General features: G+C 33.6%; 3 protein-coding genes across 3 annotated transcripts; 1 reads left to right on the forward strand and 2 right to left on the reverse strand.

Moving 5' to 3' along the window:
• Positions 1–29,609: 29,609 nt before the first annotated feature.
• Positions 29,610–50,888, forward strand: LOC112027806 (ABC transporter B family member 15). The gene is given in 9 exon segments (XM_065765090.1): positions 29,610–29,622; positions 33,123–33,421; positions 33,560–33,614; positions 49,209–49,387; positions 49,494–49,779; positions 49,782–49,950; positions 50,203–50,285; positions 50,288–50,440; positions 50,443–50,888. Coding segments are annotated over 9 exon segments (1,683 nt in total).
• On the reverse strand, positions 38,771–42,133 carry LOC136063996 (cation/H(+) antiporter 18-like). The gene is made up of 3 exons (XM_065765088.1): positions 41,740–42,133; positions 40,034–41,035; positions 38,771–39,955 (listed from the first exon to the last, which is right to left on the reverse strand). The coding sequence occupies exons 1-3, from the start codon at positions 41,938–41,940 to the stop codon at positions 38,891–38,893; spliced, it is 2,268 nt and encodes a 755-aa protein (XP_065621160.1). The 5' UTR covers positions 41,941–42,133; the 3' UTR covers positions 38,771–38,890.
• Positions 50,889–52,830: 1,942 nt separating the features above from the next.
• Positions 52,831–56,194, reverse strand: LOC112027907 (cation/H(+) antiporter 18). The gene is given in 3 exon segments (XM_024060553.2): positions 52,831–54,015; positions 54,094–55,095; positions 55,800–56,194. Coding segments are annotated over 3 exon segments (2,268 nt in total). The 5' UTR covers positions 56,001–56,194; the 3' UTR covers positions 52,831–52,950.
• Positions 56,195–71,988: the final 15,794 nt, after the last annotated feature.

The raw sequence follows: 71,988 nt of genomic DNA on the forward strand, positions 1-71,988 counted from the left end.
GGCCCCATAATAAGTCACCAAAATCCAAAAATAATAAATCAAAGTAATAAAAAGAACACATGAAATTGATGATGAAATAGAAACTTTTTTTAAAACTTTTCAAAAGAAAAAGCATTAGGGAATACACAATCCATAGGAAATTCATTACAGAAGAATCAATTACAATAATCTAGACTTAAAAATATTTGTATAATGGGCTTTCTATGCAACCTCGACAAACAACCCTGGTCCCATAACTTTTGATTCTGAATCCTTCCATAGAACATCTTCCATGAACGAACTCCTTTGCATCAATTGGAAATTTGGTACTTTAAAAAACTCTCTACAGATTTTCTACCAATAAAATCATTGGCAGAGGTTTGAGATTTCTGTACTTTGGATGAACAACACTCACAGTGTATTAAAACTTAAGGACAATCTCATAGGTAAGGCTAACAGAGAGACATCATTAGAGAGAAACTCCTAGGTAGAGGTTTTTTTGTCAGTTTAGCTAGGGTCCTCAACAGGTTTAGAGTGGTTGCATGCTGTTAAATTATCAATTGTACTTAGAACTTCTTACTCTGATATCATAAATTATCAATTGCAATTGTCTCAAAAGTTTAAGTTATTGAGATATGATAAATTTAATTATTTAACTATATACTTTTAACATATGCCTCTCCCAAAAAATATCATGCAACATGGGTCCTTCTAATATAGGAAAATTTAGGATAAAACGTTAGGTCATCAAAGTCAGTTTGCTATTTTTGGAATCTCAGTTGAATGAACATATATAGTGTCTGAGTTTCAGTTGAGTGAACTTTTGGAGATAGCATAGTTAAACTATGACGATTTCTCACTCACTTTTGTATCCATTTTGAAGTTTTAAATGTTTACTTTCCAAAAGAAATTTTATTAAGAAATTTGTTATTGAGTAAAAGATCATCACTTCATCATCTTTGAGTAAATAATAATTTTGTTGTCTTTGAGCAGCTACTAACGCAAACTCAACCCTAATACGCTTCTATTAATACAACCAAAATTAGTTTATATTTTTTCACTAAGATTTGCCAGGACATCTATGAACCCTGAAAAATTGTTTTCAGTTGTAATTCATTTGTTGGTTGGGGCTTTGTTGGTAGCTTTTATTTCCAATTATGGGCCGCTGCCAATTTAAGGTTTAACTATTGATCGTGTGTTTTTATAAATTTATATAACGATGTTTACTGAATTTAACATGAAAAATGTACTTCAATAGTAATACGAAACAGAAACAGTGAATGGTTAATGAATTATTTTCTAAGATAAAGGTACAAAATTAATTCGCCTGTACGTATAAAAGTTTTGGATTTCCACCAGCGGTGTATTGAAAATGAAACATTTTTTTTAGAGAGAGTTTCAACATAGAGCGTCTATTGATGATGATAGCTCTTTATCATCAATTAGATTAAGACATCAATTAGTTTTTTGTGTAGACGGAGACTAAATCTCAGATTTCTTATTCAACCATTACAGACTTTACCAGTTAAGCTAACTGAAATCTATTATGTTAAAAATAAAACCCAAAGCAAATGTTAAAAAAAAAAATAAATAACTACAACTTTATTATTATTATTATTATTATTATATAAAAAGTAACAACAACACCAACTTTTTTATTATTGTAAAAAAAAGTAACAACAATAATATTTTCCTATTATTATATATAAAAAAGGTAACAACAACAACAACTCTAGGTTTCATGAGATCATTAATTAGGGTAGAGACCCTAATTTCCAAACATTTATAAGTGCATACTTTGTCATAAATATCGATCCTTGTCTACTCACATAAAGGCAGTGAACGGGTTATCATCTACCTTTAATAAGTAGCACGGATGCAACTCGTACTGCCCCATAATGTACTCTGATTGTTCAAATAATATTCTTTTATTTTCCTTTAGCTTCTCCATGGCAAGCTAGAACTACTGCATGCACAAAGTTGCTATAGTAGGAGACATATGTGACATCTAAAGTGGCATAGAGGCTTTCCTAATTATTATCTTCCTTTTGTTAGCCAATTTTTCACGCTAAGTCTGTTTTTTTTTTTTTTTTTTTGGGTATCGAATAATTGAACAGCTTTATACTATATATTGTTGGAGTGAGCATAAGCATGACCTAGAGGCAATCTTGCTACTTGCAATATTAAATGTCCCTTATTTCATGGGTTAATTTAAGGAGTCATCAAGAATTAGGGTATGGTTTCTGAAATAGATATAAACCTAGACATTGTAACAAACAACATGCATTACAAAAATGCTAGTTATTTAATGAAGAATTGATGATTAAGTTTTCATCCAACATATATATATATATATATATTGATTGGCTTTAATACTCTAGAGAGATCATGTTCAAAACCGGCTCCATGTATTTCGAGAATTAAGGTTAAAACTTTAAGTAGCGTCTTTTTTTAATATTATATTTAAATATTGATTAAACAATATTATCAATATTTATCTAATTTTTTTCTAATGAGCTTTGGATTATACTAATGAATTTCCCTGGAAGAAGACTCCCTATTTTCTAATGGTGCTCTGTTTGAGGAGGAAGGGGAAGCTGGTATTGGAGTTGTGGTTTGCAATCATCAAGGTGAAGTTATGGCTTCTCTCTCTGAAAAAAATACAAAAACCCTCCTCAGTGGTTACTTTGGAAATGTTGGCAGCAAGAAAAGCAGTACTATTTACTCAAGAATTTGGTATTGGTAAGTCTATTTTTGAAGGCGGCTTGGAGATTGTCATAAATGCCCTACAGAGAGGCAATATTTCCTTAATAAAAGACAATATGTCCTTTATAAACTATTTTCAGAGTTGGTCTTTCACTCATACTTATAGGCAAGGCAATGAGGTAACTCGTGCTTTAGCCAGAAGAGCTAAGTTTTCTTTTTATTTTTTAGTCTAGATGAAGTCTGTTTCTCCAGATATCAATAATCTTGTATTAGCTGATTTTCCAGCTTATTTTCAATAACATGACAGGCACGTTTCTAAAAAAAAAAAGTGGTGGCAATTAGCTAGGTAATGAACATTTGATTTAATAATGAGTTTGTTTGGAAAATTATTGATTTGGATTTTAATTTTGAACTCTAAACATTTTCATTAAAAGTATTAAGAAGAGTCAGTTGAGTTATAAAGCACTTAGCAGAAATTTCAAAGTGAACATCATTCAAATTAATAATAATTTTTTTAAAATAATTTTCATTGATTAAAATTTTTACATTGTGAAACAAATATTCTCTTGGCCAATAGAGTAATCTTAAATTATTTTTTGTCCATCTAAAAGGCCTTTTTTTCGCAATATTATTATAAGACAATATTTACTATAATGTTATTCTATTTTTTGGGACAAATTCAGACCTTGATTGTGCCTAACAAATTTTAAACCGAGTTGAATTAATTAATCAATTATGTCCATATGATTCCAATCTTGGTTAAACAATGCGCTCCATATCACAGATAATAAGCAACATGTTTAAATGATACAAGCGATATGGTGACCAAGAGAGAAAAGCTCTCTGATGGCTTAACAACCAACTACAAAGAAAAACAAATCTATTAACATAAAATGGAAGTTTTACAATAGATTTAACTATAAATTTATTACTACTTAATGTAGTACTTATTAATGTGACCCCATGCAACTCGAACTCTTTGGACTCTTCCATCTATAGTAATTATCGAACATGTACACTTGTTCTTGTCTTCAAGAACCCTATTAAAAATTCTCTCCAGCATCTTGTTTGTGTACTGGATGCAACAAATTCGATTGGATTATCGGATCTTCAGTAATCTTCAACTTGATCTCTAGATGATGCTTTGAGAAAGTTTCGTTAACCCTAACCCTAGTTGTATAGTCTACGGCTCTCAAAATTCTTTTCAGCGTCCCTCAGGTTTTCTTTTATAGCTTGACTTTTGGAGGCACGAAACCCTAGAAGCTTGGACATGGATTGTGCTGGATCTAGATTCTATCAACATGATTCTTAATCCATCAAGATAAGTGGCATGTATCGAGATTCTCGTTTGATCAACATGTATCAAGACATACGTACAAGACGTGTGTTCAAGTTTCAAATACACTTGAAACACACTCACAAGGCGCTTCTTTTGTTCACAGTGTGCAGGCCCTGATCATGTCTATAAATTATGTCTACCCTTCAAAGAATATTCTTCTATTAAGTTTTTACATGTATATCACTCGCTACAATTTTCACTAACATGAATTATTAAAACTATAGATCATGACAGAGAGGAGTCACCAATTTTATATATTGTATTTAATTTATGTTTAGATGGTTGTGTGTTTATATATAATAATAATAAGTTAATAACTAGGTTGCATCCGTTCTTACACATAAAAACATTTAATAGTAGTGGCAATAAAGTGGTCTTATTTAAGTGAGTGAGGCAATCATCTTGACTTTCGTATTAAGTATTATATGAATGGATCACTTGGCAAGAAATTTAAATTAGGTATGTGGAACAAAATTAGACAACATTGAAAAACTAATTTGGACTCCGATTGTAATTTAATAATAATAATAATAATAATAATTGTGCGGACTAGATTTTTAGACCTCCAACTTGTGAACAGTTGAAGATGGCCCAATTAGCCCAACATAATGTATTTGTTAGAGAGTGGATCTTACAAGAGAGAACATTTCAGCAAATCAAATATGGGTCTTAATTAAAAAGGGTTAAACCAGTTAGAAAAATACCACAATGTGAGAATGGCACTCTTCAGTCAAGTCCGAGGAAGAGTTGTTCATATATTGACTCAAGCCTTTTCTAAGTACAAGGTGTTCTTTCTTTTTTCTCAGAGATTACATGCCCCATTTTTCATGGAATCCATTCCCTTATATAGTCTTACTCTTTTCAATCCCAGCCTTTCACTTGTTAATTATGTAGGTGATCCCCTAGATGCTTGTCCCATTAGAACCTTCTGGGAAACTTTGTATGTAGCTGTAAGACTAAACATCACTGTTTAGACATCATTTCTACATAAATGCAGCCAGTTGGTTAGGTGCAGAACATTTAATGTGGTGGTAGCAGCATTCTTCTCAATATTTTTTAGTTTACTGTTGACTCATTTCTTTGAAGCTTATCCTTAGAAGTATGGTTGCCTCTCGCATGGTATTCTCTAGGTGGCTGGGTTCCAACCTTCCACAACACTTCCCGAGGAAGTTTGGCTCCTCGGGAGACACCACTTGTTCGTTATTATTTGTCATTGTCCTCGACCATTAACCTACATACTTGTTTTACTGTTCGACCATCCTCGGGCTCCTTTATATCCTTGGGCATGGCTCACGGCCCAATACTCCTACTCGGTTATTTTATCCCCATAATAATAATAATAATGTCATTTTTATTAATATTACGCAATTTGGATTTTTTTTTTTAATTTTAATTTTGTTGAGAAACATACAAAACTTGGACTTATTAGCGTCCAACTTAAAATATGTCATTTTCCTTACAATCCAGAAATGACACTCACAACAATATAAGTGGGTCATTATCTGAATCATTTTATTTATTTCGTGACTCCTCGAGTACAACTAAAACTTATAAAAATTAACAACCTAACAAATTAGGGATTCATATTTAACTTAAAAAAATTGGCTGTCATAATTAATTTCAATTTTTAATTACAGCCGCGAGAATATATAAGGACGAACATCCCAATTTAATTAAGAATATATATAAAAAGAACATAATTATATATATATATATATATATATAAATCAACCTAAGTACATTTCACAAGATTAAATCAATTGTACCTCTGGGTTAGTTCATGCACGCACATACATAATCAATTCACTTTCAAGTTCAACTGCTTCAGTGAATGCTGAACGCATGGTTCAATAGAAATATCTACGATTCATATCTCTTATCCACAACTATTTTTGTATCAAAAACTACTTCAATTACTTCTATATATAAAAAGCGGCTATGCCACTACAGTGCTTCGGTACCATGCACTCAGTGTGTTTGCACTATGCAGGCACTGTAAAGGCAACTGTGCATTGGTGAGGCACTTTTTTTTTTTTTTTTTTTTTTTTTTTTTCAGTCTTCCGTTTGTATTTTTTTTCCTTTCATATATATTGTTATACTGACACAACAAATTTCACAATATTTTCACAATTATTGAAGTGTTAATTTCTTATAAGTCAAAATAAAATTATAAAATATGAAATTGTGACCAACTACAATTGAAAATAAATGTTTTGTGAAAAGCGGCAATGCTGCTACAGTGCTTTGGCACTGTGCACTCAGTGTGTTTGTACTGTACAAGCGCTGTATTGGCAACAGTGCTTTGGTGAGGCACTTTGTCTTTTTTTTTTTTTTTTTTTTTTTTTCGTTTGTTTTTTTTTCCTTTTATATATATATTGTTGTACTGATACAAAAAATTTCACAATATTTTCACAATTATTGAAGTGTCAATTTCTTATAAGTCAGAATAAAATAATAAAATATGAAATTGTGACCAATCACAACTGAAAATAAATGTTTTGTAAAAAGCGGCAATGTCGCCACAGTTTACACTATTCATCTACAGTGTCATCTTGGTGAGCCACTTTGTCTTTTTTTTTTTTTTTTAGTTTTGAACAGTAGCTACAAATCCAAGAGGCACTGTAGCTATAGTAGCTACATTTTTTTTTTTTTCTAGTCTTCTGTTTGCACTTTTGTTTCCTTTTTATATAGGTGAGCCACTGTCTTTTTTTTTTTTTTTTTTTTTTTTTTAATTTTTAATTTTTTTTTTAGTTTTGAACAATAGCTACAGATTCAAGCGGCACTGTAGCTACAGTAGCTACATTTTTTTTTTCCAGTCTTTCATTTGTACTTTTTTCCCTTTTATATATATTGTTATACTGACACAACAAATTTCATAATATTTTCACAATTATTGAGATGTCAATTTCATTGCCACTTTAGTGTTTTTGCACTGTTCATCTATAATGCCATTTTGGTGAGCCACTTTGTCCTTCTTTTTTTTTTTTTTTTTTTTTTTTTGAACAGTATCTACAGTACCAAGCGGCACTGTAGCTATAGTAGCAACAATTTTTTTTTTTTCCAGTCTTCCGTTCGTACTTTTTTTTTTTCCTTTTATATATATTGTTATACCGACACAACAAATTTTATAATATTTTCACAGATGTCAATTTCTTATAAGTCAAAATAAAATAATAAAATATGAAACTGTGACCAACTACAACTAAAAATAAATCTATATATATAAAAACACGAATGCACTAAATCACTATAGTTGCAGTGCTTTGGTTTCGAAAGCCACTATTTTTTTCCCAAGTTTTGGACAATAACTACAGTGCCAAGTGGCACTGTAGCTACAGTAGCAACAAATTTTTTTTTCCAATCTTCCGTTTGTATTTTTTTTTCTTTTATATATATATTGTTATACTGACACAACAAATTTTATAATATTTTCACAGATATCAATTTCTTATAAGTCAAAATAAAATAATAAAATATGAAATTGTGACTAACCACAATTGAAAATAAATCTATATATATTGTGGAGGGAAGGGCCCAATCTAATGTAGTGGGCCTAAGGCCCCATTTGAGGTTTACTGTGCGTCCGAAGAGAAGGAGGTGGTAAGGGCAAGGCCCATCTGGAAGAAGGATACCCGGAAAAGAAAGATGGGTACAATCCGAAGAGGTCGCCATCCGTCTGAAGAGATTCTATTCCTCAGACGCGAATAGTATTGATCAATCGAACGTGTAGAAGGTCCGAATGATCTTTCGAGCATTCCTACTGATCAAGATAAGCTCTGAGTATATCTGGAGACGATAAGAATGAGGAAATATCTAAAGGAAAAGCTACTACCACCATATTAAATGCACTGCAACAACTTTTCTGACTGCATTTATGTGGAGAAGACCCCTGAACAGGATAACCTCATCTACCGCCACTCACAAAAAGCTGGAGAAGATACATGACATGACATGCACTCAAGTAGGAACCTAGATGAAGAACAAGTGGACAATGGAGATGAGAGGTGAGGATGTTATATAAAGAAGAAGGATCCATAGAAGGGGGGGGATCGATTTTGTGACCCTGAGAGTTGTAACCAGTATTCAATTAATCAAAAGTCTCTTCGGATTCAAACTCGCTTAGTCTTTGCATGTACATTTATGCTGGTTTATACTTGCATGCCATAATCAATTGTTGTGAGCTCTATAGTTAATCTAACTCTATCACCTACGCTCTACAAATTTTATTGTTTTTGGGCTTGGGCCACAAATCCAGACCATACATACATATATATATATATATATATATAAATGCACGAATGCACTAAATCACTATAGCTACAATGCTTTGGTTTTGAAAGCCACTATTTTTTTCCCAAGTTTTGGACAATAACTATAGTGCCAAGTGGCACTGTACCTACAGTTTTTTTTTTCTCTTTTAAATATTTATGTAAGCTAGTATATATATTGTTATACTAACACAACAAATTTCACAATATTTTTACGATTATTGACGTGTCAATTTCTTATAAGTCGAAATAAAATAATAAAATATGAGACTGTGACCAATTACAACTAGAAATAAATGTTTTGAGAAAATGTTACAACACTTATTGTGTAGTGCTTTTAGTTTATTCAACTAGCACGGTAGCTATAGTGCCTAAAGTTTTTTTTTTTTTTTTTTTCTTCAGTAATCGGTTTGTGTTTTTTTTTTCTTTTAAATATTTATGTAAGCTGGTATATATATTGTTATACTGACATAACAAATTTCACAGTATTTTCACAATTATTGATGTGTTAATTTCTTACAAGTCGAAATAAAATAATAAAATATGAGACTGTGACCAATCACAACTAAAAATAAATGTTTTGAGAAAATGTTACAACACTTATTGTTATCACAATGTTTTCATAATTATTGAGATCTCAGTTTCTTATACAGCAAATAAAAAAATGCTAAGTCCACAACATTTTAACATTAATTTATACAGTGCCTAAAGTTTTTTTTTTTTTTTTCCAGTTATCGGTTTGTTTTGTTTTGTTTTTTTTTTTTTTTTTTTTTTTTTTTTTTTTTTTTTTTTTTTTTTTTTTTTTTTTTTTTTTTTTTAAGATCTTTATATGTTTACTTTGTAGTTGCAATGCAAGTTTACATTATAAATACACAAAAATGGTTAATATTATACACATTTGCACAAAAAATGGTAAATATTGTACAAAGTTTGTAAATGTGTACGAAATTTGCCAATTTTTTTGTGTCTACAATATAAATTTATATTGTAATTAAGTATAATGTATACATAGAGATATTTTGAAAATGTTGTAACGCATGTGTCAATTCCTTATGGGTCAAAATAAAATAAAATAAAATAAAATAAATATTATACCAAGATCTAGCACAACTAAAATGTCGTGATATTTTGTTGTTATTATAATATATTCACAACTATTGAGGTGTAAGTTTTAGGTCAAAATAAAATAATAAAACATTAGACTGGGATTTGTCATGGTCTTATACGATTGAGATTAACTTTTTATGACATAACTATCAAAATTCTTAAAATTAATGTCTCTTTTGATTAATGTAAATCTCTATATATTTTAAAAATCAAATGATTTATATTTTTATTTTGAGATACAAATAAAATCTAAAATTGATCCTAATTACTACTTTTTTTTCCCCATGGCTAGTACGTGCAAGCACGTGCTGCCTTGACTATTTATCTCAATATGTGTATAAATAAATCTTTAACAACTCCACACCCTTTAAACAAAATTACTTTCTCTTTATTTTTATAAACTTGAATTTCTTTAATTTTAAATAAAATATCTAATATACCTTAACTTATATTTTTAAGATACTCATTAATAAAAGTGATTGGCATTGAAAAACAAAATTTGCACTAAATATTTTTAATAAGTGATATTATAGGGGTTTAAAAAAAAATTAAGTGTTATTTAAATATGCTAAAAACTTCATGGTTTAGGAATAATAATTCAGTATTTTGGAAGCAATACTCCCTTCTTTCATATAATAATGAACATCTATGATTTATAAATGATGATTGAGTTATTACTTATTACACATTTACACCTATAAATAATTTTAAATCTCTATCCCTCCTGATCTTTCTTTTGGGAAAACCTAAGTTAAAATTTTCCCTCAACACTTCACTTGGTGTAAGAAAAATGAAAAATGAACATGAGTTCATGCATGAGTTCATGCATACATCAAATCTAACATAAACGTCATGGCATGCGTTTATATTGTTATGGATGGCTTGGAAAGATGGCGATAGAGTATCTTTATACACTCCAAGAAAGTTTGCAGCAAAAAAGGGAGTATATATATATATATATATAGACACACACATATCTGACTCTCTCTCTCTCTCTGTGAGAAAGTCATAAATGACTCAAAAGTCTGAGAGAGATTTGAGAGGTTTACATTAAAATATGTATCTGGTCAATGCTTGATCTCCTCATCAGTATAGAGTGTGAGAGAAATGCTCTTCCTTTTTAATTTTTCTCTCGTAACAGGACAAGTATGTTTTAACAACTCATGGGCAGGAAAGGAGCCACACTAGGGTCCATGAGGGTAGGGGTGGTAAAATTGGACATGACCCGCAAACCCGACACGACACGACATGAAATTAGTAGGTTATGGGTTGAGACTTAACGAGTTCGTGTCATATTCGGGTTGACACAGCTGACTCGTTTGATAAACGGGTTAGGTTAGTGTTGAACATATAGAATCCATTTGACCCGTTTAATTAAATGACATTTTATTAATATACCCTTCAAACTCTAGGTATAGAAACTTATTAGTTGTTGTGGTTTATTTTTTTTGATATATTGTGATTGATTATTTGTGATATTGTGATATGCTTTAGTTTTAAATGATTATTTGTGATGCAATTACTGTTAGTTCTGAATTTTATATAAAAAAAAATTATTTGTTTGTTTTTCATAATTTTTTTTCTTCATTTTGATAATATTTGATAAACAGGTTGACACGATTGACTTGTTTAATAAATCGGTCGAGTTAGGGTTGAGGAATCTTGACCCGTTTAATAAACATGTCAGGTTAGTGTTAACTTATATCGTCAAATACTCATGAGTTGACACAACATGAACTCGACACGCGAACACGAATTGCCACCCCTACATGAGGGCCTTGGCCCCGTGAGTTGCAGGAAAAAAAAATTGTATATATATTACAGTCTAATTTGAATTGGGCATAAGGAAAATAAAAGTTGACTATCCTTCACAGATCAACCCAAACAACCACATATTATTAGCTCAAAAAAATTAACAAAAAATTATTACAAAAATAAAATAAAATAATTGACGACAAATCATCAATTTTATACTTTGCCTCCCTCCCTCCCAACTCGAAATTCTGACTTTATCACTACTCATGGGTACACTAGATGGAGGCTAATACATTATCTTTGAATAGCTTGCAATTTTTTCTTTTCTAACCTTGTAAAAATCATGCTTAATACTGATGCTACTTGAAAATTAGTAAGCTGAATGCTCTGAGTTTCAACGATGGTTGGATGACCTGAAGAGAAAGAAAAAGACTATCGAATGTGATATTCACCATAGCCAACTGGACGAGAGAAAAATTGATTGAGTGTGGTTGTACCTATTCTTCAATCTATACTATATAAAATGATTCTCCTCTTTGAATTGGACTTTTATATGATTCAAAAATACTCTTAGAAACTTAGGAACAACTTGATAAAAATATATCTCAAAATCCACTTAAAATGCCTACAAAATAGGATACTCTCCTACTAATCCATGTTTTCAAAATAAACTTATCCAAAAATTTGATTAAAAAAAAAAATCAGTCCACTTTGAAAAATAGACTAAATAGATTAATCTCTCTAAATGAGAGCTTTAAGGCTTTTTTTTTTTTTTTTTTTGGGTTTTGTCATAATTTAAAAACTGAAATAAATGGAAAATTATGACACTAGACAAAAAAAGAGCCTCATTGCATACGCAAAACGCATGTGATGAAGTTAGTATGTAATATGATGATATGACATATTGGGATTAAAGAAGTAAAATTTATATTTTACATCACATCCTTATAAAATTTAATCTCATAATTATATACATACTTCTTGCATTCTTGGTTTAAATAAGAGGTTCAAAACTGTTGGTGTCATCAACGGGCTAGATTCATTTGAAACAATTTATATTTTTTAAAACGAATATTATATCATATGAGTGAGGTTCAGTTAATTCAATTTGTGTGTGTGTATGTCTATATATATATATATATATGTAAAAATTGAATTAACTGAACCTCACTCATATAATATTTGTTTAAAAAAATAAATTGTTTCAAATGAATTTGGCCCGTTGATGACACCAACAATTTTGATTTATTTATTTTTTATGGGACATATATATATATATATATATATATATGAGTACTAGTTAGTGCACATTTTTAAAGTTTTAGTACAAAATGAGAACTTTCATGTAATATACATAGATTTTTTTTTTTTTTTTATGGGACATAGACTTGACTTTTATTATATATATAAATAATAAAATTTAAATCTATGTATATTATATGAAAGTTCTCATTTTGTACTTAAAAGGTAAAAGGCTAAAAACTTGCACTAACTATATTGTACTCCAAACTACCAATTGATAGGGTTGAAGTTGAAACTTAAAACTTAAAACTATCCCAAACAAGTATTTGTGAAAACTCACATCTCTCTCATATCAAGGCAATAAAAAATGTTTTAAAATAATAATAATAATAAAGAGGAAGAAGAAGAATCTTCTAATAGAAATTTTAATTGTTTACGGACAGGCTACACCTAGCTACCGTAAGAACTGAGGAAGAGAACAACTAATTAGCTGACCGTCCAACAAGTTATGACTTGTGAGTAATCCAACATTTCTTTTTCCCCTGAGCGTATGCAAGTACGTCATCCTCTTGTCCTTGAATTTCTCTCTACCGGTACCTCTAAGGCTCTAACGATGTCTAGGGAAAAGAGAATCCACACTATTCTTTGTCACCATCAAATAATTAATCAATGTAAATGTTATTCCCCCGTCTCAATTTTTTTGTCCTGTTTAAAAAGTTAAACTTTTTAAAAGAATATCATTTATTATCTTATCTACCTTTTAAAAATGTATAAGTTTCTAAAACTATCCTTAAAAAAATTTATTAAAAAATTGAATTAGTAAATTAATAGGGGTATAATAGGAACATTAGTAAATTAATGAATTTTATTTTTAAAAACAGGACAATATTTTGGAACATCTCAAAATAGAATAGAGGACAAAAAAAAAAAAAAAAAGGGACGGAGGGAGTATTATATTATTTCAATTTCAATTGAAACTTGTCAAAATTTAATATGTTATGGAAAGTTCTAAACGATTTGCGGAAAAAACTATTAAAAAATCTAGGAATAATTTTACCAATTTGACTACAGAAGTCCTATGAGATAACAATAAATGTAATTGGTTCTATAACACATTATAAATAAATGATGATATATCATATTATCATATATATTGTATAATATAATTAGTTGTAATTATGTTACAACTTTATTTAATATTTTTTTATTAGAGGTGAATTTTGACAAATTCACTGTTGAATTATATCTTCTTTTTATAGCTTCCATACTTGCAAAATTTCTAGAAAATTAAAGATCAATAGGTAAGTCATTAATAAATTGTTTAAATTACAAGTTTTTGTAATTTAAAATTATGCATAAAATATAAGCTTATAGATTATATAATAATAATATCTGATTGACACAAAATTTGACATGTGTATTATGAGTGCAAAGAACATGCAATTCAATGGTTAAATTTTCAAAATATGTTGTAATATTTATTTTATTGAGTAACATTGCAGTTTTATGTTATAACTAATTTTGTAGCTAAGTTTTGTCTTTAAAAGTTATAGTTATGTCAAATAGCTACTCTCACTAATTGATAAACTAATTTTATATTATTTGATAGAATATATATTTCCTCAAATTAAGGGATAAATTTAATATATGTTTAATTTAGGTAAAACTTTATCATTTAAATTTCAACAAAATTAAATTCTATTCAATTAAAAGTCTATTATAAAAAATTTCTAAACTTAAATATCACACAATAGCCCACGTTTTCTTTCTACAATTTTGACTATGGATAAAACTTTATCATCTAAGTTTTAGAAATTTAAATTATACTCCAATTAAAAGTCTATCATCAACATTTAAGAACAATTAATTAGTAAATTAATTATATTATTTGTTAGAATATATTTTCTCAAATTAAGTGATAATATTTAGTAATTGTTTAATTTAGATAAAATTTTATCATTTATATTTCGACAAATTTAAATTCTATTCAGACTAAAAGTCCATTATCAAAAATTTCTAAACTTAAATCCCACACAACTCATCATTTTATTTTTGTTTTTTTCCTTAGGTTGCATCTTATTAAATTAATATTTTATTAGGATATTAAGCCACAAGGCTATTGACTAAGGGAAAAGATTTAACAATTAAATTTTTTGAGAGGAGCAATAATTTAATTTAGATAAAAGGTTATCTTTAAGTTTTAGATATTTAAATTCTACCCCAACTAAAAGTCTATATTTCTCTCAAAAAATAAATAAATAAATAAAAGTTTACCCCAACCCTATAATTAAATCATATACAATACACCCCATGTTTTTGTAATTTTATTTTTCACTTTTTTTCCCATGATGCAACTTACACTTATGTTTTAATATAATAAATTTATCTTACTTATTGTTCTTTGCTTCTAAATTTACGTGCATGATATTATGCCAAATGAATTTTACTATAAAGAAGCAAAAAAATGGATACTCATATAAGTTTTGGTTCTCTTATGTAAGTTCTTAATTTTTTTTTAATTCTCAATTTTTGAACTCTTTTGTATATGTTTTGATTTTGGGTTTTGGTTCTTGTATTTAATTTTTGAGTGTGTTGATTTTTTTAATTAGGCTATCACTAAACAAATTTTGAGTACTGATTATTTTGCTAATTATTGTTTATGCTAGCTAGGGCATAGATTAAACATAACCTAAAAACATAGTATATAAAAGGTATTCAACAACCTCTCAATGGTAAAAACTACTTTTAATGCTTTTTTCCATTATCATAATTATTATTAATATTTTTTCTAACAAAATCATAATGCACTTACAAAATTCATGACCAAAACTTTCAATTAGTTTTAATAATAATAATTCTATGACCAAAAAATTTCCCACAACTAGCATATGTAGCTAATTGTAAGTGGTATAGAAAATGTGGTGGGTTCATATGAAAGTAAAAGGCGGTCTCCTACATAGAATAATTGTGAGAAATTGTGAGATAAAAGTCATGGTATTAAAATAAATCTTTTAGTAATGGATCCGATTAACGGATGAGCATTTGTTAATGAACTATTTTATGAAAATTTTAATACCACTTTCATGGGAAATATAATAAGTTGTAAAAAAAGTTAATTGTTTTTTCTTTTCCCATAAAAATTCCTAAAAATGTTTTTTTAACTAATAATCTTAGAGCATCCATTAACTTTTCCCTTAATATGTATAATATATTATATATATATAAACCTCTTACAAGCTTTTTTTTTTTTTTTTTTGACAAAGAAAAACCTTACAAATTGATGTGTTATACTAATCATGAAAAAGTAATTCAAGTATTTATTTAATATGTTACACAAATTATCCTGCTCTTGCCCCCCATATATTTGTGAAATGACTATCACTCTAAGAGTGTGAGGTCGTCAAATTTATAATATCTTTAACATTATACATAAAATAATAAAATTCAAACATTGCCTCTTTCGGTGTTCTTTATCTCTTGCTTCGGTGCTCTTCATTATCCTTGCAAAAGGATAAAATAATGGTTTTGGTGCAACTTGTGACCATCAGTTTACTGTTGCAAGTGCCATATATTATATCTCTCACACACTATAAGTGACTTGAAGAAAACGTAAATATACACATATGGACCAGAATACATACCCTTGCGTACACGTGTTTGACACTTTCTTTACAATCTCTCAGTTGAAGAACAACAAATATATTGCATAAAAAAGAAAAATAATAATAATGAGGTTGCCACTCAAGGTATTCATGGCCGACATGTGCTTAAATTTAATAACTTTATATATATACTATCATTTTCCCAGTAGAATATATGTTTTGCTCTTCCCAACCCAAATCCTCATCCTTGTGGAAGTTTGATGTATTTAATGATTTTTGGCATTTTTTTCTTCCTTCTAGACTTATCTCATTGTATATATCATGTGGGCATAATGTTGGTGAGTCTTAATTAGAATGCACAATTTCCATGGCTGGTATGCTTTGAATTTTACAATGATTTTAATATTCTCTCTCACAAAGTTGGAGTAGGTTTATTTAATTAAAATAATTAATATACTATAATTAAGAAAAAAGTGTAGGGTATATGAAAACACAACTGGTTCTAGTTCTTCATCAAAAAAAAAAAAAAAACCACGCACACACTCACAACTAGTTAATTATTAGGTGGGATTGATAATGATCATAATAACAATAATTGTTTTACACCTGGATGCAACATAGTATATTCCTACATAATTGAGCAAGACACAAAAGAGTATTCCCATCGGATTATGCAGAAAAAAAAAAAAAAAAACATTTTGATGAAGTGCAAATCGTCAGTTTTGTAAGTTCGTCTAGATGGAACCGGGTCTTCATCAGCTATCTCTGTAAATGTAGAACAATAGCTCCCTTAAGGTGGTCACCAGTGTGGTGTCTGCCACCATGTCTTCGATGCCAAAGTCAGTATATAGAGATTTTTAGAGAATAGTAAGAGAGTTTAGAATATCAGAGTATTAATGAATACCTTTTAGATGGATTCTTGTACCTGGTTTGTCTCTAATCAGTGAGTATATATATGGTTTCATGTTTCCTAGCTGTTGGGGCCTTAATTGTGGCTTTAGTGCTCTTTTTTAATGTCTCAGAGCTCATGAATATGAGTTTTGATGAGGCTCCAACGGTTTGCCCATTGATTGGTAACTGTCCACGGTATTAAATGCTCTTATTAATGGTTATCCTATGTTCGTCCATGTCCTGCCAAGGTGGACGAGTATATTTGACGGGATCGTCTAAGGGAGGTGAGTTCGTCAGTCCCATCACATTTGAACTCACCAAAAATAGACCGAGTTAGGTCAAGACCAACAATAGACCAACACAGGTCAAGAACAAAAGCTCCATCATCGTTGAGCAATCCTTTGAGCGACACTCAGTAAGAGCAAATCTACCAATAAATTACAGTTTCTCTTTATAATACCCTTCATGGTTGCAAAATTTCAAAATCATTAAGGATCAATAACTATTTAAATTTCAAGATTTTAGAACTTTAAAATTATATACAAAACATGAGATTATTAATCCAAAAATAAATAACACTTAATTCACATAGAATTTGGTATTTATGTTACTAACAAAATGAACATGTAACCCAACTAATGGTGAGATTCTTAAAATTAGATTATTCAATAAAAAGTTATAAATGGTGTAATATTGATAATTAGTTATATCAAGTGTAACTTGATAGGGAGACACCTATATATAGCTAAATTTGGTGTCAATTATATGTTGTTTGATTTTAGATTTATAAATTCATGTACTATATATAATTTTAATCTTTAGAAAACTTGAAACATAAAATTTTTTATAGATAAATAGTTATTTATCTCTATTTAGTTGGAAGTTTTGTAAGTATGGAAGGTAGAAGGAGAAAATCTAATCCAATAAGAAATTGTTCAAAATTAATATATGTTGAATAGAAATTATTGAATGGTATAATATTCACAAAAATTACAATAGTGTATATCTTTGGTCTTGTTAAAAAGTGATGAAAATTAGTACACACTTCTAAAAAAAGACTACTTATTAATATACAATAATTATCATTTTGCATGCACAAATTTATTGTAATTAAAAGTACTTTTTTCATTTTTCCATTTGTGCACACAATTTGACTTTATTTTTTCACGGTTTTATTAACCAATGCCCGAAATGCACATATTAAGGAATGATTGAAATTCAATTATAAGTTGTGATGCACATTTTTTTGTAAAGAAATTTCTATTCGTTAATAATCATTGATTTAGCCACACATAGTTATTGTGGTAGTATCTAATTCTCTTGATATTTGTAAACAATTTGAGTTTACTATGTGAAAACGCATTTAAATCCTACCTACAACAAAAGGGCTGGGAACTTGTTGGCATTTAGTTTTGACAATAAATAGTAATTATCATGAAGCAAATGTCGTAAACTTCAAATCCTATCATATTTATAGAAAATATTAAGTACTAAATACACCTTGACTTTTTATTTTTTATTTTTTAGAAACAAACACACACATACACATAGAAGAGAGAGAGAGAGAGAGAAATTGGTTTTAACACAAATGCACACCACAATTCCACTCAAAAGCCATGCTAAATACACTTTAACTTGTGTCCTCATTAATAAGAACTTTGAAAAAAAAATAAAATTCCCCTAATCTCCTATGCTATTTCAAGACCTCTTTAAATATATTCATTTTTAAAAAAGTCAATGGACACAATGTTTATAACTTTTCTAAATTACCTTTAATTTATTTAAGAAGCTAGTCAATACTGTTAGGACATATGTGTTTTCACTTGTTAAGAGCATATGTCACTTATTTATGTAAATTGGCTAATCATTGAACAAAACGCACTTTACTTGTAATTGGGTAGTTCTAGGTGTTTTTAATACTTCAAGAAACAAGGTTTCAAGATCAAGTGTTGAAGTCATCAAGTCTGTCCAAGAAAAACAAGCTGAAATGCAAAATCATTAAAGCTCGACACCTTCTCGATAGCTCCTCGACACTTGCTATCTGTCGAGATTTATAAAATCAGATTTTCTGATCTGATTTCTTGGGATCCGTGAATGTGTGTTTGAGTCTTCTTTTCTCCTAATTCTAGACATATAAAAGGATTATTTTAAGAGTCGTCAAATAGTACACAAGTTGCACAAGCATTGAGCAAACTCTGTTCAAGCAATTTGTGATCAAAGACGAAGTTTTTGACCTAGTTCATCTTCTCTGAAGAAGTGGTTGTGTATTTGCACAAAAGGGTTTTGTGACCAAGCATCTTCTTGATCTTCATCGTGTAGGATGAACTAAAAAACTTTGCAGCCAACCTCTCCTTTTAAGTTGGTGTTTGAAATCGCGTACTGGAATCTGCACATTGGTTAGTCATGTACTTGGGAACCATGCATCAAAAGGGGGAACTGTCATTACAGATCAAGTCCAATTGGGTATTGGAGTAAGAGTTCAACTGTAGGTTGGTAAGTTACTTGAGATTCCTTTACTTGTAGCAGCTTGATTTGATAATAGTGGAGTTTCGGGAGTGGTGACCTGAAAATCATCCTGTGGGATTTTTGCCATAAGGGTTTTCTCCATTCGTAAACAAATCACCGTGTCATTTAATTTCTACTGCATATTTAGTTATTTGGTGATTTGTTTATGCTTCCACGTATTTGCATGTTAAATTGATTAATTAATAATTTGGCTAATTAATTAATTGGTTTAATCACAATGGGTCATTCAGTTTGTGGCCTATTAAGTGGTATCAGAGCAGGCACACTCTGATTAGGGTTTAATCTTTGCCGTGTTTAATCTATTGACCCTTGTTTGTCATGGATAGAGGACAGTCATTAATTATACCTCCTTTATTTGATGGGACTAACTACGCATACTGGAAAGTACGCATGAGAGCTTTTTTGCAGTTCTTAGATGAAAAGGTGTGGCAAGCTGTAGAGATTGGCTGGACTAAGCCAAAGGAAGCGCCGGCCGATTGGGATAAAGCCAAGATCAAGGCGGCAAACTTCAATAGCAGGGCATTGAATGCGTTCTTCAGTGTGGTCACCAATGAGGAGTTCAAGAAGATATCCTTAACTGAAACTGTTAAGGAGGCGTGAATCATCCTCCAAACAACCTATGAAGGAACAAAAGCTGTCAAAGATTCAAAACTTCAAAGGCTCACTACAAGCTTTGAAGAGATTAAGATGGAGGAGGATGAGTCGTTTGATGAGTTCTATACCAAGCTCAAGGACATAGTAAACTCAGCCTTCAATTTTGGGAAAACCATCCCTGAACCCAAGATTGTGAGGAAAGTGTTTAGATCTCTACCCGAGAGATTCCATGCCAAGATTACGGCAATAGAGGAATCAAAGGATATTGACAAGATTCCTTTGACTGAGCTGGTTGGAAACTTGTAGACCTATGAGATAGGGTTATCTAGGATTGACAAGTCAAGTAAAGGCAAGAGCATGGCCTTAAAGGCAAAGATCAGTGATATAGATGAGTCTTCCGATGATGAAGATTCCAAGATGAAGTCTTACATTACAAGACAGTTCAAGAAGTTTATGAAGAATGCCAATGAGAAGAGCTTCGATAAAGACCGTAGACAATCCAGTTCTTTCCAGTCTAAGGTGCAAGACAGAGGGAAAAAAGATACTAAGGAAGTGGTCAGTACATTGTTCCTACAGGACCAAAGTGTTTTGGATGTTATGGATTCAGTCACATGAAGCATGAATGCCCGACATATCTCAAGAGCATTGGAAAGAGTAAAGCACTTGCTGCAACCTTGAGTGACACTAAGCCTGAAGATGATTCCGACAATGAGGATGACGGAATCTTAAATGCCTTCACTGCCACAGTCAATCCTACTGAAGGGATTGTTGAAGAAGTGGACGAAGAAGAAGAACTGGTGGAGTCAAAATTCGAGAAGATGGATGATCAAGATGATATCTATTCAGCCTATGAAAAGCTTTACAAGCTCTCTAAGAAGTATGAGAAATTGTATAGGTTGGCCACCAAGAAGCTTAGTGATGTGGAACTTAATCGTGAAGAGTTGTCCACAAAGTTTGATGAGGCGAATCAAACTATTGGTGCACTGAGGTTTGAGACCAATTTCTTGGCTGAGAAGACTAAGAAGCTTGAAGTGGAGCTGTTTCAAGTTAGAGCTCAACTGGAGAAGACTTCAAGTGCAAAGCTTGATGAGATGCTCAGCAATCAGAAATCTGCTTCAGATCGAACAAGTTTAAGGTATGGTCTTTCTTCCTCTCATATTGCTTCTACTAGTACTACTGTTTTTGTTTCTCCTGCTAATAACATTAAAATTGAGAACACTGATGTTAAAACTGAATTAGCTAGTGAGAACTTAGACAAAGGATACTAAAAACCCTAGGGCTAAGAAGGTTAACTCTCAAAAGCCTAAACAAAAGAAACAGCATCTCTGTCATCATTGTGGAGCTGCCGGTTATACTCGACCAAATTGCTACAAGTGGCTAGCCACTCAACAGAGCAACAACATGATCGTGTTTGGAAGCCAGAATTAGCTTCAATCCTCTCTTGCTCCTCTTGGAGATCTTCTGAAAGCCCTTATATTCCTTTTGAACTTGAACGATTTAAATTCTTCCCCTTCACAGCTAGTTCAAGGGTTCAATTAAAGGAAAGGTTCTTCCAAGGTGTAGAAGAAAAATGACTCTAAGTGATTTTATCACTTTCTTCTATCTTCTTGTTTTTGTGCATTACTTGTGTGTTTTGCATTTTTTTGAGTCAGTCTAGTTTTATACTTTGCTTTGTTTAACATGTTTTTGTGTGCTTATTTTCAGTTTTTTATTTATTTTGTTTTTGATATAAAAATAAAAAAAAAATTGAAAAATTGAAAAATACAAAAACAATGTGTGCTTTGTGTACATTGGTACTTGTGTACTTTAGATGGCCATTAAAACAAAGTTTTCTAAACTTTGTATCTTTTGTAACTTAGATGAGCATCTCTATGCACAACTAAGCAAATGAGCTTTATGGCTCTTATTTGTGATGAGTAAGATTAAGTTATCTCTTAAACTTAACACTCGTATCACTCTTTTTGACAGGTAGGACTAGAAAATCTTAAGAGAAATGTATAAATAACCATCTCACCACTGTTGCCCGCCAATCATAATATGACACCTGTATGCTTCGGCATAGTAAAAGTGCAGTGTCAAAAACACCCGTATGCTTCGGTATAGCAAAAGTGCAGTGTCAAATGCTTAACATATTGGGCATTTTTTTTCTCTCTTTTTATGCCCATGCATGATATGCTTAAAAGAAAATATGCAAAGAAAATAAAAAGCAAAAAAAAAAAAATGCTTTAAATATGGTTGCAAGCGTGTATTCTAGGAGATGTGGGAGTTATAGGATGTACCTCGAAGGTGATAGTCTCCATTAAACAGTTATGATTGTGTGTGAGTATCTCTATGCACAACTAAGTAAGTAAGCTTTATGACTCTTGTTTGTGATGAGTAAGATTAAGTTATCTCTTAAACTTAACACTCGTATCACTCTTTTTGACGGGTAGGACTAGAAAATCCTAAAAGAAATGCATAAATAACCATCTCACCACTGTTGCCCGCCAATCATAATATGACACCTGTATGCTTCGGCATAGCAAAAGTACAGTGTCAAATGCTTAACATGTTGGGTATTTCTTTTCTCTCTTTTTATACCCATGCATGATATGCTTAAAAGAAAATATGCAAAGAAAATAAAAAGCAAAAAGATCAAAAATACTTTAAATATGGTTGTAAGTGTGTATTCAAGAAGATGTGAGAGTTATAGGATGTATCTCGAAAGTGATAGTCCCCATCAAACAGTTATGATTGTGTGTGAGTTAAAGTTATTTTCTCATATCTCAGATCGTCATAACATGTATACACATATGCAATCTTGCGATATTTTTCACACATAACACGCAATATTCTTTGCTACTATTGATACGTGTGCAGGTACAATGTGATTTGGCCATCACAAGTGTTTACATGTGCTAATGTATGCTCACTAAACTGTCTTGACTTATTTTTGAAAAATAAAATTGGTTAGACTTGTTTAGTGTGTGTGTGTGTTTCTGAGAATCCATGTGCTTAAAATTTCTGTTGAGAGATGTTTTTAAGAGCTTAATATGTTGTTTGGATCATTGGTTGAGGTGTATGTTGGATTGCATTCATGTCTGTATTTTTCACTTCTCGAAAAACTGCTTTTAACTGTTGGCTCGACACCTTCTCGATACCTTGTTATCTGTCGAGCTTTTCAAACCTTTTTCTTATCATAATCTCAACACATCTTCGACACCTGGTAGATCGATCGAGAAAGTTCCTGTATCCTCGATACCTTCTCGATACCTTGTCGATCGATCGAGTTTTTGTTCTTAGTTTTGGTGTTTATTCCTCGATACCTTCTCGACACCTGAAGCTGTTGACGTTCATTTTCTAGACAACTACCTCGACAGCTGTCTTGACACCTTAGTTGTCGAGAATTATTGAAGCTCCTATATAAGCTTCTGTCGCAATTCGGTTATCATTTTCTCGATCTCTCTCGATCTATCTGCGGCTGTTCATCTCCCAAACTCCTTTTTTCTCACTCAAAACCTTCAACCCACGTGATTTTTGGCCCTTCCTTGCTTCAAATCACTTGGTATGATCTCTTTTTCCCTCATTATTCATGCATTTCATGTTTTGAATCTTAGGTTTTGGGGTTTTTGAAAATTTTTGGGGTTTTTCTTGAAATTTTGGGTTGGGTTTTCACCTAAATGTGTTCCAAAAATGTCATACATTGCATTTCATGTGCATTAGAATGGTATTTACATGCATTTAGATGTGTGTTCTATGTTTGTGTGCTAGTAGGATTGGATTAGGCTGATCCCATGATGCTTTTTACTTTGCATGTCACATGTTCATGCATTCCCCATGCATACGTACTCATTGTTCAATATATTTGATATATGTGAACTGTTTTGGAACTTTTCTGATTGTCTCCTTCTCTATCTCTTTCTCATTCTATTTACGTTAGTAGTGTCTATGGCACCTAAGCGTAAATCCACTCCGGCTCGAAACCCTCTGCGTTCTGGAGCTTCTTCATCTTCTGATTCTACTCCTCTTAATCTTCGGTTCCATGATGGTGATGCTCACAAGAAATTTTTGGAGAACTTTTCTAGACAAGGTGTTCATTCGGAACGCCAAGTCATTTTGGCGGACTTCACCGACACTGACCTTCCTTTTGTCATTCACAGTAGGGGATGGAAGTCACTGTGTGACGTCTTGGTCACATGTCCTCTCGTGCTCATTCAGAAGTTTTACTCCAACACGCATGGGATCGATCATTCAATACCTCTCTTTTTCATTTGCGTTCGAGATACGCGCATTCCTATCACACCGCAGCTAGTTGCGGATGTGCTTAGAGTTCCTAGGATAGAGTTTCCTGACTATCCTTCTTGTGAGCGTCTGAGGACTGTGTCCAAAGATGAGCTCATCTCTACTTTTTGTGAGTGCCCCGCTGATTGGGGTGAATATCAGTATATATCATGTAGACCTTTTGCTAAAGGTCCTAGATTCCTCAACATGGTATGACTTTTGTACTCCATCCACTCTCTCACTACAACTCCATCACAGAGCCTCGTGCTCGATTTTTGTTATCTCTTCTTGAGCATCTAACTATAGATTTTCCTTCTTATTCTATTCTTTCTATCATAGATGTTCATTTAGATTCGACGTCCTGTGATAAGATCATCTTTCATTCTGCTATCACGAGGATCTTACGCCATTTTTCTATCCCTTTTCCTGTGTCCGACCACTTCATACACATTTGTACCATAGATGCCACTACCGTAAAATGTAGTGGGGCTCAGTTTAGGTCGAGACAGCCGGATTCCACTCCTTCCTCCCGTTTAGCTCCATCCAGATCTGCTCCATCTACATCTGCTTCTTCTTCCTCTATGGGCGATGTATCTCTTGGAGATATCATGACGCAGCTGCAACGCATGGATGCTTGCCTCGATACACTCTCCACTGAGTTGTATCAGGTGAATGTTCGTGTTGGTCGTATTGTACAACGGCAGGCGACCATGGGTGGTTTTGCTTCTGAGGCTACTCCTTCACCACTTCCTCCAGCAGCTTCTGACTCTGAGGATGATGATGATAATGGTGATGACGATGACGCTTCGTATGATGATGGAGATGCTAGCTCTACTGATGAGATATCTATATGACACTCTATCCTTTGTCACTCGTGACAAAAAGGGGAAGTAGTTTTGGGTTATGAGAGTAGTCATCTTAGGGGGAGAGTTAGTATATGACATTTTTGTTAGGAGGAGTGTTGATATTTGAGCAATGTAGTGAGGTTTTGATGTATCTTTTCTTTTCTATTCTTTTTAGATACATTGTTCTTGTATATGAGGTCTTGTGATCATGTTTACATACATTGTGCTTATCTTCTTTATATGCTGATGTATGTTTCTTTCACTTACCTTTACATGTGTTGTTTCTTTTCTTTCTTTATACATATGTTTCTTATTACTTGTATGCAATCTATTATTTTTGTTTCACACAAGATGCCTTGATGAGTTTTGTTTAAAGTGTTTTAAAAATACAGGTTGTCAAAGTCTATTTGCCATAACCTCTTTTCTTGCAAAGTTTTTCAAGGGTTTGTGATAGGATAGATTTTATTGTATTCAACAAGTGAGTATGAGTTGAGTGATTTATGACTTGTCTCATATGTTCATTTGTTTGTTGTGGTTTTGTCACAGATTGTTAAAGGGGGAGATTGTTAGGACATATGTGTTTTTACTTGTTAAGAACATATGTCACTTATTTAGGTAAATTGGCTAATCCTTTGACAAAACGCACTCTACTTGTAATTGGATAGTTATAGGTGTTTTTAATACTTCAAGAAACAAGGTTTCAAGATCAAGTGTTGAAGTCATCAAGTCTGTCCAAGAAAAACAAGCTAAAGTGCAAAATCATTAAAACTTGACACCTTTTCGATAGCTCCTCGACACCTGCTATCTGTCGAGATTTATAAAATCAGATTTTCTGATATGATTTCTTGGGATCCATGAATGTGTCTTTGGGCCTTCTTTTCTCCTAATCCTAGACATATAAAAGGATTATTTTAAGAGCCGTCAAATAGTACACAAGTTGCACAAGTATTGAGCAAACTCTGTTCAAGCAATTTGTGATCAAAAACAAAGTTCTTGACCTAGTTCATATTTTCTGAAGAAGTTGCTGTGTATTTGCACCAAAGGGTTTTGTGACCAACCTCTTCATCGTGTAGGATAAGTTGAAGAACTTTGCAGCCAACCTCTCCTTCTAAGTTGGTGTTTGAAGTTGCGTATTGGGATCCGCGCATTGGTTAGTCACGTACTTGAGAGCCGTGCATCAAAAGGGGGAACTGTCACTACAGATCAAGTTCAATTGGGTATTGGGGTAAGGGTTCAAATATAGGTTGGTAAGGTACTTGAGATTCCTTTACTTGTAGCCGTTTGATTTGATAATAGTGGAGTTTCGGGAGTGGTGACCTGAAAATCATCCGATGGGGGTTTTTGCCATAAGAGTTTTCTCCATTCGTAAACAAATCACCGTGTCATTTAATTTCCGCTGCATATTTAGTTATTTGGTGATTTGTTTGTGCTTTCACGTATTTGCATGTTCAATTGATTAATTAATAACTTGGCTTATTAATTAATTGGTTTAATCACAATGAGTCATTCAATTTGCGGCCTATCAAATACCCCTATTTCATGAGAATCTATATATATTATTAAAATCAAAGTTTAGAGAAGATTCAATTAGATTCCAAATTCAAATTCAATTGAGGGCTAATTTTATGTCATGTGTTAACTTAAGTTTTTTAATTTTTGTGTCAAGTGAGTTAATGAGTGCAAAATACGAAGAGTTTAATATTAATGAACTATAAATTTTTTTAAAAATCACGTATACTCAATAAAAATTAACACAAAACAAAGACCATTGCATGTTCTATCTTATTAAAAATTAGAAAAAAATGATCATAAGTAATATTAAAGTTAGGTTAGAATTTTAACATGTGTGTAGACACTTCATTTTGTACCCGTTTATAAATTTTGGTCCCTGGCCCCAAAGATGAGCTTGAAATATGTCAACCAAGGCTAATTAAAGAATTCAAGATAGTTTGGAAGTAATCACAATTCAAAATTGCTCAAATCGCTTTGAAAACGATGTTGAAAAATAACCTTTGCTCACGTTTTTTTTATCATAACGTTTGATCCACAACAAAATTTTGAGTAAGATCTGTTTCATTGGAAACTAGACATCCTGAGCTTTAAATTGAACACAAATTTTGCCTAATTTGGATTTATATTGATTGAGTTATGACTATTTAAATTCGGGTCATCAAAACTGTTAGGAATTAGGGTATGCGTACACATGAATCATGTGTGTGTATGCATGAATCAAGTGTGTGTGTGTGCACACTCGAAAGATCCATATGCACACTCGTTTTTTGGGCAGTGGAACTTCATTTTTAATGGCCCAAAACATTATTCTTTGATGTGGGCCAGCCCTAAGACCTTTGGGAACGTTTAAAGACCATAAAAAGCCCCGAAAACCCTAATTTAACTTATAAATACTCACCTTATATATCTAATTAAAAATCTAGCTAGAAAGAGTGTCTCTTTGCTTTCTAAACCCTATTTTCTCTCTTCAAAACCCTAGGGCAGCAGCTAGCACTTTTTTTCTAGAGATTCAAAAAAAAATTTCTAGCACAAAACTAAGGTAGAAAATTATTCTTAATTGGATTTCTCAAAACCTTTTCAAAATCTTTTGTTCTTGAGTTGTGATTACTAACTATTGTTATGTTCTTTAATTATTCTTGTTCCCTCAATCTAATCTTTGTGTTGTAAGCACTGAGCGGTCAGTTAAATAATCTCAAACTCATAATCATAAGTTAAGTGTTCTTCCCATGAAGTCTTTCTTTGTTTAATAGGATTTGCATGAGTTTCTTAACATAGTTTTTATATTTGTTTTATTTGACTTATTTGTTGATCTTAATTCTTTTGATATGTGTTAATATGATTTTGGGCTAATTATAATTATAATTTGTTTTTGTTGTTCTTGTTTTATTATTTTGGTTCTTAGTAAAGTTTAACATGTTTATTTATTTTATGTTAATTTAGTATACTTATTTGATTTGTTTCATGTTTATTTGTTTATATTGATGTTTGTTTTATTTGCTTCATGTTAGTTTAGTGTTTATGGTTTCTAACATGCTTATTTGATCTCACATGCTATATCTTTGTTTCATTAAATCTATAAAAATGTGATTTATTGTTTCTGTGCTAAAGGATGCATACGCATTATTGAGTATGCGTGTGCATGGTTTCGACAATGCGTACACATAGTTGAGTATGCATATGCACCCCGAATTCATATTTGACAAAAATATTGTTTTTATTGTTTTAATCATTTTTCACATGTTCTTTGATTATGTTTAGGTTAGTTAATTGTGTTCAATTATCCATGCTTGTTTGAGTCTTTCTGCCATTTTTTGTTTATTTATGATATTTTTCCTTTTGTGCTTGTTTATTTGTTATCTTTTCCTTTTTTAATATATTTGTTTGATTGTGTTTTATTTGTTTCCTTTTATATTGTGATGTGATCTTTAACATGTGTGTGTTATTTCATTTAAGTGCATGATGTATGTTTAGGTTAGGGATTATGACTATTTTAGTAAATTCTTTATTTAAATATGGTATAGTAACACATAATGGAGGTTGGCTCATAAGTCAGAAGGTCTTAGGTGCCTAACACATTCCCAAGCCGTACCCAAATTTTGGACCTATAATCTAGTATGCAAACCTATGTACGTAAGTGGGTGGCTCAAATGGCCCAATATGGTTCCTAGACCTAATCTAGGTGGCAATTCCATTTTTCACCCTTCGCCACAGTCCACTCTAAGGTTGAGGTGTACTCCCTTGCGCCCACAATGTGACTAATTACGCTTACTTTTTTTATTATTATAATAATTTGACTAATAATTTATATTTTGATGATAAAAAATATGTTTAATTTTAAATGCATCGATGTGAATGGATGAGTTATAAGCTAGTTTAAATCAAGGAAAATGGTTTGGATTCTTGTACCTTTTTATTTGAAAAATAATGCATTCAGTGATGTTTCCTTAAAATATCATTTAAGGAAGCATTAAATTCACCTTAATGCAAGAGAGATAACGGGTTAGGAGCAAGTTATACTTGGTATAACTCTTTATTTATATTGGTAAGTTACCCGTGCAATGCATAAATAATGTTGTAATGTTTTATATAAGATGGTTTTGGATAATGTTGTATATGTATTATAGCATAATTGTTATAGAAATTTATTAGTAATGAGTTTATCATAAAAGGAAACAATTATAAATTGCACATACACACATATCCATTATAATTATTCAATTGAAGTAACGAGAAAATTTTTTTTTGGAGGAATAATATAGAATAAAAGTTGATATAGAATGCATTTTTCTCTTTCTCCTTAATTCTAAAACAAAATACACATTACAAACACCTACGATCAATCACATCATTTATAAAACCCACAAATCCACAACGTTCAACCTTAACATCAAAATCGTAATTGCCGTTGACACTCAATAAAAAATGCAAACCCTTCTTCCTTGGTTGTAGCCAATTCATACGGGTTAGGATTAGATAAACAACAATGTTAGAGATCGGTATGTGTCATTGAAAAATTGAAGGTAAATGACATTTGTAAAGTTATGATTTACAACTATTTTGTGTTGGTTTTAATTCTGTGCCAAATTTGATTGTAATTATATTCAATTTTATGCACCCTGTATTTTATGTGGGATTTTTTTGTAAGAGTTGTGTGTGTGAGAGAGAATATGAAGACTCAAGGCAAATTGAAGACCAAAGAAGTTTTCGTGAGTAACTCGCAAGAAGCCTTCCCGCGAAGTGAAGCATGTGCTTAGCACATGACTAGAATATAAAGAGTCATGACAGATGGTGACAGCTGGTTTTCGCAAGTGTCTCACGAGTAAGGCCTTCTCGTGAGATACCCGCAAAACATTCTGTTTTGCTATTTTGTCATATTTGCTCCACTACATCCTCACCCACACTATATATACCATCATTACCCACATATGTTGGGGAGTGCTTTTAGAGAGAAAACCCTAGCTACAAAACTTTTGAAAGTTAGAGATTGTCATACCCACAATTCTCTACACAATCCATTGTTGTTTTCCTCAATTCCTACCTCTCCATTTCCAAATTCTTGAGAGGTTGATAGCCCAAACACTTACCACACACATCTTGAGTGTAAAGTGAGGTTTTGGTGCTATTGGGAAGTATTGGAAGAAGTTATTTGTTTGGTGGATGCAATCGAACTGAATTACGTGCTCTAGAAAGCTAGAGAAGACAGGGCTTGGCAAAGTCAGTTGTTAGCAGTAGCTTGGAAGGCTCGAGTACATGGGGTAGACTAGGCTTAGAGGGTCTTTTATTATTTGTGTACTTCAACTTATTCTCTAGTGGATCGATTTACTGCTTGGAGGGTGGCAGAGAGGTTTTTCGCTGAGTACTTCGGTTTTCTCTTCGATAACATATCGGCGTGTTATCTTGTATTTGCATTCTCATTCTCTACTCTTTTAACTTTCATTTTACTGCTGTGATTTGATGAATATGGATTAGAGTAGTTTTATTGTTTATTCGTTTGCATTTACTTTACTCTGCACTTAGTTTAAGTTAGAGTAAAATCAATCGAGCCGTAAGTTTTAATTTGGGGGTCTAAACAGTTCTTGTGTTTTCACACAATTTCGAGCTTTCAACATTGTTTTTAGTCTGTGTGTATTTTACATGGGATGAAATAAAGAGCTATGAGTAGGTATATATAAAGGGACATATTTATCTTACTATAGCTACTATACAATTACAAACTACTTCAAATACAAGATTCAAATTGAAGTTGTTGATGCAACTAATGAAACAACTTTTGTGATATTTGATTGAGATGCTAAGAAAATCCTAAATAAATTTACAAGAGATCTTATTAAAAAAAATTGTGGTATAACTTATTTAAATTATTAATTATTGGAAAATTATTGATCATAATATGTATTAAATTTCTCATATGCAAATTGATAATGGAAAGTTAAACACTTAGTGGAAATATTAATATCCTACTAATATAATTTTATTATAATCCAAAATATGTAAAGAAGGTGAGGTGGAAAGTTAAATGAAAAATTACTCTAAGAATGCGCCATATGGCAGAATTGTATAATCTCCCACATGAGGTTTTTTCTTTCTTATATAATTCTTTAAAAAAAAAATTAAAATACTTACATATATATATATATATATATATATTACACAATCCAATATAAAGTTGATAGAAACATATGTATAATTGTATTTTTTTTTTTATAACTTTTTTCAAGCTTAATAAACTATTGAAAATGGACTCTCTCCCAAACCAGCACTAGTTGAATACTAGATATTGACATCGGGAAATCATAACGTAATTTTATCTGAATTTGTTTGGTAATACTTACTAGTTTGGTTTAGTCCAAGTTGCATAATATCAAAGTCATTGAAGGTTAAAACTATCTAATATTTAATATATAAAAAATCATAATTTTATATAGTATTATAAAATAATGCTATAAATAGAAGGTTTGAAAAGAATAATAAATAGGGCAAGACTTAGATACAGTACTTAGGAACTGTTCCTAAATAAGGCAAGACTTTTTTCTCACATGATGGAAGCGTATTTTTTAATTAAATTGTTACATGATTGAATTTTAAGATGGTAACCTAAGGAATTTAAGATACTGGACATAAGTTTTTCGTAATAAATAATATACAATTGAAGAAAAATTAGGCACACGTGATAATTAGGTAGCTAGAGTAAATTTATTATAATAAAAAAAAAGTTAGTAAGTAATGTAACATGGGTATCAATAAGTTAATATCTTATTGTATATATATAGGGTTAAGTTCAAGTTATATCTAGTGTAATTCTAAACAATATTACACAATCTAATAACTTGTTATAGTATTTATATTTTGAAAATTCTACTGTTGAATTACATGCTCTATATGTTCTAAACATTTATGCCAATCGTTATGTCAGTTGCATGTTATTTATCATTCAATTCATAAACTCATTTTTATGCATTATTTTAAACTACAAAAACTTGAATTTAAACAATTGATTGATAACATAACTATTAAGTTTTTATCACTTTGAAATTTTGTAAGCATAGAAAATATAAGAAGATAATGTAATCTAACGGTGAATTTGTCAAAATTCAGATTCAATTAAAAAATATTAAGTAGTATAACATGCTTAAAGTTACACTAGGTGTAACTTGAACTTAACCCATATATATAAGTTAGAATATTGTTTCTTTTTTTAAATTTTGCATGAATTTCATTTTTTGTCCATAAATTTTTAAAAACTTATTTTTCATCCTTAACCTTATTAAAGAGTTTTGTTTTATAAGTTTAAGGACAAAAAAACTTTTTTTTTTCATCTATAGTTTAAAGATAAAGGCATGTTTTTTTAAAAATTTAGAGATAGAATTGTAGCATTTTCAATAATTTAAAGGGTTTTATAATAAATAAATAAAAAAATAAATAAAAAAACATTTAAAGGGGAAAGATGAACTTTAGGGTTGAAAAATGAAAGTCGGGTGGAAGCAATATTTTAGAATTTTTTTTTTTTTTTTTAGTGTACTGCCTAAAATGAACGTATAAACAATTTTGAGTATAAACACATACCCTATCGTGGCGCTAGATTCTCTGAATGAACTAAAACAGGAAAGCAACAGAGAACTAGACAATTTTTTATGAAGAAAATGGTTTAATAAAAATTGTCCCAGATACCCACTGATCGTCATTAATGACGCTAATTGGAGAGAGCTAGCATTTAAAGTCAACCATGATCGTGTCGCTCAGAACATGTTAATCTCCATTACTAACTTTTATTATACTAGACTAGACCTGTCCACATGCAATATCAATTACTGGCTGACCTGACCACCACTTCTTTGGTCCACCAATTCTGGCTTTATTCACACGCACGCACCTATATATATGCGACCATATTAATTTCACTCCACAACCAAGTAGTGTAAAGGTTCAGGCTTTAACTTTAAAAGCCCACTTTTATATATCTTGGAACTAATTAAAGAGAAGTGGTTTGGGATTTGAGAATCTTTACTACTACTGTTCTTTTTGTTTCCCAATAAAAGATTATTGGGAAACATGGAACAAGAAAAAAGCAGTGTGGTCACGATGAAGAAGAATAGTAGGAAGGGTTCTATAAGCTCCATGTTCATGCATGCCGATGGCGTGGACTTGTTGTTGATGATTTTTGGGTTCATTGGGTCCGTCGGTGATGGGCTTATTACGCCTTTGGTGTTGTTTATCAGTAGCCACTTGATGAACAATATTGGCGCTGGTTCTTCAGCAGTTTCTTTAGCAGACAGCTTTTCGAATAGCATCAATACGGTCCTCTTTGTCTCTCTTTCTCTCTCTTTCTCTCTCTCTCTCTCTCTCTCTCTCTCTCTCTCATACACACACGTGGATACACGCATGCACACAACAGAAAAACAAAATCTAACTGGGTTTGGTTTTTGTGGGTGACAGAATGCATTGGCTCTAGTGTACTTGGCTTGTGGGTCATTTGTAGCTTGTTTCCTAGGTGGGTTTTACTGTGATAATTTTTTTTTGTTTGAATTTATCACAGATTAAATTGTGATTGGTTATGAATTTTTTTTTTTTTTTTTTTTATTGAAGAGACTAGAGGACGATGGTGGCTCTTCACAATCCAAGCAGCCGTCTTGTTCTTTGAGTGGAGACTCGTAAGTTTCTTTATCTGTACGCTTTAATTTCTCTTTTGTTGTTTTTAACATTTTTATTTTTAGGTAGGAATAGAATTGTTTGATTCCTTAGGTTCTGTTTGGTTCACTCAATAAAAAGTTTCTGTTTTTGGTTTGCTAAAAAATGTTTCATGGGAGGGTAGTGTTTTGCCCCATTTAAAAAAAAAAAAAAAAAAAAGAAGCTTTTCTTTGGTGATTTTTTGCATGATGGAATTTGCTGAATTTTTGTGAGGGAAGAGAGATATGGGTTATATTTCTATACTATTTTTGAATTTGAAACATGCTCTTGGCTGGTTTTGTAATGGTTTCTGCTTGTTGTAATTGGATTTTTATTTTTAGGCAAGTTTTCATGTGAAAGCTTGGAATTTTTTTCCTTTTGTGGGATTTTTGTTTTGGTTGATTACAACAATGGGGGGAGGGATTCAAATCTTAGTAATTTTTTTTTTTTTGAAAAACTACTAATGAGATCAATTGATGGTATGAATATGTTCTGTTTATTGAATAACTGTGCTATAGATGTTCAATAGTCTGGGGTGAATTGTTATGCTATATATATATATATATATTGTTGATGTGAAGAGATGGGCAATCCCAAGTCCCAGCGAGTGGCCTTGGTGATACCTCTTGAGAACTAACAATGAATGATGCCAAAACCTATCTCAAGGAAGTGGAGGAAATGTTTCAAGACAAAAAGATAAATATGAAGAGTTTCTTAAGCTCATGGATGATTTTGAGGCTCAAAGGTAGAGTGATTGCATTTATGAAGTTGTTGTCTTGGATTAATGGAACATTGCATCTAAAACCTAACGGATTATGCCATTGTTTGTTCTTACAGAACTGATACTGTTGGCATCATTTCCAAAGTGAAGGAATTATTTGAAGGGCATGCTAACTTGATTTTTGGGTTAACACCTTTTTGCGAAAGGGGTATGGAATAACTTTGAGGATGATGAGGCTGCTCCACCAAAGAAGCAGCCATCTGGTTCTTCACTTGAAGACTTTTAAGTTTATTTCTCCATACTCTTTTCTCTTTTGTTGTTTTTACAGTTGTTCCTTTGTTCTGTTTGATTTGCTAGAAAATGTTTTGTGCGAGGGTAGATTTTTTTTCTTTTTTTAAATTTTAAACATCTCTAATGTTTTTGCTTGGTGATTTTTTATATGATGGAATTTTCTGAATTCTTTTGAGGGAAAAGAAATATGGGTTATATTTCTGTTCTATTGTTTGAATTTGAATCATGCTCTTGGCTGTTTTGTAATGGGTTCTGCTTGTTGTAATTGGATTTTTATTTTAGGCAAGTTTTCATGTGAGAATTTTTTAAGTGGATTGTGACAAATGAAATATTAGAGCATTTTATTTTTATGATTAGTTTGTGTAGGATTCATCACCAACTTTAGTTTGGACAGTGAAACATTTTTCATGTGTTATTTGTTTGCATATTAGGGACAATAGCTTAGGCTAGGCGAAGAGACATTCAAGAAGCAATGTGTTGCCTTTGTTGACTTTTGTTTTGCCAAGTTTTTCTACATTTTCAACATGTAGGTTTGTAGGAGTTAATGGCTTGCTTTTTTAATATAAAGGCTTCTATGGATTTTATCCAGCATCCAAGAAAAGTGTAGTAGTCTAGTAAGTGTTGTTTCTATAAGGGAAATAGCAAGAGAGAAATAGTGAGAGTAGCGTGTGTGGCAAAGTGTGTACTGTATTAAGCATCAATAAAACTTCTATTTTAATGATAACTCATTTGAGTTTTCTATTTGAGTGTGGTGAGATTTATCACAAAGTATTTGACAAGATACTTTCTCTTTTAAGTGTCAAATTTATTAGTTTGCCGTTGAAATTGACTGAGTGTCATGCTATCAGCAGAAAGTTATAAAACTTTTCAGGGCACATTTATAGTTTGAATAGGTTGTGATTTATCAAACAACTTTGCTATAGAGTCTGGGATGAATTGTGGTTGTACTAATATTTTGAACATATACATATATCTATGAAGCACGGGTGTGTTTTGGGACTCGGCACACAATGAGAGTGCTAGCCTAGATGGGCCCTAAAATAGACATTGAAACCTATTTGTGTTTTAAGAAATTGGAAACAAATTTCATGGAAAATTTTCCAAACAACAAACACACTATCATGTATACAACCAAGACAAAGATCAAATTTGATGTTGATACATTGGCACACAATGAGAAGGACTCCACTATTTGAGTCATGTTGTCCATGGGAATTGTGGTAGCACTGTAACCGCATTGCAAATCTTGTAATAATTACTATATTTAAATATTGTATTGAATAAAAATAGTAATAAACATAAACATGAGTTTGTATGTTGCAAACTCATGATCATCCTCATGCTTTCCTCCAAAATGTCAATTCCAATCTAAAGGATGATTTTCATACTCATTTCAAAGATGAATCATTTTTACCAAAAAAAGAAAAGAAAAAGGAATGACAATGACTCAAAATATACTAGGTCAAACTAAGGAACATTCTAAACAAACCCAAGTTCACAGATTCACTCACAAATCACAGATTCACAAATTACTAATAACTATTAACTAAATAAAACTAAGATTCACAGTCACAGATTCACGGTTCCCATATCAATAGATTCAATCCCTGAGTTGAGAATGTTTGGACGAAGTGAAGAATGTTTGGACGAAGTGAGAGCACAGCACAAAGCCATAGAGAAGAGAGCACACTAACACAAAGCCACAGAGAAGCCGAGCACAGAGAAGAGAGAACACCCCACCGCAGAGAGCAAAGAACCACAGAGAAGAGCGACGAGTGACGGAGTGAGAGAGAGTGTTTGGACGAAGTGAGAGTGCGTGAGAGGGTTTTTTTTTTTTTTTTTTTTTTTTTTGAATTTCGGCCTGAGTCGGTGCGAATCGGCTCGAGTCCGAGCCACGTCGGCGCGAGTCGGCAAAAAAAAAAACACGTGGAAGACGCGGCCCGACCGGCACCGTCGCACAGTCAGCGAAGTCCCTCGCGCGTCGGACGTGGGTGCAGCGCCTCCAGGGCTGAGTCCGTGCATCCCATGTATATATATATATATATTTGTGGATTTGAAGCATTCTTAGACATTTGGAATATGTGCTGGAATGAGCACAAGGACATAAATGAGGTCTACAATGTGGTAAATATATGCTATGGTTCTGTTTGTTTTGCTGCTCTTTTTTTGGAAAGTTTGCTTGTTAATGTAATTTTCAGTATTCTAGAAGGTTTTTGTTTTACAATTTCAGATTTACTCTCTTTTCAATGGTCATGCAGATTTGCTTGATGAGTTCAGAAGATTTCTTCTGGAAGCTGCATATCTTTCAGCAGAGGATTTTGGTTTGTGAACTGTAAACTAGATAAAGGTGAATATATTGTTTTGCTCTGTTGAATTTCAACAGCAAATGCTGGTTTCTTGCGTTTTAGTGATGAATTTAGTTTCTACAGAAACACTTTAATAAAGACATTTTAAAAATGTACAGGAAGGAGCACAAGTTCAAAACTAAGGTCTACAATACGTTATGGCTCTGTTTGTTCACTGCTCTTGTTTAGTGGAAAGTTTCTTGTTCATGTAATTTTCAGTATTTTTAGTGGCCTTGATTTTTTAGTTTTCCTAGTGGTTTTGTTTACAATTGTTAGGTTGTCACTCTTCTTTTTGATGATCATCCGGATTTGCTAGATGAGTTCACTATATTTCTCCCAAAAGCAGCATGTTTTTAGCATGCAATGTTCCATATCTACAAAATTGAATTGAGTGCTCCAATGAGTGGAAAAACTGAATTGGCATGCCCACATACATGTGGAAGCTACTAGAAAAATATTTCACAGTTGTCATTTCCATTTATGTTTTATTTTTTATATCATCATATTAGAGCTATCTCATTAGAACAAGTAAAATATTTCCTTCCCAGTTTCGAACTGGATTTGCCTCTTCACATGGGTTTGCCTCACCCTGAAGAGGAGATGAGATGAAGACAAGACACTCATGATCCGATCCTGTGTTGTTGCCATTCCTATTCTCAAAATGCCAAACACTATGTTACAACAAACAATGAAACAGACTTTGAGACATCACCCCCAAGTATTTCACATTTTAAAGAATTATTTGGCACAAAGATCACGAAGAGAGAGAGAGAGAGAGAGAGAGAGAGAGAGAGAGTATTTGCCATACTTGTGTACCTACATATGGGCTTTTGGGATCAATAACTTCATTGAAATTTAGAAGAGAACAAAGTTTACATATATATTGGGTATAGGTACAAGTTACAACTAGGTATAGATACAAGTTACAACTCGGGCATTTTGTGGGGGAACAAGAATTTGTAACTTTGGCCCTTTCTAAAAGAACCACCCATATGGCCAGGTTGATTGGCCAAGTTGATGAAATCCTGTGGGGTACCCGGAATGGTACACTTAATTTGCAAATGACTTGAATAACCTTAAATATTGAATAGCCTTAATTAATTTGCATTAAAAAATTAACTCACAATATGCATCCCATGGAGCCTTATCTTTGATTGAAGAAACAATTAGAATTAGGCAAAGAAAGGATATAAAAATAGAAGGTTGCAGATCATAGCAATTTAGCAAAACTTCCATTCTAGTGATCTTAACAAATTTATAATACCATAAAGCAATACAAACACATATAAAGAATCCCTCCAATTATAAAATTCCAGCTATTCTATGTCAGGTAACACTCTAACAACTTATACCAGTCTGAACTCTGAATTGTGGCAGCCCCCTCTAGTCATGAAAAAGATGCTTAGTTTAGCCCTTAAGCATTCACTATAACACTTGTTTTTAGAGAAAAATCTAGACAGTAATGGACTATGCATCGATTCATATTATCATAGATTACACAACATTCACAAAGGACAAGATAATGGATAAAGAAATTTCATTTTGTTCTTTATTCTTTAATGTGTTGAGATGTAAAATGTCAATCATTTTAAGTGAATAAGAACATATGAGATTCTAAACAAATGACCATATGATGAGTAGCTTTTTTTATTAAAAAAAAATATATATGTAAAACAATGAGAGACAATGATTTGTCTAAGAGTGAGAATCATAACCTAAGAAGACAAGCTAATCTGACAGCTTTCAATTACATTCTGTAGTACTCCTGCTTAAATCCAAGGCTGCTTCACATTCAGGCATTCGACCAACCAAAAACAGATTGCAGCACTTTAGCTCACTGAGCACAGCAATTGTATCTGCAACATTTCTGACCAATTTCTCTTCATATTTGATGGAGTCATCCTTGGCCATATTCTGCTTGAATTCAGCAAGAAACTCCTCATCTGATGACCTCAATTTGGTGCTAGAAGAGGAGTCTATATTCACTTTGACAATTTCTCCCATGCTTTCAGGTTCCACTATGAAACGAATGACCATTAGTCTTATACCAGGGTGTTCAGCCATGCGAACCCCATAAGCAAGGGCTTCACGGTCATCACAGCCCCCAAAGAAGGGGACCATAATGAAATAAGAAACATTACTTGCTGCTACTTGAGTAGTTCCACCAAGTCCACGATCAACCAAAATCCCTACTGAGCACCGTGCATGTTCAAGAACCTTAAGATTAACCAAGCAAAAGTCATTTCGGGTAGTCTTGAGTGAACCATCCACTCTTTGGTGCTTATGGAATGGAAGAATTATGATTGCAGCTCTATTCGTCTCAGCAGTGTTACAGATGTCTTCATGCATGTCTGACATTGATGAGATTGCTTTCATTGACCCGATGGACACATGACTTAATTGCCTATAAGCCTCAAACGCCACAACAACTTGGTTAGAATCTGATTGCTGGCTCTTATTCCAGAAGGGCAACCCATGTTTTCTTGCCTTATGTACCATTATTATAGCTGAGGACCTCTCAGAGAGTTCCATGAGGTGCAGTGCATCCACAGAAAGTCCTTCACGCTTCTCAGATCCTCTTGAGGCCTCAAGGAGGTTAATAATTGATGGAATGTTTCTTGCACTGTGGTAGCAGGTCAAAATCCTAAGTTGGGTATTTGGATTCTTTCTTTCAATTGTTCTATTCTTGTAATCAGCCATTCTTTTCCTTTTTTCTGGCTTATATATAGCCATGACAATAGGTGTGGTGATGAAGGTAGTGAACAGGGCCATTAGAACCATAATGGCAAAAGTCTGGTCATTCAATACCTGCAAATGGAAAAAGGAAAGCTATTAGAACCATAAGATTTTGATTCCCACCATAAACTCAATGAACACTCACATTACCTTTCTATCTTTACCAATGTTGAGAACAATGAGTTCAACCAAGCCTTTAGTGTTCATTAGAAATCCCAATGTGAGAGCTTCACGGAGAGGTGCTTTGCAAAGAAGAGTCACCAAAATAGTGCCAAATATCTTCCCAAAACAGGCAGTAAATATGACTAAAACCAGAAGACCCCATGATTGAAGCCCCTGAATTGTGGCTATATTTGTCTTCAATCCACTTGAAACAAAGTACAGTGGCAGGAAGAGACCAGATACAAGATCCTCAACTTTTTCCACAAGAGTGCCTGCAAATGGCCCATCCTTTGGAATGAGAACTCCAATCACGAAAGCACCGAACATGGCATGAATTCCAATAGCATCAGTAACAAGCCCAGCAGCCAGAACAACAGCCAATGTAGCACAAATGTAAGTCTCTTTTACTGGCTCGCCCTCATGGCATCTCTGGGCTATCCATTTGAAGATTGGGGGGACAATCAAAATTGCACAAACAAAAAAAATGCAGCCAGATAAGAAGATCCAAAGTGGGACAAGGGAAGATTTGCCAGTGCCAGAGAGTGCAATGGCAAGGGCAAGTAGAATCCAAGCAGCCACATCATTGACTGCTGCAGCTGACATAGCCATTTTTCCAACATCAGTGGTTAAAAGTTTCAGTTCAGCCAGAATACGAGCTAAGACAGGGAAGGCAGTTATGGAGAGGGCCACACCCATGAAGACAAGAAACGCATTTCCATTTACACCTTTAGATATTGTTTCTTTTAGGACATATGAGGAACCAATTCCTAATGCAAAAGGAAGGCTGATTCCTGCAAGAGCAATGCCCAATGCTTTCTTTCCAGTCTGACGAAGAGATTTAAGATCTAACTCCAGTCCTGCCAGAAATAGAAATAATAGAAGACCAATGTTTGCTAGAGTATCTAAGACTGGGAGACTTTTTGGTGGGAAAATTGCTTGCATATAGCTTTTGCTTCGTCCCAGAGCTGATGGCCCAAGTAATATTCCTCCCTGTTAAATAGCAACATAAGGTAAACTCACTAAAATGTAAACAAATTTAAGCAATGGTAGCTATTTCTGTCTGGCTGAGTAATTTTAAATGTGAAAATGTCAATTTGGTGAAACCCATAGAGCAGGCTCCATAACTCCAACATTTTACGTTATTCGGGGATCTGACCTACGTAAAACAGTTATTTCTCTTTCTTTTCTTTTCTTTTTTTAATCTTTTTCAAAAGCAACCATCATTCCTCTGTTCTGAAAAGTAAACCTCAAGAAAACTAAGGACTTGAAGTTCATGTCCAAGGGGAAAAACAAATAAAAAACAGTAGATGGATGGATAGACAAATACATGCGCAAACAAGAATGCAGGTGTGTTGAACCAAGTGATTGTTTAAACTCAAAAATAAAACTTCTTTTGCATTTTACAAGGTATTGCGACTGTAACTGACAAATTTGTGGCACCTAAACCACATCATGAGAACTCCAAGTTTACACCATAAACTGGAAAACTTTTAACCCACATAGGTTTTCTTATTAGCTTTTTAAACTTCAAATGTTGAGGGGAAAAATTTAGTAAAGGACCTATGCACTACTCTTTGATATCTGCCTTAAGGGATTAAAGTGATAGAGGGTGCACAAAAGTATGTCATATCAGAAAAGAGAAACTGATGTTTAATCAAATTTAATGCAAGTGTGGGAAGAAGAAATGAACTTACAATTATCTCTGCAACAACTCGTGGCTGTCTTAATGGCTTTAGGATGAAAGCCAGACCCCTTGTAACTACAAGTACAAGGCATATCTGCAAAATGACAAGAGGCAGTGTAAATTGAAGAGGATCATCTCCCTGAAATATTCCATTTGATGTAGGTTTCATTGGAGATGGACATATCAGTCCTGCTGTAGCGTTGGAAACCATTTCGCTTTAATGAAGTCCACAAAAATTAGTTTACTTCAGAGCCTGCAAAGAGAGACATCTTATCAGCCTCAAACTCTAAAACCTGATAGAGAATAGACTTGAGTTTGCATGGTATTCCTTGTTTACTAATTACCACCACAAGAAATCCACTAGCATTCTCTACATCACACCAAACAACTTTGAACCTACACACACACACACATGGTGGAGACCCACCTTCCATCTCTAATGATGATGTCTAATAATCCAACTTTAAAGATAATAATGTTCTCTAAAGGTGATATCTTTGAGCCTAATAATTCTGCTTAAAAGATATTCATGATCTCTAAAAGGTGGCATCTTTACTCTTATCATTACACAGTCAATGTGGACTCCGTTCATGCACCGAACTACAGTAGAATGAGTACCCGTTTGGGTACTGATGAAAAGGCAGCGTTGTTTTGCGTCTGATGCGTTTTCTTCTTCTTAATTTTTTTTTTTTTTTTTTTTTTAAAGATGCGCATTCTGTGGCTGTGATGTGTTTCTAATGGGTCTCGTACACTGTTCACGGGACTCACAAACTTTTTTCTTCAACAAAACTTTCATTAAAAATGGGTTCTACGGTACTATTCACACATTTAAAAATTATTTTGCTACAGTGTTTTCAATTTTCAGTTTTCAACAAAATAAGTGGTATCCAAACACACCATCTCCCAGAAAATTTATGCTTTCAAGAGCATGCGATCAAATATAAACACATCAACGCATAATCTAATTATATCCTTAACTTAATCCTACTTTAGATCAATTTGGCTGAGATTAAAATATACAATTTTATTTTTCTTCACTTCAATCAAACTCAAACTTAATTATAAATTTTGATCACCAAAAAAATAAAAGAATAAATAAATAAATAAATATACCAGGAAAATAAATAAAATGGTTCATAGATTTTCATTTAATAATCTCTAAACAAAACCAGTCCCTAGAAATATCTAGATTAATATATAAAATTTTCTTTTTCTTGACTTCAAACAAACTGAAACTCAATTATAAGTTTTGATAAAATAATAATAATATATAAATGAATAAATAAACCAGGAAAAAGGTCCAAATATATACTGCTTCTATAAGGCTTTCATCACACAATTTTTTCCTGATAAAATTGACCCACTTAAGTCAATGTTCCACTAAATTCTCGTTTAATAATCTCTAAACAAAACCAGTCCCCAGAAATGTGCATGTGTGTTTTCCTTACTGTACGAACACTTAGTCAATATATCTACATATCTAAACCAGAACTCAGGTTCAACAAAAGAACAAACGAAAAAACATTCTCCATTAATCTAAACGCAACCCATCAAAGCATTAGATTTTTAGACAACAAAAAACAGACCCCAACTGATCAAAACCAATAAAAAAGCCTACGGACTATAATGGTTACCTGCCTATGGCCAGAACTCACTGACACAATGGATCATATTCGAACCAGAGCTCTAAGTTGTCGGGTCCAAAAGTTTTTTTTCTGTGTGTGTAAGTAGTGTGAGTTAAGGCTTGGGTGGGAGAAAATTAAGGAAGAAGAATTCTTATTATAGGAGTGAACTTTGTTAACTCCTTGGTCGGTTTATATGCGTGCACAGATATCCTGGGCCCACCAACTCATGTTAGAGTCAAACTCGGACACAATGACTATAGGTGTTACATAACTACGGATATTGGATGAGATTTTTTTTACAATATCAACTTCAATGATTCAATCCGAGAAGGACTATATTTGACATTAATAGCCAAAGTCCAAATTTAATAAGGAGTAAAGCAATCTTTCTAACTCTAACAAATCCAACTTAAACTCAAATGTTAATACTATCCTATCAACTTCATAGGAGAGAATTTATCTCCAAAATTGGAGCTTAATCATGAACAATATAAAACAAGTGCAAACCTCAAAAAAAAAAAAAAAAAAAAATTTAAAATAGAGTAGAGGTATGAGCTATTCTTCTGTTATTTTCTTCTCCTCTACTTTGGTTTAACTCTTACTCTTTAAGGATCTGGCTTTTGACTTTATTTTACTGTTTGTTATTAGGCACCAGCACTTCAGATTCTTTTGCTTCAGGTACTTGTCCTCTTCTCTATTCATTGAGTTTTGTTTTTCTCTTCTTGTTTTCTTTGCATGTTGATTTTCTTTCACGTTGCTTATGATGAAGCGTGTGTTCGTCAGTCGAAATGATCAAATGGAGATGCCCTTCTGTCTGCACGAGAATGCTTTCCAAAGGTGGTCACCGGTGTAATGCCTGCCACAGCACTTCCGATGCCAAAGTCAGTTTATAGATAAAAATGCAGTGTCTTAAGATAAAAAGAATTGCTATTGGTTTTTTCGTACCTTCTGCCTTGCGATGTGTGGCCTTTATATATACACTCTTTAAAGCTCCTAGCCGTTTGGGTAGTTATGGAGGTCTAAATACTTATTTTTGGAGTAATGCTTGATGCTGTGTAATGGCCCTTAATGTGTTCCAACGGCTCGTACAGTTGGCTCCGTAACCGTCTTGCATTGAACAACGGATCTTGTCCTCGTCCGTGACGTGGGAGTCTTTGCTTGTCCGGATAGGTTCGTCATTATAATTAGCTTCGTCCATGTAAAGCGATCGCGTCAGTCCTGTCAGCTTATCCATGCACTTATCTCACAAGAGAGATAAATTTCATAGTGGATTAGTATGAGAATCATTGTATTGAAATAAGAATAAAACCGATAATAAGTGCATGTGGTTTCTATTCCACACAAATTATATCTCCTCCAAACATGACACCCCTTGATGACCTATTGTTTATTGCATCTGAACTATATTCTCTTTGGAATCGAATATATTCTGATTTTTTTTTACTGTTTATGTACTTTGATGATACCTTCTTGAAGCTTTCTAAATAGAGAAACTTTTATTTTTTTATTTATTTTTGAAAGAGTTTATCTTAATATTTATTTTAATACAAATAATTATCACCAAAGAGTCCAACTAGTAGATAATTATCTCTGTTTTTATATTTTAATAAAGATAATTATACATTAATTATGAATAGAAAATTTGACTTAATTTAGAATTTGTCACTAAATTTTGACATTTGTTTAATTAATTTTTCGATTGTACCAAATTTGAAATATAAGGTACTTTTACTTTAAATATATATATATATATATATAATTAAACATGAACTTTTGAAATTTAAAAAATTAAATCCCTTCAAAATTGGGGCAATACCTTTTTGATAAATAGTTAGGGGTGGGAAACTTCAATTCTAAGTGTTTCATATTAAAACATCTAAAGAGGGTCATTGTGTCAATCAGTTGACTTACAAGGTCTTGACTTGAGCCTTGGGGCAACACCTCCATTTAAGGGGGGCAAAGATACCATTCAAGTTTTCTTTGACTCTTATTATTGGAGAGACATGTCGAGCAACTCTGCCACATCCCTGAAACTTTTTCAGAATCTTTTTCTTTCATGGGAGATTAATGCTCTTTATATATAGTTCTTTACTTCTTTTTCCTTTTTTTGGTTTGTGATTTGAGAATTGAGAATTTCGTGGAGGATTAGTTCAGAAATGAAGAGATTAGGAGATGATGGTAGTTGCTCACAATCTAAGCAATTGTCTGGTTCTTTGAGTGGAGACTCGTAAGTTTCTTTCTCTGTAAGCTTTTTTCTTTTGTTGCTTTTACATTGTTTTGTTGGGGTTAGAAATAGAATTGTTCGATTCCTTAATTAAGTTTTGTTTGGTTTGCTAGAAAATGTTTCGTGTGAAGGTATTTTTTTGCATTTTTTTCTTTCCTCTCTAATGCTTTTGCTTGGTCATTTTTTGTAAGATGAAATTTTCTTGAATATTTGTGAAGGAAGAGAGATATGAATTTTTTGTTCGAATTTGAATCATGCTCTTGGCTTATTTTGTAATGGATCCGCTTGTTGTAATTGGATTGTATTTTTAGGCAACTTATTGTGTGAGAATTTTTCAAGTGAATTGTGACAAATAAAAGCTTGGAAATTTTTTCCTTTTGTGGGATAATTTTTGGTTGATAATTGGATGATTCCAAGTAAAGGAATGCAGGGAATGACACTAAAGAAAAAGTTAATAAACTTTTGTACTCTCATAGAGATCACATTGATAATAAGAACATGTTGTGTCGATGGAATAACTGTGCTATAGATGTTAATTGATTGGATCAACTGATGTTATGCTAATTATGTAGGGAATTCAACCGAAATTCCAACTTGTGAGAATCAAAAAAATAGAGAAAACACACGTCAAAGAAAAACAATCACACACATAATACAGTATTTACGTGGTTCGGCAATTTGCCTACATCCACGGAGTTGCAGGGATTTCACTTTTATCAAGAAAAAATACAAAGTGCGGCTATAGTGTTTTTCTCTCTCTCTAAAACACGACAACACAAAAGCCGAAACCTTAATCACAAAAAAGGTTTTTATATCCTACGCACAGGATTACAATGGGCTACAAAACGGGCCAAAAACCATGCAACATTATTCGAGTCGGGTCGGGTTGTCAACCAGATTAAACATAAACTAGGCTCCACAAAACCTAACAAATCTCCCACTTGGAGACTAGTTCAATCACCAACATCAGTCGCTATCCTCCAAAAGCAATCCCTCATCCCTGTAACTCATCCTCCTGTCCTCAAGCTAGAAGGCCAATTGAAGCTGCACATAGCTTCAGCTTCTCAATAGTGACACCCTTAGTCAACATGTCTGCCGAGTTCTTAGATCCACAAATCTTCTCAAGTATTACCAACTTATCTTCAACAAGGTATCTGATAAAGTGGTATTTAATCTGTATATGTTTCAACTTTGAATGAAAAGCCGAATTTTTAGCAAGAAAAATTGCACTCTGACTGTCACTGTATAGAATGTCCATCTCCTGCTTCTTACCCAATTCATCTAAAAAACCATGTAGCCAAATTATCTCCTTTTCAACTTCAGTTGCTGCAACATACTCAGCTTCTGTAATAGACAAAGTAATAATCTTTTGCAAATTTGAAACCCATGATATAGATGTACCACACAAAGTAAATACAAACCCAGTAGTACTATTTCTACTATCAACATCACCAGCAAAATCAGCATCTACGTAACCTTGCAGTTTCAAACTTGCACCTGTGAAGCAAAGACATGTATCTGATGAACCCTTCAGATATCTTAGAATCCATTTGACTGCCTCTCAATGCTGCTTTCCAGGCCTACTCATGAATCTGCTTACAATTTCCACTGCATGTGCAATGTCTGGCCTTGTACATACCATAGCATACATCAAGTTACCAATAGCTAAGGCATAGGGCACCTTGCTCATATGGACCCTTTCTTCTTCTGTCTTCAGTGACTATTCTTTACTCAGTTTGAAATGACTACCCAAGGGTGTGCTCACTGGTTTAGCTTCATTCATGTTGAATCTGTTGAGAACTTTCTTCACATACTTTGACTGTGAAAGCTTCAATGTACCATTAGCTTTGTCTCTAATGATTCTCATACTAAGGATTTGCTTTGCAACTCCTAAATCTTTCATTGCAAACTGTTTTGACAATTGCTTCTTCAAATTATTAATCTCCTCAATGCAAGACCTTGCAATAAGCATATCATCCACATACAACAGTAATATGATGTAAGAATTGTCAAAAAACTTAACATAGTAACAGTGATCAGCTTCACATCTCTTGAACCCAATTCTATGCATAAAACTGTCAAATTTCTTGTACCACTATCTAGGAGTTTGTTTTAGGTCATACAAGCTCTTTCTCAGTTTGCAGACTAGATTCTCTTGTCCCTAAATAATGAACCCTTCTGGCTGAATCATGTAAAGGTCTTCCTCTAAGTCACTATGAAGGAATGCTGTCTTCACATCTAACTGCTCAAGATGTAAGTTTTTTGTAGCCACCATTCCCAACACCAGTCTAATTATTGACATCTTCACAACTGGAGAAAATATCTCTGTGTAGTCAATGCCTTCCTTCTGCTGGAACCCTTTAACAACTAATCTGGCCTTGTAACGTTTGCTACCATCATGCTCATTCTTTATTATGTATACCCACTTGTTGTGCAAAGCCTTCTTTCCTACTGGCAATTCAGTCAATTCCCATGTTTGATTTCCCAACAAGGAATCCATCTCATCCTTCATGGCTAACTCCCATTTGCTTGAATTCTCATCTTGTAAGCCTTCATCATAACACTCTGGCTTACCACCATCAGTCAACAAGAGATAATTTAAAGTATGGGAATAACACTATGGAGGTCTAATGTTCCTGGAAGATCTGCGGACTTCAGTTACAGGTGTACTTTGATCTACCTGTAAATCTACATTCTCCTTATCTTCTTCACCCCTTTTCTGGACAATAATTTAGTCAATTCATCTAAGTTGACAAAATCAGACTTCGTTTTATCTATCTCTGTAACATTTGACACTACAGTTGACCTGTTCTTGTACATAGCCTATTCATTAAATATCAAATTTCTACTTCTGATGATTTTCCTATTTTGTTCATTCCAAAACCTATAGCCAAATTTCTCATTACTATAGCCAATGAAAAAACTTATTTTAGACTTTGCATCAAGTTTACTACGAGCATCAGAATCAATATGAATATAGGAAACACAATCAGAAACTTTTAAATGTGAAAATTTTACCTCTTTACCGCTCCAAACCTCCTCAGGAAGTCTGAACTCCATGGGAACTGATGGCCCTCAGTTTATTAGGTAAGCTGCAGTGCTAATAGCATCAGCCTGGAAAGTTTTTGGTAGTCCAGCATGCAACCTCATACTCCTAGCACGCTCATTGAGAGTTCTGTTCATGCACTTAGCTACACCATTCTGCTGTGGTGTCCCAGGAATGGTCTTCTCCACCCTAATTCTCTATGCAGCACAATACTCATTGAATCCTTCATTTATGTACTCTCCTCCATTATCTGACCTCAAATATTTTACTTTCAAACTTATTTCTATCTCAACTATGGCTTTCCACTTCTTAAAAATTTTAAATACATCAGATTTATTTTTCAGAAAATAAACCCATACCTTTCTGCTTGAGTCATCAATGAAAGTGATGTAGTACCTTGAACCTCCAAGGGATGCAACCGGAGAAGGTCCCCACAAATCAATGTGTACTAACTCCAATTTTTCAGCCTTCGGTGTCCTGCTAGTTTTCAAGAAGCTCACACTTTTCTGCTTTCCTAAGATGCAGCTTTCACACATATCAAAATCAACAGACTTTAATTCTGGTAGTTTCCCTTTTAANTTCAGAGGGGTATTGTTGGACAAGAACAGGTGAGAGACAAGCTGCAAGAATGAGAGCTAGATATTTGAAAGCAGTGCTAAGGCAAGATGTGGGTTACTTTGATTTGCATGTGACAAGCACATCCGAGGTCATCACAAGTGTCTCTAATGACAGCCTTGTAATCCAAGATGTTCTAGGCGAAAAGGTCTTTGATTAAATTCCAAGTCCTACTATAATTTTTATAAACTTATTTTAAGACTAAGACTTAGTGTTTTTTATTTTTATTATTATTTTTTTTTTATTATTATTAGGTTCCGAACTTTGTGATGAACGCGTCCATGTTCTTCGGAAGCTACATAGCAGCGTTCTTATTGCTATGGAGATTAGCTATTGTGGGGTTTCCTTTTATTGTGCTTTTGGTAATACCTGGTTTGATGTATGGGAGGACTCTAACTGGACTGGCTAGGAAGATCAGGGAAGAGTATAATCAAGCTGGTACAGTAGCTGAGCAAGCAGTATCTTCTATTAGAACCGTCTATGCCTTTGTTGGTGAAAGCAAGACAATAGAAACATTCTCTTCAGCTTTACAAGGGTCAGTTGAGTTGGATTAAGGCAAGGCTTGGCTAAAGGCTTGGCCATAGGAAGCAACGGTATTGTTTTTGCTATTTGGTCTTTCATGGCTTACTATGGTAGCAGACTTGTTATGTACCATAACGCCAAAGGTGGAACTGTTTTCGTTGTTGGCGCTGCCATTGCCGTTGGTGGATTGTAAGAATCCACGAACTTTTTAGATTATTTGTTTATATACACCTTTTTAAAACTTTACATTTTAATACGATTCAACTTTAAGTATAATTTAACTTCTTAACTTATCTATTTATGTATAACTTTTTAAAATTTTTTGTTTTTTAATCCAAACTGTACAAATGCATGGTAAATATGACACCAAATTATATGATTTTTTCTTCAATTTTTAATTTAAGTGTGACATATTTTGTTTGTGATTGTCTTGTTGAATAGGGCATTTGGTTCTGGATTATCCAACTTGAAGTACTTTTCTGAAGCATCTGCAGCAGGAGAACGCATAATGGAAGTAATAAAAAGGGTCCTAAGATTGATTCTGACAGCATGGAAGGTGAAATTATAGAGAATGTTTCAGGCAACGTGGAATTCAAGCATGTAGAATTTTCATACCCTTCAAGGCCCGAGAGCATTATCTTCAAAGACTTCTGCTTAGAGATTCCAGCAGGAAAAACTGTGGCTTAGTGGGTGGGAGTGGCTCAGGAAAATCCACGGTGATATCACTGCTGCAGAGATTTTATGACCCACTTTCCGGAGATATACTTCTTGATGGGGTTGCCATTAATAAGTTGCAGCTCAAGTGGCTAAGGTCACAGATGGGCTTGGTGAGCCAAGAGCCTGCACTGTTTGCAACCACAATTAAGGAAAACATACTTTTTGGTAAAGAAAATGCTACAATAGAAGAGATTGAAGAGGCTGCCAAAGCTTCTAATGCTCATAATTTCATTAGTCAGCTGCCTCAGGGATATGATACACAGGTTAGTTCTACTTATTTGTCAAAGCTAACCCGTCGGCGCGAGTCGGCAAAAAAAAAAACACGTGGAAGACGCGGCCCGACCGGCACCGTCGCACAGTCAGCGAAGTCCCTCGCGCGTCGGACGTGGGTGCAGCGCCTCCAGGGCTGAGTCCGTGCATCCCATGTATATATATATATATATTTGTGGATTTGAAGCATTCTTAGACATTTGGAATATGTGCTGGAATGAGCACAAGGACATAAATGAGGTCTACAATGTGGTAAATATATGCTATGGTTCTGTTTGTTTTGCTGCTCTTTTTTTGGAAAGTTTGCTTGTTAATGTAATTTTCAGTATTCTAGAAGGTTTTTGTTTTACAATTTCAGATTTACTCTCTTTTCAATGGTCATGCAGATTTGCTTGATGAGTTCAGAAGATTTCTTCTGGAAGCTGCATATCTTTCAGCAGAGGATTTTGGTTTGTGAACTGTAAACTAGATAAAGGTGAATATATTGTTTTGCTCTGTTGAATTTCAACAGCAAATGCTGGTTTCTTGCGTTTTAGTGATGAATTTAGTTTCTACAGAAACACTTTAATAAAGACATTTTAAAAATGTACAGGAAGGAGCACAAGTTCAAAACTAAGGTCTACAATACGTTATGGCTCTGTTTGTTCACTGCTCTTGTTTAGTGGAAAGTTTCTTGTTCATGTAATTTTCAGTATTTTTAGTGGCCTTGATTTTTTAGTTTTCCTAGTGGTTTTGTTTACAATTGTTAGGTTGTCACTCTTCTTTTTGATGATCATCCGGATTTGCTAGATGAGTTCACTATATTTCTCCCAAAAGCAGCATGTTTTTAGCATGCAATGTTCCATATCTACAAAATTGAATTGAGTGCTCCAATGAGTGGAAAAACTGAATTGGCATGCCCACATACATGTGGAAGCTACTAGAAAAATATTTCACAGTTGTCATTTCCATTTATGTTTTATTTTTTATATCATCATATTAGAGCTATCTCATTAGAACAAGTAAAATATTTCCTTCCCAGTTTCGAACTGGATTTGCCTCTTCACATGGGTTTGCCTCACCCTGAAGAGGAGATGAGATGAAGACAAGACACTCATGATCCGATCCTGTGTTGTTGCCATTCCTATTCTCAAAATGCCAAACACTATGTTACAACAAACAATGAAACAGACTTTGAGACATCACCCCCAAGTATTTCACATTTTAAAGAATTATTTGGCACAAAGATCACGAAGAGAGAGAGAGAGAGAGAGAGTATTTGCCATACTTGTGTACCTACATATGGGCTTTTGGGATCAATAACTTCATTGAAATTTAGAAGAGAACAAAGTTTACATATATATTGGGTATAGGTACAAGTTACAACTAGGTATAGATACAAGTTACAACTCGGGCATTTTGTGGGGGAACAAGAATTTGTAACTTTGGCCCTTTCTAAAAGAACCACCCATATGGCCAGGTTGATTGGCCAAGTTGATGAAATCCTGTGGGGTACCCGGAATGGTACACTTAATTTGCAAATGACTTGAATAACCTTAAATATTGAATAGCCTTAATTAATTTGCATTAAAAAATTAACTCACAATATGCATCCCATGGAGCCTTATCTTTGATTGAAGAAACAATTAGAATTAGGCAAAGAAAGGATATAAAAATAGAAGGTTGCAGATCATAGCAATTTAGCAAAACTTCCATTCTAGTGATCTTAACAAATTTATAATACCATAAAGCAATACAAACACATATAAAGAATCCCTCCAATTATAAAATTCCAGCTATTCTATGTCAGGTAACACTCTAACAACTTATACCAGTCTGAACTCTGAATTGTGGCAGCCCCCTCTAGTCATGAAAAAGATGCTTAATTTAGCCCTTAAGCATTCACTATAACACTTGTTTTTAGAGAAAAATCTAGACAGTAATGGACTATGCATCGATTCATATTATCATAGATTACACAACATTCACAAAGGACAAGATAATGGATAAAGAAATTTCATTTTGTTCTTTATTCTTTAATGTGTTGAGATGTAAAATGTCAATCATTTTAAGTGAATAAGAACATATGAGATTCTAAACAAATGACCATATGATGAGTAGCTTTTTTTATTAAAAAAAAATATATATGTAAAACAATGAGAGACAATGATTTGTCTAAGAGTGAGAATCATAACCTAAGAAGACAAGCTAATCTGACAGCTTTCAATTACATTCTGTAGTACTCCTGCTTAAATCCAAGGCTGCTTCACATTCAGGCATTCGACCAACCAAAAACAGATTGCAGCACTTTAGCTCACTGAGCACAGCAATTGTATCTGCAACATTTCTGACCAATTTCTCTTCATATTTGATGGAGTCATCCTTGGCCATATTCTGCTTGAATTCAGCAAGAAACTCCTCATCTGATGACCTCAATTTGGTGCTAGAAGAGGAGTCTATATTCACTTTGACAATTTCTCCCATGCTTTCAGGTTCCACTATGAAACGAATGACCATTAGTCTTATACCAGGGTGTTCAGCCATGCGAACCCCATAAGCAAGGGCTTCACGGTCATCACAGCCCCCAAAGAAGGGGACCATAATGAAATAAGAAACATTACTTGCTGCTACTTGAGTAGTTCCACCAAGTCCACGATCAACCAAAATCCCTACTGAGCACCGTGCATGTTCAAGAACCTTAAGATTAACCAAGCAAAAGTCATTTCAGGTAGTCTCGAGTGAACCATCCACTCTTTGGTGCTTATGGAATGGAAGAATTATGATTGCAGCTCTATTCGTCTCAGCAGTGTTACAGATGTCTTCATGCATGTCTGACATTGATGAGATTGCTTTCATTGACCCGATGGACACATGACTTAATTGCCTATAAGCCTCAAACGCCACAACAACTTGGTTAGAATCTGATTGCTGGCTCTTATTCCAGAAGGGCAACCCATGTTTTCTTGCCTTATGTACCATTATTATAGCTGAGGACCTCTCAGAGAGTTCCATGAGGTGCAGTGCATCCACAGAAAGTCCTTCACGCTTCTCAGATCCTCTTGAGGCCTCAAGGAGGTTAATAATTGATGGAATGTTTCTTGCACTGTGGTAGCAGGTCAAAATCCTAAGTTGGGTATTTGGATTCTTTCTTTCAATTGTTCTATTCTTGTAATCAGCCATTCTTTTCCTTTTTTCTGGCTTATATATAGCCATGACAATAGGTGTGGTGATGAAGGTAGTGAACAGGGCCATTAGAACCATAATGGCAAAAGTCTGGTCATTCAATACCTGCAAATGGAAAAAGGAAAGCTATTAGAACCATAAGATTTTGATTCCCACCATAAACTCAATGAACACTCACATTACCTTTCTATCTTTACCAATGTTGAGAACAATGAGTTCAACCAAGCCTTTAGTGTTCATTAGAAATCCCAATGTGAGAGCTTCACGGAGAGGTGCTTTGCAAAGAAGAGTCACCAAAATAGTGCCAAATATCTTCCCAAAACAGGCAGTAAATATGACTAAAACCAGAAGACCCCATGATTGAAGCCCCTGAATTGTGGCTATATTTGTCTTCAATCCACTTGAAACAAAGTACAGTGGCAGGAAGAGACCAGATACAAGATCCTCAACTTTTTCCACAAGAGTGCCTGCAAATGGCCCATCCTTTGGAATGAGAACTCCAATCACGAAAGCACCGAACATGGCATGAATTCCAATAGCATCAGTAACAAGCCCAGCAGCCAGAACAACAGCCAATGTAGCACAAATGTAAGTCTCTTTTACTGGCTCGCCCTCATGGCATCTCTGGGCTATCCATTTGAAGATTGGGGGGACAATCAAAATTGCACAAACAAAAAAAATGCAGCCAGATAAGAAGATCCAAAGTGGGACAAGGGAAGATTTGCCAGTGCCAGAGAGTGCAATGGCAAGGGCAAGTAGAATCCAAGCAGCCACATCATTGACTGCTGCAGCTGACATAGCCATTTTTCCAACATCAGTGGTTAAAAGTTTCAGTTCAGCCAGAATACGAGCTAAGACAGGGAAGGCAGTTATGGAGAGGGCCACACCCATGAAGACAAGAAACGCATTTCCATTTACACCTTTAGATATTGTTTCTTTTAGGACATATGAGGAACCAATTCCTAATGCAAAAGGAAGGCTGATTCCTGCAAGAGCAATGCCCAATGCTTTCTTTCCAGTCTGACGAAGAGATTTAAGATCTAACTCCAGTCCTGCCAGAAATAGAAATAATAGAAGACCAATGTTTGCTAGAGTATCTAAGACTGGGAGACTTTTTGGTGGGAAAATTGCTTGCATATAGCTTTTGCTTCGTCCCAGAGCTGATGGCCCAAGTAATATTCCTCCCTGTTAAATAGCAACATAAGGTAAACTCACTAAAATGTAAACAAATTTAAGCAATGGTAGCTATTTCTGTCTGGCTGAGTAATTTTAAATGTGAAAATGTCAATTTGGTGAAACCCATAGAGCAGGCTCCATAACTCCAACATTTTACGTTATTCGGGGATCTGACCTACGTAAAACAGTTATTTCTCTTTCTTTTCTTTTCTTTTTTTAATCTTTTTCAAAAGCAACCATCATTCCTCTGTTCTGAAAAGTAAACCTCAAGAAAACTAAGGACTTGAAGTTCATGTCCAAGGGGAAAAACAAATAAAAAACAGTAGATGGATGGATAGACAAATACATGCGCAAACAAGAATGCAGGTGTGTTGAACCAAGTGATTGTTTAAACTCAAAAATAAAACTTCTTTTGCATTTTACAAGGTATTGCGACTGTAACTGACAAATTTGTGGCACCTAAACCACATCATGAGAACTCCAAGTTTACACCATAAACTGGAAAACTTTTAACCCACATAGGTTTTCTTATTAGCTTTTTAAACTTCAAATGTTGAGGGGAAAAATTTAGTAAAGGACCTATGCACTACTCTTTGATATCTGCCTTAAGGGATTAAAGTGATAGAGGGTGCACAAAAGTATGTCATATCAGAAAAGAGAAACTGATGTTTAATCAAATTTAATGCAAGTGTGGGAAGAAGAAATGAACTTACAATTATCTCTGCAACAACTCGTGGCTGTCTTAATGGCTTTAGGATGAAAGCCAGACCCCTTGTAACTACAAGTACAAGGCATATCTGCAAAATGACAAGAGGCAGTGTAAATTGAAGAGGATCATCTCCCTGAAATATTCCATTTGATGTAGGTTTCATTGGAGATGGACATATCAGTCCTGCTGTAGCGTTGGAAACCATTTCGCTTTAATGAAGTCCACAAAAATTAGTTTACTTCAGAGCCTGCAAAGAGAGACATCTTATCAGCCTCAAACTCTAAAACCTGATAGAGAATAGACTTGAGTTTGCATGGTATTCCTTGTTTACTAATTACCACCACAAGAAATCCACTAGCATTCTCTACATCACACCAAACAACTTTGAACCTACACACACACACACATGGTGGAGACCCACCTTCCATCTCTAATGATGATGTCTAATAATCCAACTTTAAAGATAATAATGTTCTCTAAAGGTGATATCTTTGAGCCTAATAATTCTGCTTAAAAGATATTCATGATCTCTAAAAGGTGGCATCTTTACTCTTATCATTACACAGTCAATGTGGACTCCGTTCATGCACCGAACTACAGTAGAATGAGTACCCGTTTGGGTACTGATGAAAAGGCAGCGTTGTTTTGCGTCTGATGCGTTTTCTTCTTCTTAATTTTTTTTTTTTTTTTTTTTTTAAGTGTCCTGCTAGTTTTCAAAGAAGCTCACACTTTTCTGCTTTCCTAAGATGCAGCTTTCACACATATCAAAAATCAACAGACTTTAATTCTGGTAGTTTCCCTTTTAACAACAGCATCTTCATCCCTTTCTCACTCATGTGACCAAGTCTGCGGTACCATAGGCTTGTATCAGTACTTGCTTCAGCAACTGTAATTGTGTCTCTTAGACTTGAGGTCATATAGAGAATGTCAGTCTTCTTTCCACGAGCCAATTCTCTAGCTCCCTTAATAACCTTCAAAGTACCACCAACAAATAGTATTGCATGCCCTTCATCATCAAGTTGTCCAACAGAAATCAAATTCCCCCTCAGGTCAAGAATATGTTAAACCTTCTCCAGTAACCAAACAAATCCATTGGGCAACAATATTCAGACGTCTCCCATACCTACAACATCCAAGGTTGAACCATCAGCCTAATACACCTTACCAAATCATCTGCAACATTTTGTATGATTTCTCGATGTGGAGTGGTATGAAACGAAGCTCCTGAGTCCAAAACTCAATCATTAAGTGGACTGTTTACTGCAAGAAGTAATGCATCCTGTACCTCTTCTGTTATAGCATTAGTAGAATCATCTTCATTCTTCTTCTTAGGACTTTTGCATTGGTTCCTAAAGTGACCTGTTTTCCCACAATTTCAGTAATGTACCTGTTGGCCTGATCTAGATTTACTTCTGTTCTAATTAGGATTTCTGGATTTTGATCTGCCTTGATTTGAATTTATGTTATTATCTCTGACTCTTGTCTCAAGGTTTAGGGCAAAACAGATCCTAAGGTTTCACCTGCATCTCTTCTATGAATCTCCTCAGCCAGAATTAAATCTCGTATATCATTGTACTTAAACTTTTCCTTTCCTGTGGAATTGCTTATTGCCATCCTTATTGCCTCCCAACTATTTGGCAAAAGAGCCAAGACGATCAGAGCACGAATCTCATCATCAAAATCAATTTCTACAGACGATAATTGATTTGTGATAGTGTTAAATTCATTCAGATGTTGTGTTACTAATGCGTTCTCTGCCATCTTCAGATCGAACAATTTCTTCATCAAATGCACCTTGTTATTTGCTGACGGCTTTTCATACATACCAAACAAAGCCTTCATCAGATCTACTGTGGTCTTCTCCTTTACAACATTGTGTGCAACAGACTTAGACAGAGTTAACCTGATAACTCCTAGTATCTATCTGTCAAGAAGAGCTCATTCATCAGCCTTTATAGTTTCAGGTTTTGTCCCAAAAAAGGCAAATGCAATTTCCTTCCATAGTGATAATCTTCAATCTGCATCCTCCAATATGCAAAATCTGTGCCATTAAACTTTTCTATTCCAGACGTCTTTCCTACTTCCTCAGTCATTGCTCCCACTCAAACCTAACCCTAGGCTCTGATACCAGTTGTAGGGAATTCAACCGAAATTCCAACCTATGAGAATCAAAAAAATAGAGAAAACACATGTCAAAGAAAAACAATCACACGCACAAGACAATATTTACATGGTTTGGCAGTTTGCCTACATCCACGGAGTTGCAGGGATTCACTATTATTAGGAAAAATACAAAGTGCGACTACAGTGTTTTTTCTCTCTCTCTAAAACACGACAACACAAAAGCCGAAACCCTAATCACAAAAAAGGCTTTTATATCTTGTGCACAAGATTACATAGGCTACAAAACGGGCCAAAAACCATGCAACATTATTCGGGTCGGGTCGGGTCGTCAACTGATTAAACATAAACTAGGCTTCACAAAGCCCAACAAATTATACGTTATATATATTGTTGATGTGAAGAGATGGGCAATCCCAAGTCCAGCAGGTGGTCTTGGTGATACCTCTAGGAAACTAACAATAGATGATGGCAAAACCTTTCTCAAGGAAGTGGAGGAAACGTTTCAAGACCAAAAAGAGAAATATCACAAGTTTATTAAGGTCTTAACTGATTTCAAGTATCGAAGGTACAATAATCGCATGTATGAAGTTTTTGTCTTGGATTAATGGAACATTGCATCTAAAACCTAACGGATTATGCCATTTTTTGTTCTCACAGAGCTAACGCGGCTGATGTCATTGCCAAAGCGAAGGAATTATTTGAAGGGCATAATAACTTGGTTTCTGGGTTTAACATCTTCTTGCCAAAGGGTAAAGAAATACACTTGACAAATCAGAAGGAGAATTAACTTCCAATGGACTCAAGATCATGTTATGTTTCATCATTTTATTCTTTAAATGGCTGCTTTCAGCAACCTATGGTTACTTCCCATGTTAATCAAGATCTTAGTGTTGACCATCCAGAGTTGGACGCTGACAAATAAAGCAACGGAAATTCCCTGCAATCAAATTTTGATATAATTGTTTTATGTTTGATTTTTGGTAATTTATTGAATATTTGCTCTTAAACTACTAGGCACCAATGCTCGCAGGTGGTAGGTTTGGGTTAATGCAAACTTTTTAGTTGCATTTTTTGTCAATAATTTAATTAGTGCACCTTCTGGTATTTCTTAAAAAAAAAAAAATGTTCATTGCTCAAATCCCCACCCCTTTATTGATTTATCAAAAGGAAAATGGAAGCGGTTTATTTTTTTTTTTTTTTTGGGGGGGGGGGGGGGGGAAGGTANGAATAGACTTGAGTTTGCATGGTATTCCTTGTTTACTAATTACCACCACAAGAAATCCACTAGCATTCTCTACATCACACCAAACAACTTTGAACCTACACACACACACACATGGTGGAGACCCACCTTCCATCTCTAATGATGATGTCTAATAATCCAACTTTAAAGATAATAATGTTCTCTAAAGGTGATATCTTTGAGCCTAATAATTCTGCTTAAAAGATATTCATGATCTCTAAAAGGTGGCATCTTTACTCTTATCATTACACAGTCAATGTGGACTCCGTTCATGCACCGAACTACAGTAGAATGAGTACCCGTTTGGGTACTGATGAAAAGGCAGCGTTGTTTTGCGTCTGATGCGTTTTCTTCTTCTTAATTTTTTTTTTTTTTTTTTTTTTAAAGATGCGCATTCTGTGGCTGTGATGTGTTTCTAATGGGTCTCGTACACTGTTCACGGGACTCACAAACTTTTTTCTTCAACAAAACTTTCATTAAAAATGGGTTCTACGGTACTATTCACACATTAAAAATATTTTGCTACAGTGTTTTCAATTTTCAGTTTTCAACAAAATAAGTGGTATCCAAACACACCATCTCCCAGAAAATTTATGCTTTCAAGAGCATGCGATCAAATATAAACACATCAACGCATAATCTAATTATATCCTTAACTTAATCCTACTTTAGATCAATTTGGCTGAGATTAAAATATACAATTTTATTTTTCTTCACTTCAATCAAACTCAAACTTATTATAATTTTGATCACCAAAAAAATAAAAGAATAATAAATATAAATATACCAGGAAAATAAATAAATGGTTCATAGATTTTCATTTAATAATCTCTAAACAAAACAGTCCCTAGAAATATCTAGATTAATATATAAAATTTTCTTTTTCTTGACTTCAAACAAACTGAAACTCAATTATAAGTTTTGATAAAATAATAATAATATATAAATGAATAAATAAACCAGGAAAAAGGTCCAAATATATACTGCTTCTATAAGGCTTTCATCACACAATTTTTCCTGATAAAATTGACCCACTTAAGTCAATGTTCCACTAAATTCTCGTTTAATAATCTCTAAACAAAACCAGTCCCCAGAAATGTGCATGTGTGTTTTCCTTACTGTACGAACACTTAGTCAATATATCTACATATCTAAACCAGAACTCAGGTTCAACAAAAGAACAAACGAAAAAACATTCTCCATTAATCTAAACGCAAACCATCAAAGCATTAGATTTTTAGACAACAAAAAACAGACCCCAACTGATCAAAACCAATAAAAAAGCCTACGGACTATAATGGTTACCTGCCTATGGCCAGAACTCACTGACACAATGGATCATATTCGAACCAGAGCTCTAAGTTGTCGGGTCCAAAAGTTTTTTTTCTGTGTGTGTAAGTAGTGTGAGTTAAGGCTTGGGTGGGAGAAAATTAAGGAAGAAGAATTCTTATTATAGGAGTGAACTTTGTTAACTCCTTGGTCGGTTTATATGCGTGCACAGATATCCTGGGCCACCAACTCATGTTAGAGTCAAACTCGGACACAATGACTATAGGTGTTACATAACTACGGATATTGGATGAGATTTTTTTTACAATATCAACTTCAATGATTCAATCCGAGAAGGACTATATTTGACATTAATAGCCAAAGTCCAAATTTAATAAGGAGTAAAGCAATCTTTCTAACTCTAACAAATCCAACTTAAACTCAAATGTTAATACTATCCTATCAACTTCATAGGAGAGAATTTATCTCCAAAATTGGAGCTTAATCATGAACAATATAAAACAAGTGCAAACCTCAAAAAAAAAAAAAAAAAAAAAATTAAAATAGAGTAGAGGTATGAGCTATTCTTCTGTTATTTTCTTCTCCTCTACTTTGGTTTAACTCTTACTCTTTAAGGATCTGGCTTTTGACTTTATTTTACTGTTTGTTATTAGGCACCAGCACTTCAGATTCTTTTGCTTCAGGTACTTGTCCTCTTCTCTATTCATTGAGTTTTGTTTTTCTCTTCTTGTTTTCTTTGCATGTTGATTTTCTTTCACGTTGCTTATGATGAAGCGTGTGTTCGTCAGTCGAAATGATCAAATGGAGATGCCCTTCTGTCTGCACGAGAATGCTTTCCAAAGGTGGTCACGGTGTAATGCCTGCCACAGCACTTCCGATGCCAAAGTCAGTTTATAGATAAAAATGCAGTGTCTTAAGATAAAAAGAATTGCTATTGGTTTTTCGTACCTTCTGCCTTGCGATGTGTGGCCTTTATATATACACTCTTTAAAGCTCCTAGCCGTTTGGGTAGTTATGGAGGTCTAAATACTTATTTTTGGAGTAATGCTTGATGCTGTGTAATGGCCCTTAATGTGTTCCAACGGCTCGTACAGTTGGCTCCGTAACCGTCTTGCATTGAACAACGGATCTTGTCCTCGTCCGTGACGTGGGAGTCTTTGCTTGTCCGGATAGGTTCGTCATTATAATTAGCTTCGTCCATGTAAAGCGATCGCGTCAGTCCTGTCAGCTTATCCATGCACTTATCTCACAAGAGAGATAATTTCATAGTGGATTAGTATGAGAATCATTGTATTGAAATAAGAATAAAACCGATAATAAGTGCATGTGGTTTCTATTCCACACAAATTATATCTCCTCCAAACATGACACCCTTGATGACCTATTGTTTATTGCATCTGAACTATATTCTCTTTGGAATCGAATATATTCTGATTTTTTTTTACTGTTTATGTACTTTGATGATACCTTCTTGAAGCTTTCTAAATAGAGAAACTTTTATTTTTTTATTTATTTTTGAAAGAGTTTATCTTAATATTTTTTTAATACAAATAATTATCACCAAAGAGTCCAACTAGTAGATAATTATCTCTGTTTTTTATATTTTAATAAAGATAATTATACATTAATTATGAATAGAAAATTTGACTTAATTTAGAATTTGTCACTAAATTTTGACATTTGTTTAATTAATTTTTCGATTGTACCAAATTTGAAATATAAGGTACTTTTACTTTAAATATATATATATATATATATAATTAAACATGAACTTTTGAAATTAAAAAATTAAATCCCTTCAAATTGGGGCAATACCTTTTTGATAAATAGTTAGGGTGGGAAACTTCAATTCTAAGTGTTTCATATTAAAACATCTAAAGAGGGTCATTGTGTCAATCAGTTGACTTACAAGGTCTTGACTTGAGCCTTGGGGCAACACCTCCATTTAAGGGGGCAAAGATACCATTCAAGTTTTCTTTGACTCTTATTATTGGAGAGACATGTCGAGCAACTCTGCCACATCCCTGAAACTTTTTCAGAATCTTTTTCTTTCATGGGAGATTAATGCTCTTTATATATAGTTCTTTACTTCTTTTTCTTTTTTTGGGTTGATTTGAGTTGAGAATTTCTGTGAGGATTAGTTCAGAAATGAAGAGATTAGGAGAGGCCGTAGCTTGCTCGACAACCTAAGCCACAGTCTGGTTCTTTAGTGTGAGACTCGTAAGTTTCTTCTCTGTACTTTTCTTCTTTTGTTGTCTTTTACTTATTTTTTGTTGGTTAGAATAGAACTTTGTTGATTCCTTATTAATTGGTTTCTGAAAATGTCTGTGAGGTTTTGTTTTCTTTCCTCCTAAAAATGCTTCTTGGTCAGTTTGTAAGAGAATTTTCTTGAATATTGTAGGAAGAGAGATTACTGAATTTTTGTTAATGAATCATGCTCTTGGCTATTTGTAATGGGTTCGCTTGTTGCAATTGGAATTGTATTTTAGGCTAACTTTCATGTGTGAAATTTTTAAGTGACTTGCGACAAATGAAAGCTTGAACTTTTTTCTTTTGCGAGGGAGTAATTTGGTTGATAATTGGTGATTCCAAGTAAAAGCAGGAATCGCAGATGGAAATTTGACCCTAATCAGTCTGAAAATGACTGGTATGAATAAACTTTTGTATCTCTCATAGAGATCACATTGAAATATAGAAATGTTGTGCTTCATGGAATAACTGTAGCTATAGATGTTAATTGATTGGATCAACTGATGTTATGCTAATTATGTAGGGAATTCAACCGAAATTCCAACCTTGAGAATCAAAAAAATAGAGAAAACACAGTCAAAGAAAAACAATCACACGCACAAGACATATTTACATGGTTTGGCAGTTTGCCTACATCCACGGAGTTGCAGGGATTCACTATTATTAGAAAAATACAAAGTGCGACTACAGTGTTTTTTCTCTCTCTCTAAAACACGACAACACAAAAGCCGAAACCCTAATCACAAAAAAGGCTTTTATATCTTGTGCACAAGATTACATATAGGCTACAAAACGGGCCAAAAACCATGCAACATTATTCGGTCGGGTCGGGTCGTCAACGATTAAACATAAACTAGGCTTCACAAAGCCCAACAAATCTCCCACTTGGAGACTAGTTCAATCACCAACATCAGTCGCTATCCTCCAAAAGCAATCCCTCATCCCTGTAACTCATCCTCCTGTCCTCAAGCTAGAAGGCCAATTGAAGCTGCACATAGCTTCAGCTTCTCAATAGTGACACCCTTAGTCAACATGTCTGCCGAGTTCTTAGATCCACAAATCTTCTCAAGTATTACCAACTTATCTTCAACAAGGTATCTGATAAAGTGGTATTTAATCTGTATATGTTTCAACTTTGAATGAAAGCCGAATTTTAGCAAGAAAAATTGCACTCTGACTGTCACTGTATAGAATGTCCATCTCCTGCTTCTTACCCAATTCATCTAAAAAACCATGTAGCCAAATTATCTCCTTTTCAACTTCAGTTGCTGCAACATACTCAGCTTCTGTAATAGACAAAGTAATAATCTTTTGCAAATTTGAAACCCATGATATAGATGTACCACACAAAGTAAATACAAACCCAGTAGTACTATTTCTACTATCAACATCACCAGCAAAATCAGCATCTACGTAACCTTGCAGTTTCAAACTTGCACCTGTGAAGCAAAGACATGTATCTGATGAACCCTTCAGATATCTTAGAATCCATTTGACTGCCTCTCAATGCTGCTTTCCAGGCCTACTCATGAATCTGCTTACAATTTCCACTGCATGTGCAATGTCTGGCCTTGTACATACCATAGCATACATCAAGTTACCAATAGCTAAGGCATAGGGCACCTTGCTCATATGGACCCTTTCTTCTTCTGTCTTCAGTGACTATTCTTTACTCAGTTTGAAATGACTACCCAAGGGTGTGCTCACTGGTTTAGCTTCATTCATGTTGAATCTGTTGAGAACTTTCTTCACATACTTCGACTGTGAAAGCTTCAATGTACCATTAGCTTTGTCTCTAATGATTCTCATACTAAGGATTTGCTTTGCAACTCCTAAATCTTTCATTGCAAACTGTTTTGACAATTGCTTCTTCAAATTATTAATCTCCTCAATGCAAGACCTTGCAATAAGCATATCATCCACATACAACAATATGATGTAAGAATTGTCAAAAAACTTAACATAGTAACAGTGATCAGCTTCACATCTCTTGAACCCAATTCTATGCATAAAACTGTCAAATTTCTTGTACCACTATCTAGGAGTTTTTTTAGGTCATACAAGCTCTTTCTCAGTTTGCAGACTAGATTCTCTTGTCCCTAAATAATGAACCCTTCTGGCTGAATCATGTAAGGTCTTCCTCTAAGTCACTATGAAGGAATGCTGTCTTCACATCTAACTGCTCAAGATGTAAGTTTTTTGTAGCCACCATTCCCAACACCAGTCTAATTATTGACATCTTCACAACTGGAGAAAATATCTCTGTGTAGTCAATGCCTTCCTTCTGCTGGACCCTTTAACAACTAATCTGGCCTTGTAACGTTTGCTACCATCATGCTCATTCTTTATTATGTATACCCACTTGTTGTGCAAAGCCTTCTTTCCTACTGGCAATTCAGTCAATTCCCATGTTTGATTTGGGGGGGGGGGGGGGGGAAGTTGTGAGAAAAATGGGGAAATTTCATTGTAAATTTAAGAGAATAATAAATAAAACCATGTTGTTCTAAGAATTAAATTCTAAAGTTTTAAAAAGTAATAAATTTAATCTTATAATTTCATAAGTAACAAATTGATCTATGAGGTTATAGCTAAGAATTAACCAAAATTAAACCTTAATCCCATCCCGCGTGGATTTTTTATGGGAATAAGGCACCCAAGATCAAACTAAAAGAGTGCACTCCAAACACATAACTACATAACTAGTTGAATTACCAACTCTTAGCTCGAGACAATACGATTAAGGCAAGGATATTCATTAAGACGTGAACATGTGACAAGTGTTTCACATTTGTTCTCATCCCAAACGGGTCTAGTTCTGACCCGAGTTCTCATCCCAATGGGTCTAGTTTTGACCTGAGTCCCATATATCATTTTAAATAGACGTTAACATCAAAATGAGAGGGAAAAAATAACAGGAAAAAAGAAAAAGAAAAAATAGAAAAAAAGAACACTTCTGTATGAGAGAGAGAGAGAGAGAGAGAGAGAGAGGGAGAGAGCCTCCACGGCTGACACCTGACGCCTCATTCCACTGCATCGGTGGCCACCCACCTGTACGTTTACTTATATGCGTACATCTCTTCTATCCTAATACTTCGTAGTGAATAATATTTTCTCTCCTAATACTCCTATCCAAAGGAGAACAAGAAAAGCTGGTGTTCTGCATTTTGCAACAGCTGGTTTTCTTTTTCAACATTTTCTTTGGTTTCTTTCTTTCTTTCTCCTCCTTCTTGGGCACACAAATTTACTTTTTCACTGCTAACTATTGAAGACTCATGTTGATAAACTGTTGCAATATCGTTCTTGGGGTATCTTTGGTCTGATAAAACTCTTTTTCTTTCATGGGAGATACATGTTTTTTAAGTTTTTATTATAAATTCTCAAATTCTTATTTGTCTCTTTCTTTTTTTGCGGGGTTATTGAGTTGAAATTTTCCTGTGGGATTAGTTCAGAAATGAAGAGATTAGGAGACGGCCGTAGCTCTTCGCAACCTAAGCCACCATCTGGTTCTTCACGTGTAGACTCGTAAGTTTCTTTCTCTGTACCTTTTCTCTTTTGTTGTTTTTACTTTTTTTTTTTTAGGTAGAACTTTTTATTCCTTAAGTTCTGTTTGGTTTCCTAGAAAATATTTAGTGTAAGGTTAGTTTTTTATGTATGATAGAATTAGCTGAATTTTTTAAATCATGCTCTTGGCTGGATTTGTAATGGGTTCTGCTTTTTGCAATTGGAATTTAATTTTAGGCTAGCTTTCATGTGAAATTTTTTAAGTGACTTGCGACATATGAAAGCTTGGACTTTCTTTCTTTTGCGGGAGGGAGAGATTTGAATCTTGGTTCTCCAAGTAAAGGAGAGCAGGGAATGCCACAGATGAGAAATTTGAACCCTGGGAATCAGTTTGCTGTTAAAATTGACTGGGTATCAGCAAGTAATAAACTTTTGTATTCTCATAGAGATCACATTAGTAAATATGAATATGTTGTGCTTATGGAATAACTGTACTATAGATGTAATGGAGGCAGAGGAGGTAGTGATCTTGGTTGTACCTTGCGGGAACAGAGAAAAAATTATGCCTTAACCTATCTCAAGGAAGTGAAGGAAACGCTTCAAGACCAAAGAGAGAAATATGACAAGTTCCTTAAGGTCATGAAAGATTTTATGGATCAAAGGTACAGTAATTGCATTATGAAGTTTTTGTCTTGGATTAATGGACATTGCATCTAAAACCTAAATGATTATGCCATTATTTGTTCTTGCAGAACTGATGCTTATGACGTCATTGCCATAGTGAAGGGATTATTTAAAGGGCATAATAACTTGATTTCTGGGTTTAACTTCTTCTTGCCAAAGGGGTCTGAAATAGCCCTTGACAATGATGAGGCTCATCCACAGGAATTATTTAATGAAGCTTGGAGCTTTGTGACCAAGATAAAGGTGAAATTATTGTCCTGCTCTGTTGAATTTCAACTGCAAATGTTGGTTCCTAGCGTTTTAACAGGATAAGTGAATATATATGTTTTTGCTTTGTGAATTGTGAACAAAAAAAGGTCGATATATTGTTTTTGGCAAGATGAACTTTGCATACGTCAATAGAAGTGTTTTTTCATGCGCTCATTTAAGGTTTAGAGAACATAGTTATATAATAATCTCCTAATTTTATATGACTTATAAATTGATCTTCAAATTTCAAATTATATCATATATAAACACTTAAGACTGTGTAATTCACTTAAAACTAAACTACTAATTTCAATTGGGGGAAATAAAGAAATAAAGAAAGATAACACTACAATCATTAACTTAAAAAATTAAAATAATATATATTACTTGTCATCTATATTTTCTAATAAATTCATATTTGGAATAAGTACTCTCAACCAAATTTTCTTTTTCCATTTAGACTAATATAGTTGGTTCTCGATTTCTCTTAAATAAAAGTTGTCTTTTTCCTCCCAAAAAAAAAAAAACACCATACACCACAAACAAAACAAAACAAAAAGTAACTACACTTGCAATGACCAAATTGGACTGAATTGAAAAAAAATGGACCAAAGTGCAACAAAGTAGGACCCAATGGACCGAATTGGATCGCATAGACCTAAGTACTAGACAAAAGTAATTCACTTAGGGTAAACAAAAAGTAACTACATTAAATGAACCAAATTGGACTGAATTGAAAAAAAGGGACCAAAGTGCAACAAAGTGGAACCCAATGGACCGAATGGATTGCATAACCTAAGTACTAGACAAAAAAGTAATTCACTTAGTGTGTGTTTGACATTGGCTTAAAAACTAGTTTTTTTTTTACTATTTAGTTTATTTTTGCTACTATTCATGGGTCTCATGCACTTTTTGGTATATTCATAGATCTCACTATAATTTTTCAACTACTTTTTAGTTTATTTACAATACTTTCAGCAAAAAAATTTCAGTTTTAGCTAATAAGCTGTTTGTTATCATAGATACTATTTTTGTAATAAGTATCCAAGAATAAGATAGTATTTTAGCAATTATAATCGATTTTTTTTTTGGGGGAATCGTTTGGTTTGGGGAGATAATATTTTATCCNATCAGTTTGCTGTTAAAATTGACTGGGTATCAGCAAGTAATAAACTTTTGTATTCTCATAGAGATCACATTAGTAAATATGAATATGTTGTGCTTATGGAATAACTGTACTATAGATGTAATGGAGGCAGAGGAGGTAGTGATCTTGGTTGTACCTTGCGGGAACAGAGAAAAAATTATGCCTTAACCTATCTCAAGGAAGTGAAGGAAACGCTTCAAGACCAAAGAGAGAAATATGACAAGTTCCTTAAGGTCATGAAAGATTTTATGGATCAAAGGTACAGTAATTGCATTATGAAGTTTTTGTCTTGGATTAATGGACATTGCATCTAAAACCTAAATGATTATGCCATTATTTGTTCTTGCAGAACTGATGCTTATGACGTCATTGCCATAGTGAAGGGATTATTTAAAGGGCATAATAACTTGATTTCTGGGTTTAACTTCTTCTTGCCAAAGGGGTCTGAAATAGCCCTTGACAATGATGAGGCTCATCCACAGGAATTATTTAATGAAGCTTGGAGCTTTGTGACCAAGATAAAGGTGAAATTATTGTCCTGCTCTGTTGAATTTCAACTGCAAATGTTGGTTCCTAGCGTTTTAATAATGACCTTTGTTCCTACAGGTATGCTTTCAAAATGATGCAAGTGTTTATAGAGAATTCTTAGACATTTTAATTGAGTTCCGGAAGGGGCGCATGGACATAATACAGTCCAAAATCAGGTAAATATATTTATGGTTCTGTTTGTTTCACTGCTCGTGTTTTGGAAGGTTTTCTGTTAATATAATTTTCAGTATTCTTAGAGGTTTTTATTTTACAATTTTCAGATTCCATTCTTTTTGATGGTCATGCGGATTTAATTGATGAGTTCACTATATTTCTTCCTCCGAACGCTGAACCTGTTTCAGCAAAGAAATGGTAAGCCAATAAATCTATTTTTTCAGCATTCAATCAGTACTTCCCATGTTAATGGTGTTGACCAGCCAGAGCTGGACGATGGCAAAGCAATGAAAAATTACCTGCTATATAATTTCAATATACTTTTTTTATGTTTGAACTTTGGTAATGTATTGAATACAGGTTTGGGGTAATTGATGTGTTTTCACAAATTCTTATAGATCTCTCTTTTTTCTTTTTTCTTTTGGCTTAGTGATTTGAGATTTTCGAAAATGAAGAGATTAAGAGAGATGGTAGCTCTTAGTCTTTGCCGTCTGGTTCTTTGAGTGAAGATTCATAAGTTTCTTTCTCTGTAGGCTTTTCTCTTCCGTTGTTTATACGTTTTTTTTTAAGGTACAGTTTTTTTATTCCTTAAGTTATTTTTGGTTTGCTAGAAAATGTTGTGTAAGGTCAGTTTTTTGCTTGATATTTTTTGTGTGATGGAATTTGCTGAATTTTTTGAATCATGCTCTGGGCTGTTTTTGAAATAGGTTCTGCTTTTTGTAATTGAAATTTAAGTTTTGGCAAGTTTTCATGTGAGGATTTTTTAAGTGATTTGTGACATATGAAAGCTTGTAATTTTTTCATTTTGTGGGATTTTTTTTTTTTTGGTTGATAATTTGAAGATTACAACAATGGAGGGAGGGAGGGATTTGAATCCTAGTTTCCAAGCAAAGAAGAGTAGGCAATGCCACTGAGGAGAAATTTGAATGCTGGGAATTAGTTTGCTGTTAAAAATTGACTGGGTATCAGCAAGTTATAAAACATTTGTACTGTCATAGAGATCACATTGATAGTACGAATATGTTGTTTTTATGGAATACTCTACTATATGTTCATAGTTTGGAGGAATTGTTATTATGCTATTATATATATATTATTATATATTTTGTATTTGAAGCTATGGGCAATCCCAAATCCCAGTAGGTGGTGGTGGTGGTGGTGGTACTCCGAGGAAAATAACACTGAATGATGCCTTGACCTATCTCATGGAAGTGAAGGAAACGTTTCTAAAAGCCAAAGAGAAATATGGCAGGTTCCTTAAGGTCATCAAAGATTTTAAGGCTAAAGGTACACTCATTGCATTTATGCAGTTTTGTCTTGGATAATGGAACATTGCATCTAAAACCTTATGGATTGTGCATTGTTTCTACTTGCAGAATTGGCAAAAAAAAAAAAAAAAACCTCCCTATGATTAAAAACGAAGAAGAAGAAGAAGAAGAAGAAGAAAAAAAACCAAAATCTAGAAGGTTGTGGAGAACAAGAATTTGTACTTTTACTTCTTCCTTTTAAGTTATAACCGATCCAACACTGACACACCCGCTCAACAGTAGTCCTACTCTTCAGTAATCCTACTCTTCGCTTACTTAAGCACCTAAAAAATCGAATTGTGAATGTGAGTTGTGAGTCTTGTGACCAGTTTAAGCCCAATTGACTTAATTTACCCCAAAAAAAAAAAATTACAACGGATAAAGTTTGACTACAAACTTGTTTGTAATCAATGATTACAACTCTCTCTAAGAAAATATTAACATGGCTTCATATTTTGAAAATTTAACTATTAATTTACATGTTTTTAATGTTCTTAACACAAATGTAAATTTCGTGAAAATCGAATGCTAATTGCTATTCAATCTATAAACTTTTTCTATGCTTAAATTTAGACTACAAAAATTTGAACTTGACAAGACTTGTCAATTGAAGTAACAATGTTTTGAAAATTTGATACTTAAATTATAGAAGTCTCTTTTAAAAAACACCCAAAATGTTTGTCAACCAATTTGGCACTTGGGGCATCACAATTTAAGGGGTTTAAGAACATGTTTCAACCGGTACAAACCCAAGTGGGTTCATATAAGTAGACGTTAACATCAAAATGGGAGGGGAAAAAAAACCGTTTGGAAAAAGAGAGCAAGAAAGAGAGACACAGAGTGAGAGAGACCATCCACCACCGACGCCTCATTCAGCCGCATCGGCTGCCGCCCCCACCTCACCTGTAAGTTTTATAGTTTCTTGCATCTTTTATCTGATAATTAGTAATGACTCACTTATCTTTTCTTTGGCTTCTTTCTTTCTTATCCTTATTGGGTCTCGTATTTTACATTTCTTTGGTTAGTGATTTGATATTTGAGATTTGCTCGGAAATGAAGAGATTAAGAGACGATGGTAGCTCTTCGCAGTCTGGTTCTTTGAGTGGAGACTCGTAAGTTTCTTTCTTTGTATGCTTTTCTCTTTTGTTGTTTTTGACCTTTTTTTTTTTTGGGGGGGTAGAAATAGAATTGTCTGATTCCTTAAGTTCTGTTTGGTTAACTCAATAAAAAGTTCTGTATTTGGTTTGCTAAAAAAATGTTTTTTAAACCTCTCTAATGCTTTTGCTTGGTGATTTTTTGAACGATGGAATTTGCTTAATTTATATGGGTTATATTTCTGTACCATTGTTTGAATTTGAATCATGCTCTTGGCTGGTTTTTTAATGGGTTCTGCTTGTTGTGGGTTTTTTTTTTTTTTTTTTTTTGGCTGCAATTTGGGTTGATCTAATATTGGTGAGTAATTGTGGTGGTTGGTTTGCAGTAGAGGTGTTGTTGCGGCAATGGATATTGGTGGCTGGTGGTTGTGCCGTTGATGTTGTTGCTGTTGTTGATGATAACGGGGGAGGAGATAATATATTATTTTAATGTATAGAATTGAATGATAAAACATCTTATAAATGGGATGTTGCAAAATGATGTGGTAAAATAATAAAGTAGGCATTTGGTATGGCAAAATGGCTTTTTTTTTTTTTTTTTG

This window comes from Quercus suber, unplaced genomic scaffold (assembly GCF_002906115.3).
Source record: "Quercus suber isolate HL8 unplaced genomic scaffold, Cork oak 2.0 scaffold_607, whole genome shotgun sequence".
Classification (NCBI taxonomy): domain Eukaryota; kingdom Viridiplantae; phylum Streptophyta; class Magnoliopsida; order Fagales; family Fagaceae; genus Quercus; species Quercus suber.

Bases quoted from the DNA above. Each gene is read 5' to 3' on its own strand.
- LOC136063996 (XM_065765088.1), bottom strand. From the start codon at position 41,940: ATGGTTTCCAACGCTACAGCAGGACTGATATGTCCATCTCCAATGAAA. The intron at 41,036-41,739 runs GTAAGTTCATTT...GCTATTTAACAG, and splicing joins GAGTTGTTGCAGAGATAATT to GGAGGAATATTACTTGGGCC. The intron at 39,956-40,033 runs GTAATGTGAGTG...TTCCATTTGCAG, and splicing joins ACATTGGTAAAGATAGAAAG to GTATTGAATGACCAGACTTT.